At 44.9% G+C, this 72,089-nt stretch overlaps 2 protein-coding genes across 5 annotated transcripts in view; both read left to right on the top strand.

The window, feature by feature from the left end:
- Positions 1-17,877: 17,877 nt before the first annotated feature.
- Positions 17,878-56,366, top strand: SLC7A3 (solute carrier family 7 member 3). 3 transcript variants are annotated; one of them, XR_013271644.1, is made up of 12 exons: positions 17,879-18,381; positions 27,741-27,899; positions 34,267-34,438; positions 35,100-35,209; positions 36,656-36,878; positions 37,396-37,535; positions 39,262-39,364; positions 40,513-40,724; positions 41,161-41,327; positions 50,751-50,859; positions 52,024-54,363; positions 54,502-56,366. XR_013271644.1 is itself a non-coding variant. In XM_077474357.1 (11 exons), exons 1-11 carry the CDS (start codon positions 18,012-18,014, stop codon positions 52,161-52,163), a joined length of 1,905 nt encoding a protein of 634 aa, XP_077330483.1. In that variant the 5' UTR covers positions 17,879-18,011; the 3' UTR covers positions 52,164-56,366. The 3 variants fall into 3 exon arrangements, 2 of the variants coding, with proteins under 2 accessions (XP_077330485.1, XP_077330483.1); XM_077474357.1 differs by having other exon boundaries at positions 52,024-56,366; XM_077474359.1 differs by lacking the exons at positions 50,751-50,859; positions 52,024-54,363; positions 54,502-56,366 and adding an exon at positions 48,397-49,824 and having other exon boundaries at positions 17,878-18,381.
- Positions 56,367-70,599: 14,233 nt separating this feature from the next.
- LOC143967542 (serine protease 23-like) overlaps positions 70,600-72,089 on the top strand; it is a 16,808-nt gene continuing 15,318 nt past the window's right edge. For both annotated transcript variants that reach the window (XM_077474355.1, XM_077474353.1), the window contains exon 1: positions 70,600-70,719. The gene's annotated coding sequence lies outside the window, so the exon portion shown is untranslated. The remainder of the gene's footprint in view (positions 70,720-72,089) is intronic.

The following is a 72,089-nucleotide window of genomic DNA, read 5'->3' as shown; positions in this document are numbered from 1 at the left end:
ATCTCAATCAAGATTAACCACTTCAGCTGCGGAAGATTTATCCCCCCCCATGACCAGGCCATTTTTTTTGTGATATGGCACTGCGTTACTTTAACCACTTCCATATCGGCCTATTCTGGCACTCCTCGCCAACATGTAAAAATCATAATTCATTGCTGGAAAATTTATCTGAGCCCCCAAACATTGTATGTGGTGTTTTATTTTATTTTTATTTTATGTATTTTTTAGCAGACACCCTAGGGAATAAAATGGTGGTCGTTGGAACTTTTTATCTCGCATGGTATTTGTGTGGTGGGGGTTCATGAATTAAAAAAAAAAAAAAAACAGTAAAGTTATCCCAATTTTTTTGTATAATGTGAAAGATGATGTTGCGCCTAGTAAATGTCGCACTTAAAAATTGAGCACACTTATGGAATGGGGCCAAACTTCGGTACTTAAAAATCTCCATAGCCGTTGTTTTAAAATTGTGTACAGCTTACCAGTTTAGAGTTACAGAGGAGGTCACTAGAATTAGGTGCTAGAATTATTGCTCTCGCTCTAACGCGCTCGGCGATACCTCACATGTGTGGTTTGAACAGTGTTTACATATGTGGGCGGGACTTGCGCGTGCGTTCGCATCTGAGCACAAGCACACGGGAACAGGGGCGTCTTTACATTTTAATTTTTTTTCTTCTTTTTTTTTTCTTTTTACTTTTTTTTTTTGATCGCTTTTATTCCTATTACAAGGAATGTAAACATCCCTTGTAAAAGGAATGGTGCGTGACAGGTCCTCTTTACGGAGAGATGTGGGGTCAATAAGACCCTGCATCTCTCCTCCAGGTTGGAAACAATGAGATCGAAAAAAAAACACGATCTCGTGCTTACCAGTCGCGATGGCGACTTTGTCAACAACCATGGCCCGGCCGCGACGTCATAACGTCGCTCCTGGGCCTCCGACAGAAATCTCTATGGTGGTCATCTGGCGGCGGCGGCGGCCAATTCTTTCTCCAGATCACGGGAGAGCCGGGAGAAGCACCGGATGGGGGGCGGGGGGGGGGGGTGTTCCCTTCCGTCGCCTGTAAGAACGATCAATCGGTGGAACTGCCGCTAAGATCATTCTTAGGCTCGGTTCACACAGGGGCGACTTGTCCAGGCGACTTAGCCGCCTGACAAGTCGCGCTCCGTTCTGTACTATGGAACCGTTCTAATAGGAGCGACTCAAGTCGCTCCGACTTAGACAAAAGGTTCCTGTACTACTTTTGGGGCGACTTCAGGCAACTTGCATTGACTTCTATACAGAAGTCGTTTTGCAAGTCGCTGCTGAAGTCGTGTGCAGGTCGCGTCTGTGAGTCGCGCTGCAAGTCGTGCTGCCCCTGTGTGAACCGAGCCTTATGGTGCACAGAATCACCAGCTGAAAATGAGGATATGTGAATGATGCCTGCAGCGGTACCCGTCATTCAGATATCGCCACTGAAAATCAAGGACGTCATATGGAAGTGGTTCATTGACAATTGCGCAAATAAAATTGCTGTGTGTTTTTTTTGGGGGGGGGGGGGTTTGGGGGAGGGGGGTTTTGTTTTGTTTTTTTGGTGGTATTTGATCACCTCTGCGGTTATTTTTTACGCTATAAACCAAAAAAAAGCAACAATATTAAGGAAAAAAAACATTTTTTACGTTCTGCTACAATACATATCCAATTAAAAAAAAAAAATTCTTCATCAATTTACACAAATTTGTATTCTGCTACATATTTTTTGGTAAAAAACAAGATATAAAATAATAAAAAGGATTGGATTTAAAAAAATCCCAATAAGCGTATATTAATTGGTTTGCGCAAAAGTTTTATGTACAGAGACTACAAACTATGGGATAGATTTTTAGGAATTTTATTTATTTTGTTGGTAATGGCAGGGATCAGCGACTTATAACGTGACTGCGATATTGCGGCAGACAGTCGGAAACACTATCTGACAGTTTTTGGTGACCAGTGACACTAATACAGTGCTCGGTGCTAAAAATATGCACTGTCACTGTACTAATGAGGCTGGCTGGGAAGGGAGTTAACATCAGGGGGCGAGCAAAGCCTTAACTGTGTTCCTAGGGGGTGCTTGATAAATGTGTGGGGGAGGGGCGTGTAATGTGGGAAGACAGAGATACGTGTTCCTGCTTAGCAGAGACACAGGATCCATGCCTTGTCTTGTCACAGAACGGCGATCTGCCTGGCAGACATCATAACCCCCCCCCCCCCCACACACACACACAGACCCGCTGATTGGCTCCCGCCATGTCCAATCACAAGGACATATATGCACCCCCCAGATTCAGAAGTGCAGTGATTCGGCTCAGAGCAGCCGTCTTGCTGCAGTAAATGTTCGCGGTCCGCATCTGGTTTTATTATTTTTAATCCTCGTGCTACTAGAAAAGTATATCATATTTAATTTTAATTTAATATTATTTATAATAATAATAATAATATTTAATTGTTTTCAACTTTTTTTTTTTTTTTTTTTTACATCTCTTCAGTTAATTCCTGTTTTTTTTGCCTAGGCAAATTATGTCATACATCACAGGAGGAGAGGAGGAGGGGCTTTTTTTTAGCTAAGCACATGCCCCTGTATGCACACTTGGGCTAAGGGCAGATGGATTCCAGGAAGTAAATGCTACATAAATCTGTTGCCCTTACTCAAGATGGCCGAAAACCCTGGAGAGGGTTTGCCTTTTTCAAGGTGATTTACCAACAAAATAATGTGTGGAGATGCGGCTGGATGGAGACGCAGCTGGACGCAGAACCCCGGTTGGACGCAGAAACATGGCTGTACGAAGCTGCAGCTGGTCAGTGGAGTTTGCTTTAAATAGTAAAAATAAATTAAATGATTTTGGTTTGTGGTGCTCGGATGCCGTGAAAATCCAACCAAACCTTCTATCCCCCCCCCCCCCCCATCTTGTGTTAGCATTATTTATTTCCTTGTTTCCGTGGCAAGAAAGGGCTTTTAGTAGCCCCCCGTGACATCATCAGCAGACCTGTTGCAGAGGCAGCTGCAGGGGGCTCAGTCCTATTGATATACTGTAGACCCACCTCCAGAACTACATCTCCCGAGAGCCCTTCCTCATACATAGTGTGGGGGCAGGTGGTTGGGAGTCAAAGCAGTATTCCATAGCTCCCAACTGCCCCCGATTTCGAGGGACTGTCCCTCTTTCCTCCTCCATTTGTCTCTCATTTTGGTCTGATCTCTATAGTTTTATATAAAATGCACTTTTTATCTTTCAAAAAGTGTTTCCCAGTGCTGAATCTTTTATCTAAAATCTAAATTGCTGCAATTGTAAATTTTAAAATCCAAAATAAAGGAATAGTAGTGGTATAAAAAAGCACTTGTGGATTTAATTAACCTTTTTTTTTTTTGGTTAATTCTCCTTTTTAAGGGGGTGTAGGGTAGGGTAGGGGGCGTGTCCTTCCTATGCCTACATATGTTTGTTAGTAGGTGTCCCTCATTCCCATCTTAAAATGTTGGGAGGTGTGTTTGTTTTACTGGGAAAGAAGTCGGTGTATGGATGTGAAAAGGGACAGAGAGGGGCGGGAGATGGGGGGGGAGGTTCTGTAGTACAGCAAGGCAGGTGTGACCACCCCGGTTTGGTTTTTAGTGAAGCGGGGGGTTGACAGAGTTATCCCTCACAACTGGAAGGTCAGAGCTCAATGGATAGAGGAAATTAAAAAAATTATATATAAATTTAAAAAATTGTGTGTGTATATATAATTTTATTTGTGTGTGTGTGTGTGTGTGTGTGTGTGTGTGTGTGTGTGTGTGTGTGTGTGTGTGTGTGTGTGTGTGTGTGTGTGTGTGTGTGTGTATGAAATAACCTGCAGCTAGAATGAGAATAACTAACTTCCCGGTGTCGTCTCATAAAGGGGTCATCACAAACACTGACAGTCGTTCATCTTTCTCAAACTTTCAGCCTTTCCCAAAATTTCTCCTTTTATGTTTATGACTTGTAGAAAAAAAAAAAAAAAAAAAAATATATATATATATATATATATATATATATATATATATATATAATATATATATATAATATATTACAGTAAATCCTCGGTTTGAGAGTAATTTGGTTTGAAAGCATTTTGCAAGACAAGCTACATTTTTAAATACATTTTGTCTTGATATACAAGTAGCATCACAACTGAATATAAAAGAGAAGAGATGGCACCTCTAAGTGTAACAATATGGTTACATTTAATGAAGGTACAACATTTAGCAACATATTGCTACACTTAGAGGCACCCTCCTCTCTTCTCTTTTTTACATTCTGGAGCTCCTGCTGCATTTTGCTTCTAATCCCCTTGTGGAGGCTTTCATTTGTGGATGGAGATTTTATGGTTACACAACCAATCGCATCGCTAGAATCTTTTTATATGGACTATAAACTGAACGACTTATGAATAAATGGTTTGTGGAACAAATCATATGAGTACCCATGATTTCTTATGGGGAAATTCGCTTTCATATACGAGTGCTTTGGATTACAAGCATGTTTCCGGAATGAGTTATGCTCGCAATCCGAGGTTTTACTGTTCTTAAGAAAAAATTCCACCTACATTATATGGAGGGCTACGCTCGGTGCACTGCATGTCCATCACCTCTCAATGTTTGCTGAGCAATGCTGGGAAAAGATGACCCCATCATAGAGCGGGCAGGGGATGGTGACGGCCCCCTTTGTCTTCCTGTCACACGCATGGATCGCTCCGACGCACTCCGATTCCCAACCTCCAAATGTAAAAATAAAAAAAGAATTCTTAATTTGCTTATACTTTAACACCTGAAATATGGAGATTATTCTTTGTATCCGTCCCGTGATTGCAAAATCCTTTATTTATATAATGTGTGTAAAAACCTAAAGTTTAAAATGGAAAAAAAAAATAATATATTCTAAATATAATTAAAGATGATTATTACAATAAAAATCTAAATTAAAAAAAATATATATATGATATAGATATATAGTGTGTGTGTATATCTATCTATCTATCTATCTATCTATCTATCTATCTATCTATCTATCTATATATATATATATTACACACACATTTATATATATTTTTTTATTTCAATTTATATTATAATAATTAAAAATATTTAATTTCAATTTATATTATATAAATATATATATATTATAAATTGAAATTATTTATATATGTATGTACATATACATTTTTTTAATTATATCAAATATCTTTTTTTTTTATTATTATTGTGCTGGCAAACAGTAACGTTTAATCTAAAAATGCACATATATATTTACAATATCCTTATTATAAATAAAAAATATATATTAACTCCATCAGTGATCCCGCCATAGAGGTTCTTGTGCAGGCACTTCCTGTTACAGGGTGACAACGCTCTGCCCCTGTTGTTGTCACCCGGTCACATGGACTTTTGATGGCGTCATTCCATCACACATGACACAGTCACCATCAGGAAACCTGCCCTGAGAAATCAGTGTATAGAGACAGGAAGTGGCTGCAAAGAGGCTGCAGGAGATCAGCAGCACCAAGATGGAACAAAGCATTTAAAAAAAAAAGTGAAAATGTGATTTTATAAAAAAAAAAAAAAAAAAAAAAAACATAATTGTTTATAAGTATTGCACAGAGCAGACTAAATGTTGCTTAATAAGAAAAACCCTTTATTATTATTATTATTATTATTATTTTGCCCCATGCAATCTCTTTTATACATCATCAGTTTGCACTTTTTTCCAAGATTCCAAACATTCCCAACCAGTATAACTTTCCTGATTTAATGAATGACGTGGCTGATTGGAGGTCTGATCTGATCCGGTGTGATTCCCGTCTTCTTTTTCATCCCGTTGCCGTGGATACGTGGAGCAGAGTGAGGACCGGGTTTTGATCTATTTTTTAATTGGTCAGTGAGCTTCCTTCACATCCTCCGTTATGTGATCAGATGAAACGGCGTCAGCCGCGTCTTGTGCGATTTTTTATTTATTTTTGTTTTTTGAGAAAAATATAAAAATATAAATGTACATTGTAACTTTGTAGAAGGGGGAGGAGTCATTTCCTCAATCTCCCCTCCCCCAGTGATCACACCGTATATTGCAACTTTGTAGAAGGAGGAATCGTTTCCTCAGTCTCCTCCTCCAGTGATCAGACTGTACATTGTAACTTTGTAGAAGGAGGAGTCGTTTCCTCAGTCTCCTCCCCTAGTGATCAGACTGTACATTGTAACTTTGTAGAAGGAGGAGGAGTAATTTCCTTAGTCCCCCCTCCCCCAGTGATCAGACTGTACATTGTAACATTGTTGTGTACAAGAGGCTGCAGCAGGGGCTGATCTGTGTCAGACGTTTGTGAACACGTCCAAGAATTGCACAGGCACCAGGACTTACATGATTGGCATTTGAAAATGGGCATCTCTGTCTAGGAAGTATATGGAGGGTCTGGATGATGCCTGAACAAAGATGGCTTGGTTCTTCTGGAGAGGAAAGCAGAAGAATGCATTGTACTGTGATCCTTGGAATAATTCCCGTTTTGGTGACAGGTCCACTTTGCTAATTTCTAATGTATTGATGTTCGGGATGAGCACCCCTCCTGGTGACAGAGATAAGTGATATTGATCACATCTGCTGAAATCTCTGAAGTATCATTTATTTCCTGTATTCCTCCCGTGGGGATCGATTGATCAGCGGTTGGCTCTGGCCAGGGATTATGGCGGTTGGGGTTTTCCCAGGGCCAGATTAACAGCATCATGGGCCTGGTGCTGAGGATTTTGGTGGGCCTTTTTTACGGAAACAAAATGAAAATGCAAAAATGTTTTGCTAAAACAAATTAAATATACTTTCACCAGTAATATCGGCCGTGCAGCCTTTGAGCAGCAGGAACACCCCCAATACCACCTGCTATGCGGTCTCTCAACAGCAGCAACATAGGAGACCACATTTCCAAACTGCCATTCAGGGAGATCCCCCCCTTCCCAAAAAAAAAAAAAGAGGGGGGATGTAGTCTCGGGTTGATGGGGAAATAGGTGGCGGGGGGTGATTTTTCAGGCAAATGGCACTTAGCACTTAAAATCATCCTGACGCTATGCTTGATATGGCATCGGGATGATCAAATTCCATTATTTCTATTACTACATTGTAATATATAGTGAAATAGTTCAACTCACCATGATGTATTATCAGTGGGAACCTGAGCTTGTCACTTCCCACCAGATGCAGTGTGTCGCTTGCCACCATTGCCTGCTGCCAGATGCCACCTGCAGCCTGCCACCAGATACAGTGTGCCACTTGCCACCAGATACAATGTGCCACTTGCCATCAGCATGCCACCAGATACAGTGTGCCACTTGCCACCAGCAGCCTGTCACCAGATACAGTGTGCCACTGGCAGCCTGCCACCAGATACAGTGTGCCACTTGCCACCAGATACAGTGTGCCACCAGATACAGTGCCACTAGCAGCCTGCCACCAGATACAGTGTGCCACTTGCCACCAGATACAGTGTGCCACTTGCCACCAGCAACCTGACACCAGATACGGTGTGCCACTTGTCACAAGCAGCATGCCAGATAGTGTGCCACTTGCTACCAGCAGCATGCCACCAGATTAAAGCGGGATTCCACCCTAAAGTGGAACCTCCGCTGATCGGAACCCCCCCCCCCATCCGGTGTCACAATTGACACCTTTCAGGGGGGAGGGGGGTATTTTCACCCACTTCCGGGCATAGACTCCCACGGGAGTCTACGCCATTTCCTGCCCTGCCGCGCTGTCTGCTGGGACACACACGGGTCCCAGTGACAGCGCGGAGATTTCCTATTGCGCGGCGCAGCTCGCGCAGTAGGGAACCGGGAAGTGAAGCCGATTCGCTTTACTTCCTGATTCCCTCACCTAGAATGGTGGCGGCAGCAGCCGAGGCACGAGCGGTCGATCGGCCTCGGCATCGCTGGAACCCGGGACAGGTGAGTGTCCATTTATTAAAAGTCAGCAGCTGTAGTATTTATAGCTGCTGGCTTTTAATATTTTTTTGGGGGCGGAATCCCTCTTTAAGTGTGCCACTTGCCACCAGCAGTCTGCCACCAGATACAGTGTACCACTTGTCACAAGCAGCCTGCCACCAGATAGTGTGCCACTTGCCACCAGCAGCATGCCACTAGCAACCTGCCACCAGATACGGTGTGCCACTTGTCACAAGCAGCATGCCAGATAGTGTGCCACTTGCTACCAGCAGCATGCCACCAGATACAGTGTGCCACTTGCCAACAGCAGCCTGCCACCAGTTACAGTGTGCCACTTGTCACAAGCAGCATGCCAGATAGTGTGCCACTTGCTACCAGCAGCATGCCACCAGATACAGTGTGCCACTTGCCAACAGCAGCCTGCCACCAGTTACAGTGTGCCACTTGCCAACAGCAGCCTGCCACCAGTTACAGTGTGCCACTTGCCACAAGCAGCCTGCCACCAGTTACAGTGTGCCACTTGCCACAAGCAGCCTGCCACCAGTTACAGTGTGCCACTTGCCACAAGCAGCCTGCCAGATATAGTGTGCCACTTGCCACAAGCAGCATGCCAGATACAGTGTGACACTTGCCACCAGCAGCATGCCAGATACAGTGTGACACTTGCCACAAGCAGCCTTCCACCAGATACAGTGTGCCACTTGCCACAAGCAGCCTTCCACCAGATACAGTGTGCCACTTGCCACAAGCCGCCTTCCACCAGATACAGTGTGCCACTTGCCACAAGCCGCCTTCCACCAGATACAGTGTGCCACTTGCCACAAGCAGCCTGCCACCAGATACAGTGTGCTACTTGCCACAAGCAGCCTGCCACCAGATACAGTGTGCTACTTGCCATCAGCAGCCTGCCACCAGCAGCAGTGTACCACCAGATACAGTGTGCCACTTGCCACAAGCAGCATGCCAGATACAGTGTACCACTTGACACAAGCAACATGCCACCAGATACAGTGTGCCATTTGCCACCAGCAGAATGTCACCAGATACAGTGTGCCACTTACCACCAGCAGCCTGTCACCAGATACAGTGTGCCACTTGCCACCAGCAGTGTGCCACCAGATACAGTGTGCCACTTGCCACCAGCAGTGTGCCATCAGCAGCCTTCCACCAGATAGTGTGCTACTTGCCACCAGCAGCAGTGTGCAACCAGCAGCCTTCCACAAGATAGTGTGCTACTTGCCATCAGCAGCCTGCCACCAGATACAGTGTGCCACTTGCCACCAGCATGCCACCAGATACAGTGTGCCACTTGCCAACAGCAGCCTGCCACCAGTTACAGTGTGCCACTTGCCAACAGCAGCCTGCCACCAGTTAGTGTGCCACTTGCCACAAGCAGCCTGCCACCAGTTACAGTGTGCCACTTGCCACAAGCAGCCTGCCACCAGTTACAGTGTGCCACTTGCCACAAGCAGCCTGCCAGATATAGTGTGCCACTTGCCACAAGCAGCATGCCAGATACAGTGTGACACTTGCCACCAGCAGCATGCCAGATACAGTGTGACACTTGCCACAAGCAGCCTTCCACCAGATACAGTGTGCCACTTGCCACAAGCAGCCTTCCACCAGATACAGTGTGCCACTTGCCACAAGCCGCCTTCCACCAGATACAGTGTGCCACTTGCCACAAGCCGCCTTCCACCAGATACAGTGTGCCACTTGCCACAAGCAGCCTGCCACCAGATACAGTGTGCTACTTGCCATCAGCAGCCTGCCACCAGCAGCAGTGTACCACCAGATACAGTGTGCCACTTGCCACAAGCAGCATGCCAGATACAGTGTACCACTTGACACAAGCAACATGCCACCAGATACAGTGTGCCATTTGCCACCAGCAGAATGTCACCAGATACAGTGTGCCACTTACCACCAGCAGCCTGTCACCAGATACAGTGTGCCACTTGCCACCAGCAGTGTGCCACCAGATACAGTGTGCCACTTGCCACCAGCAGTGTGCCATCAGCAGCCTTCCACCAGATAGTGTGCTACTTGCCACCAGCAGCAGTGTGCAACCAGCAGCCTTCCACAAGATAGTGTGCTACTTGCCATCAGCAGCCTGCCACCAGATACAGTGTGCCACTTGCCACCAGCATGCCACCAGATACAGTGTGCCACTTGCCAACAGCAGCCTGCCACCAGTTACAGTGTGCCACTTACCACCAGCAGCCTGCCACTGCCTCCAAGACTCTCCCCAATTGGATAGAAGAGACAGGGCCTGCATAGTCAATCAAATCCCTGGAGCTCCCACCCCTCCTGAGCTGGGATGGTATGGCTGTATGCCAGGAGTTTTGTTTAGACCAAGTTGTACAGGGTTGTGTGTGCAAGCTTTTGGGCTCACACTGGTGTGCTGCAGTTGGCTGCACTGCTCATGTATCTGCAGTTTTAGCTGCAGTCCTATTGATTTATATCAGGTTGCAGGTTTTTGCTGCATTTTCTGACAGTGTGCCAAAGATGCAGCATGCAGGAATTTTGGTGCGCTTTCAGAAAATGCAGAAAAAACAAACAACCTAATAGAAATCTATAGGACTGGGGGTAAAACGCAGGAAAACTGTGGATACACCAGCAATGGGCCAAAACACAGCAAATCAGTGTGAACCACCTAAAAGCACAAGGGACCACCAAGCACTACCACAGGCTGATGACACAATTCTAAACACTTTGGCTGCAGTTATAACAGCTACTGCTGGTGAAAAAAGTTAAAAACGAGGGAAAGGGATATAAGAAACCAGTCACTGAGCTCACATGTGGACGGTCCCTGGAGGCTGATCACTCACAGATATCCTGTTCACCTTCTATCTGCCGGTGTTTCCCACCCACACGGCTCCTTCACTGCACAGACTTCACAGAGGGGGAGGGGAAAGGCAGAGCCGATTCAGCCTCTCCCATTTGTGTAGGGGGGGAACTGTGCACTGTGACATTGTAATAACCACAGTGAGCAAACACAGATGCAGCCAGACACCCCTACATTTACACACACTTCTCCTGTCCCATAGAAGTTTATGGACAGGAAAAAAAAAAATCGGGCTTATGCTGCTGGCTGGGTGGGCCTATTTTAAGGCAGGGGCTTGGTGCTGCAGCTCCATCAGCCCCTATGTTAATCCGGCCCTGGGTTTTCCATATTAGTCAAGAGAGACGCAGACCATCGATCATTGCTGATGGTGATCATTATCACCAGTCGGATGTCTCTCCTCTGTTCGCGGTGAGGTTTGGTGACCCTGGCACCGACATTCTGCCATTTCTGATATCTATTGCTTATATCGTGCCTCCCCTCCCCCCAAGCAACATTCCTCTAAGATCTTGGTCTGTGTCCCCACAATGTAGATTCACCCTCTTAGTCCTGGTGTCACCAACCCAGGAGGTGATGGGAAATGTTCTGTCACCAGAATAGGAGATTAAGCGAAATCTGTCTAATACCCCATTCACACGTGAGTGTCCCCCACCGGAGCTCTCAGCTCCTCCTCTTCTGGGGTCCCCCGCTGGCACTCTCTGCTCCTCCTTCTGGGGTCTCCCGCTGGAGCTTTCTGGTCCTCCTCTTCTGGGGTCCCCCGCTGGCGCTCTCAGCTCCTCCTCTTCTGGGGTTCCCCTGCTGGCGCTCTCAGCTCCTCCTCTTCTGGAGTCCCCCGCTGGCGCTCTCTGTTCTTTCTCTTCTGGGGTCCCCCGTTGGCACTCTCTGCACCTCCTCTTCTGGGGTTCACCCGCTGGCGCTCTCTGCTCCTCCCCTACTGGGGTCTCCCGCTGGAGCTCTCTGCTCCTCCTCTTCTGGGGTCCGCCGCTGACACTTTCTGCTCCTCCCCTTCTGGAGTCCCCCGCTGGCACTCTGCCCCTCCTCTTCTGGGGTCCCCCGCTGGCGCTCTGCCCCTCTTCTGGGGTCCCCTGCTGGTGCTCTGCCCCTCCTCTTCTGGGGTCTCCCGCTGGCACTCTGCCCCTCCTCTTCTGGGGTCTCCCGCTGCAGCTCTCTGCTCCTCCTCTTCTGGCGTCTCCCGCTGGTGCTCTCTGCTCCTCCTCTTCTGGGGTCCCCCAGCTGGCGCTCTCTGCTCCTCCTCTTCTGGGGTTTCGCACTGGCGCTCTGCTCCTCCTCTTCTGGGGTCCCCCCGCTGGCGCCCTCTGCTCCCCCTCTTCTGGCGTCTCCCGCTGGTGCTCTCTGCTCCTCCTCTTCTGGGGTCCCCCAGCTGGCGCTCTCTGCTCCTCCTCTTCTGGGGTTTCGCACTGGCGCTCTGCTCCTCCTCTTCTGGGGTCCCCCCGCTGGCGCCCTCTGCTCCCCCTCTTCTGGCGTCTCCCGCTGGTGCTCTCTGCTCCTCCCCTTCTGGGGTCTCCCTGCTGGCCCTCTGCCCCTCCTCTTCTGGGGTCTCCTGCTAGTGCTCCCTGCCTCCTCTTCTGGGGTCCTCCGCTGGCGCTCTCTGCTCCTCCTCTTCTGGGGCCCCCTGCTGGAGCTTTCTGCTCCTACTTCTGGTGTCCCCCGCTGGAGCTCTCTGCTCCTCCTCTTCTGGGGTCCCCCCGCTGGCACTCTCTGCTCCTCTACTGGGATCTCACGCTGGCGCTCTCTGCTCCTCCTCTTCTGGGGTCCTCCGCTGGCGCTCTCTGCTCCTTCTCTTCTGGGGCCCCCTGCTGGAGCTTTCTGCTCCTCTTCTGGGGTCCCCCGCTGGAGCTCTCTGCTCCTCCTCTTCTGGGGCCCCCTGCTGGAGCTTTCTGCTCCTCTTCTGGTGTCCCCCGCTGGAGCTCTCTGCTCCTCCTCTTCTATGGGGCCCCCTGCTGGCGCTTTCTGCTCCTCCTCTTCTGGGGTCCTCCCGCTGGCGCTCTCTGCTCTTCCTCTTCTGGCTTCTCCCGCTGGTGCTCTCTGCTCCTCCTCTTCTGGGGTCCCCAGCTGGCGCTGTGTGCTCCTCCTCTTCTGGAGTCCCCCGCTGGCGCTCTCTGTTCTTTCTCTTCTGGGGTCCCCCGCTGGCACTCTCTGCACCTCCTCTTCTGGGGTTCACCCGCTGGCGCTCTCTGCTCCTCCCCTACTGGGGTCTCCCGCTGGAGCTCTCTGCTCCTCCTCTTCTGGGGTCCGCCGCTGACACTTTCTGCTCCTCCCCTTCTGGAGTCCCCCGCTGGCGCTCTGCCCCTCCTCTTCTGGGGTCCCCCGCTGGCGCTCTGCCCCTCTTCTGGGGTCCCCTGCTGGTGCTCTGCCCCTCCTCTTCTGGGGTCTCCCGCTGGCACTCTGCCCCTCCTCTTCTGGGGTCTCCCGCTGCAGCTCTCTGCTCCTCCTCTTCTGGCGTCTCCCTCTGGTGCTCTCTGCTCCTCCTCTTCTGGGGTCCCCCAGCTGGCGCTCTCTGCTCCTCCTCTTCTGGGGTTTCGCACTGGCGCTCTGCTCCTCCTCTTCTGGGGTCCCCCCGCTGGCGCCCTCTGCTCCCCCTCTTCTGGCGTCTCCCGCTGGTGCTCTCTGCTCCTCCCCTTCTGGGGTCTCCCTGCTGGCCCTCTGCCCCTCCTCTTCTGGGGTCTCCTGCTAGTGCACCCTGCCTCCTCTTCTGGGGTCCTCCGCTGGCGCTCTCTGCTCCTCCTCTTCTGGGGCCCCCTGCTGGAGCTTTCTGCTCCTCTTCTGGTGTCCCCCGCTGGAGCTCTCTGCTCCTCCTCTTCTGGGGTCCCCCCGCTGGCACTCTCTGCTCCTCTACTGGGATCTCCCGCTGGCGCTCTCTGCTCCTCCTCTTCTGGGGTCCTCCGCTGGCGCTCTCTGCTCCTCCTCTTCTGGGGCCCCCTGCTGGAGCTTTCTGCTCCTCTTCTGGGGTCCCCCGCTGGAGCTCTCTGCTCCTCCTCTTCTGGGGCCCCCTGCTGGAGCTTTCTGCTCCTCTTCTGGTGTCCCCCGCTGGAGCTCTCTGCTCCTCCTCTTCTATGGGGCCCCCTGCTGGCGCTTTCTGCTCCTCCTCTTCTGGGGTCCTCCCGCTGGCGCTCTCTGCTCTTCCTCTTCTGGCTTCTCCCGCTGGTGCTCTCTGCTCCTCCTCTTCTGGGGTCCCCAGCTGGCGCTGTGTGCTCCTCCTCTTCTGGGGTCCCCCAGCTGGAACTCTCTGCTCCTCCTCTACTGGGGTCTCCCACTGGCGCTCTTTGCTCCTCCTCTTCTGGAGTTTCCCGCTGGCGCTCTGCTTCTCCTCTTCTCGGGTCTCCCGCTAGCGCTTTCTGGTCCTCCTCTTCTGGGGCCCCCCGCTGGTGCTCTCTTCTCCTCCTCTTCTGGGGTCCCCTGCTGGAGCTTTCTGCTCCTCTTCTGGGGTCCCCCGCTGGAGCTCTCTGCTCCTTCTCTTCTGGGGTCCCCCCGCTTGCACTCTCTGCTCCTCTACTGGGATCTCCCGCTGGCGATCTCTGCTCCTCCTCTTCTGGGGCCCTCTGCTGGTGCTTTCTGCTCCTCTTCTGGGGTCTCCCGCTGGCACACTCTGCTCCTGCTCTACTGGGGTCTCCCGCTGGTGCTCTCTTCTCCTCTTCTATGGGGCCCCCTGCTGGCGCTTTCTGCTCCTCCTCTTCTGGGGTCCTCCCGCTGGCGCTCTCTGCTCTTCCTCTTCTGGCTTCTCCCGCTGGTGCTCTCTGCTCCTCCTCTTCTGGGGTCCCCAGCTGGCGCTGTGTGCTTCTCCTCTTCTGGGGTCCCCCAGCTGGAACTCTCTGCTCCTCCTCTACTGGGGTCTCCCGTTGGCGCTCTTTGCTCCTCCTCTTCTGGAGTTTCCCGCTGGCGCTCTGCTTCTCCTCTTCTCGGGTCTCCCGCTAGCGCTTTCTGGTCCTCCTCTTCTGGGGCCCCCCGCTGGTGCTCTCTTCTCCTCCTCTTCTGGGATCCCCCGCTGGCGCTCTCTGCTCCTCCTCTTCTGGGGTCCCCCCACTGGCGCTCTCTGCTCCTCCTCTTCTGGGGTCCCCCCGCTGGCGCTCTCTGCCCCTCCTCTTCTGGGGTCCCCCCGCTGGCGCTCTCTGCCCCTCCTCTTCTAGGGTCTCCTGCTGGCGCTCTCTGACTCCTCTTCTGGGATCCTCCGCTGGCGCTCCCTGCTCCTCCTCTTTTGGGGCCCCCTGCTGGAGCTTTCTGCTCCTCTTCTGGGGTCCCCCGCTGGAGCTCTCTACTCCTCCTCTTCTGGGGTCCCCCCACTGGCACTCTCTGCTCCTCTACTGGGGTCTCCCGCTGGTGCTTTCTGCTCCTCCTCTTCTGGGGCCCTCTGCTGGCGCTTTCTGCTCCTCTTCTGGGGTCCCCCGCTGGCGCTCTCTGCTCCTCCTCTTCTGGGGTCCCCCCGCTGGCGCTCTCTGCTCCTCCTCTACTGGGGTCTCCCGCTGGCACACTCTGTTCCTGCTCTACTGGGGTCTCCAGCTGGCGCTCTCTGCTCCTCCTCTACGGGGCCCCCTGCTTGCGCTTTCTGCTCCTCCTCTTCTGGGGTCCTCCCGCTGGCGCTCTCTGCTCTTCCTCTTCTGGGGTCCTCCCGCTAGCGCTCTCTGCTCTTCCTCTTCTGAGGTCTTCCCGCTGGTGCTCTCTGCTCCTCCTCTTCTGGGGTCTCCTGCTGGAGCTTTCTGCTCCTCTTCTGGGGTCTCCCGCTGGAGCTCTCTGCTCCTCCTCTTCTGGGGTCCCCCCGCTGGCGCTCTCTGCTCCTCTACTGGGGTCTCCCGCTGGTGCTCTCTGCTCCTCCTCTTCTGGGGCCCTCTGCTGGTGCTTTCTGCTCCTCTTCTGGGGTCCCCCGCTGGCGCTCTCTGCTCCTCCTCTTCTGGGGTCCCCCCCGCTGGCGCTCTCTACTCCTCCTCTTCTGGGGTCCCCCCCGCTGGCGCTCTGCCCCTCCTCTTCTGGGGTCCTCTGCTGACGCTCTGCCCCTCCTCTTCTGGGGTCCTCTGCTGGCGCTCTATGCCCCTTCTCTTCTGGGCTCCCTCGCTGGCGCTCTCTGCTCCTCCTCTTCTCGGTGTGTCGCCATAGGGAGCCACCTTCAAGTGCTGGCTCGATCCCAAGCTGCACTGAAAACCCAACAGGTTCCGGAATAGAGAAATGTTCAATTCCTTCTTCAGGGACTGATATAGAGCGAGCTGTATTATTATCTGGTGACATAACAGCAAAAAAATCAAGTCAGAAAAGGTACAATAATCCAATGTATAGAAATATGCAAATGTGTGAACAGAAGTATGCAGAGACCTGCCTTCCCTGGAGGATTGGGTGATACTTCCCTGCAGGGTTGGGTGGTCCTTCCCCGGAGAGTTGGGTGGTCCTTCCCCGGAGAGTTGGGTGGTCCTTCCCTGGAGGGTGGGGGTGATCCTTCCCTGGAGGGTGGGGGGTGATCCTTCCCTGAAGGGTGGGGTGATAATTCCCTGGAGGGTTGGGTGATTCTGGCTGGAGGGTTGGGTGGTCCTTCCCTGGAGGGTGGGGGGTGATCCTTCCCTGAAGGGTGGGATGATAATTCCCTGGAGGGTTGGGTGGTCATCGTTCTCTGAAGGGTGGGGTGATAATTCCCTGGAGAGTTGGGTGATTCTGGCTGGAGGGTTGGGTGGTCCTTCCCTGGAGGGTTGGGTGATTCTTCCCTGGAGGGTTGGGTGATCCTTCCCTGGAGGGTTGGGTTGTCCTTCCCTGGAGGGTTGGGTGGTCATCCTTCTCTGAAGGGTGGGGTGATAATTCCCTGGAGAGTTGGGTGATTCTGGCTGGAGGGTTGGGTGATTCTTCCCTGGAGGGTTGGGTGATCCTTCCCTGGAGGGTGGGGGGCGATCCTTCCCTGAAGGGTGGGATGATAATTCCCTGGAGGGTTGGGTGGTCATCGTTCTCTGAAGGGTGGGGTGATAATTCCCTGGAGAGTTGGGTGATTCTGGCTGGAGGGTTGGGTGGTCCTTCCCTGGAGGGTGGGGGGTGATCCTTCCCTGAAGGGTGGGATAATAATTCCCTGGAGGGTTGGGTGGTCATCGTTCTCTGAAGGGTGGGGTGATAATTCCCTGGAGAGTTGGGTGATTCTGGCTGGAGGGTTGGGTGATTCTTCCCTGGAGGGTTGGGTGATCCTTCCCTGGAGGGTTGGGTTGTCCTTCACTGGAGGGTTGGGTGGTCCTTCCCTGGTCGGTGGGGGGTGATCCTTCGCTAAAGGGTGGGGTGATTCTTCCTGGAGGTTTGGGTGATCCTTCCTGGAGGGTTGGGTGGTCCTGGCTGGGCAACAGGTAGGGGTATACTTGGGTTATTTATGGGTAGGAAAATCAAATAGTACATGCCTCAGGCAGGGGTGCGAGTTGACATAAGGTGACCGGAGGGCCCATCCTGGAATTGACAAGCCCCTATCCGATTATTGGGGTCACAGGCGTGTCTGGAAGTTCATCTAACAGGACAAGTGGTATCACCGCGTGTCCAGAGACACAGACAATGCGGCTCGACTCCGCCCCTCCCTACTCAGGATTTGAGTGACAGCAGCAGGAGACAATGGCTCCCGCTATTGCCTCCTTGCCCTGTGGGGAGGGAGAGAGCAACTGCGCTCGGGTACAGCGCTGGATCATGATCGGTTACTTAAATAAAAGGGTGGGCTGCACACAGAATATTTTTTTTTACCCTGATATAGAAAATTAAGTTTAAAAAAACTTCTACCTTCACTGTTGGAGTTGTGTATGAAGAGTTACCGGATATGGAACTTGACCGAGACATTGTATAAGGGAAAGGGTCACCGGATGTTGAACTTGCCCGATACAATGTACTGGGCATTGCACTTTTCTGATACAATGTACAGGACATGTAACTTTTCTGATACAATGTACAGGACATGGAACTTGCCCGATACAATGTACTGGACATGGAACTTGCCCGATACAATGTATCCAGGAAAGGAACCAGGATGATGCCCATCTATGGGGATGCTAGGGAGGTGCTTGCTATGTTTAGTGATGAATGGGAGAGTTTTCAGGCCCTGCCCCCTGGAGGGACTATATACATGAAGCTCTCGCTGTCACTGTCTAACCGCCTTTTTTTTTTTAGCCGTCTTCCCTCCAGTATTCATAGTAATAACCACCAACGCACATTCTTCTCCGCGCTCTTCTCTAGGAATTATTTGCTTTGTGTAAAGCTCACTAATCGCCCAGAAGATGAGCGCCGGGGGATTGTTCAGGTTTGGGAAGAAGCTGATCCGAAGGAGAGTTTTGGATCTCAACAACCAAGAGTCGTGCTTCGCCCGATGCCTGACCACACTGGACCTGATCGCCCTGGGGGTGGGCAGCACGCTGGGCGCCGGGGTCTACGTTCTGGCCGGGGAGGTTGCCAACGAGAAAGCCGGTCCCGCCATCGTCCTGTGCTTCCTGGCGGCAGCCCTCTCCTCTGTGCTCGCCGGCTTGTGCTACGCAGAGTTTGGAGCGCGAGTCCCCAAGACCGGCTCTGCCTACCTGTACAGCTATGTGACCGTGGGCGAGATCTGGGCATTCACCACCGGCTGGAACTTAATTCTCTCCTATGTCTTGGGTAAGCCAAAATATCTCCCATCTTCCTTTTATTCTGTTCTATTTTCCCTCCAGTCTGTGTGATGAATGAGAGATTTCCAGGACGTCTCGTGGCTCCTATGTACCTTGTGGTGACTACAGATTTTACTGTATGGTGACCACCGGTGTACCGGTACACAGGAGGTTACAGACAACCTTCCAGACAGAACATACATGCTTGTGATCAGGGATATCATTGCTTAGAATTAGTTGCCCATGAAGTACCATTGGAGGTGTGTGTGTGTTGCATCAGCAGATCAATCCAAGAAAAAACCTTTCACACTCTTTATAGAATGTATATTAACGTGTACGAAGACATGTCTTCCTCTACAGAGTACATGTGAACGTGGAAGGGGACATGTCTTCCTCTACAGAGTACACATGAACGTGGAAGAGGACATGTCTTCCTCTACAGAGTACATGTGAACGTAGAAGGGGACATGTCTTTCTCTGCAGAGTACATGTGAACATGGAAGGGGACATGTCTTCCTCTACAGAGTACATGGAAGGGGACATGTCTTCCTCTACAAAGTACATGGAAGGGGACTAGTGATGGACGAACTTCCGACGGGACGTTTCGCGAACGCGAAACGCGAACGGACACAAACGTTCGCGAAAACGACCGTTCGCCGCGGGCTCCATTGACTTCAATGGGAGGCGAATTTCGCAAACCTTTAGGTCGAATTTGCGGCCACGGGGTAATTATTAGGGGGTAGCACGTAGTCCCACCACCTGGACAATAGCATAATACATGTATGAGGTGAATTTGGGATCGATAACTACAAGCATTTTTTTTTTATTTGGGAAATTGTTCTGACAATTCAGGACTATGGAGCTAATGAAGGCAATGGAGGAGAGGGAAGGTCAGGGACCAGGGTAGGCAAACAAGAGGGTGCAGGAGATACAGAGCACTGACAGCAGCACCGTAATACAGAGCACTGACATCAGCACCGTGACATACAGCGCTGACAGCAGCTCCGTGACATACAGCGCTGACAGCAGCTCCGTGACATACAGCGCTGACAGCAGCTCCGTGACATACAGCGCTGACAGCAGCTCCGTGACATACAGCGCTGACAGCAGCTCCGTGACATACAGCGCTGACAGCAGCACCGTGACATACAGCGCTGACAGCAGCTCCGTGACATACAGCGCTGACAGCAGCTCCGTGACATACAGCGCTGACAGCAGCTCCGTGACATACAGCGCTGACAGCAGCTCCGTGACATACAGCGCTGACAGCAGCTCCGTGACATACAGCGCTGACAGCAGCACCGTGACATACAGCGCTGACAGCAGCTCCGTGACATACAGCGCTGACAGCAGCTCCGTGACATACAGCGCTGACAGCAGCTCCGTGACATACAGCGCTGACAGCAGCTCCGTGACATACAGCGCTGACAGCAGCTCCGTGACATACAGCGCTGACAGCAGCTCCGTGACATACAGCGCTGACAGCAGCTCCGTGACATACAGCGCTGACAGCAGCACCGTAAGCAGCCCCAGGAGGAAGTCAGCACAGCACAGGGATGGTGTGATCCCCTCATAATAAGAACCCCCAGGAGGAAGTCAGCACAGCACAGGGATGGTGGGAGCCCCTCATAATAAGAACACCCAGGAGGAAGTCAGCACAGCACAGGGATGGTGGGAACCCCTCATAATAAGCAGCCCCAGTAGAAATATGACACCGCTCAACCTCTTCAAAGAGGAGGGTAGGGGCATATAGTACGGTGTGCTTTTTTGGGTCAGGGAAGTGAGCCAAATGAATTAAGAAGGTCTGTGTGCTTGATTCCAAAAATTGTTTATAGACATATACATGGTCTACTGATCACATGTGTTGAATTCCTCCGAGATCCATGCCTCATTCATTTTTAGAAATGTGAGGTAGTTAACACTGTCGTGAGCTAGGCGAGTACGCTTATCGGTCACAATCCCCCCTGCTGCGCTGAACGTCCTTTCGGACAGGACACTGGATGAGGGGCAAGCCAACAGTTCGATTGCAAATTGGGCAAGCTCTGGCCAGAGGTCAAGCCTGCCCACCCAGTAGTCTAGGGGTTCATCACTCCTCAGAGCGTCCACATCGGCCGTTAACCCAATGTAGTCGGACACCTGACGGTCTAGGCGTTCCCTGATGCTGGATCCGGATGACACCTGTCGATGGGTCGGCTGAAAGAATGACCTCATATCCGAAGTCACCAACACATCTTCAAACCGGCCTCTTCTTGCAGGCGCTGTTGGATTGGTACCCGCAAATCCTTCTCTGGGAGTGGGAATTGCTCCTCTGCCAGCGCACGCAAAAGCAGAATGCAGCATTTCTCGAAGCAAGGCCTGGAAGTGCTGCATTCTGACAGCCCTCTGCGACGGCGGTAACATTTCCGCCATTTTGTGTTTGTACCGGGGATCTAAGTACGTTGCCACCCAGTACTGGTCCTTGACCCTCATGCTTTTTATACGGGGGTCCCTATTAAAACACTGGAGCATGAAGGCCCCCATTTGCACTCAAGCGGAAGGTATGTGGTGGTGGTGGTGTTGTTGGTGGTAGTGTCTTTGGGGGTGCACATAGCAGAGAGTGAAGAAGAGGGTGCAGATCGAGAGGATGAGGAGGGTGCAGAAGAATAAGGCTGAGTGAGCCACTCAACCAAGTCTGGTGCGTCCTTTAAAGTAATTGAACGCACCTTCTGCAACTTCCCACTTTGGCTCAAGGCTGTTGCTCCTGCCCTACCCCTACCACCCCTGCGGAAGGGCCTGCCTCTTCCTCTGCCTGTCATTTTTTAAATCACCCTGTGACAAAACTCTTAGTCCCTATACCGCTGAAGGACTGCTGCAGTATAGGGCAGCGGTCAGCAGTAGTGCACGTCAACCCTATGTATTGTGGACCGATAGCGGTCCTTACAGAACAGCAGACTGTACTGCACTCAGGCCTATGTACCGTAGCACCCTATACCAAGTTACCAGTCCTTATAAAAACTTTTGTGGACCAAGCAGGTTGTGTGTTAGTGTTTAGCAGACTGTGCGTCAGTCCCTATACCGCTGAAGGACTGCTGCAGTATAGGGCAGCGGTCAGCAGTAGTGCACGGCAACCCTATGTATTGTGGACCGATAGCGGTCCTTACAGAACAGCAGACTGTAACGCACTCAGGCCTATGTACCGTAGCACCCTATACCAAGTTACCAGTCCTTATAAGAACTTTTGTGGACCAAGCAGGTTGTGTGTTAGTGATTAGCAGACTGTACGTCAGTCCCTATACCAATGAAGGACTGCTGCAGTATAGGGCAGCGGTCAGCAGTAGTGCACGGCAACCCTATGTATTGTGGACCGATAGCGGTCCTTACAGAACAGCAGACTGTACTGCACTCAGGCCTATGTACCGTAGCACCCTATACCAAGTTACCAGTCCTTATAAAAACTTTTGTGGACCAAGCAGGTTGTGTGTTAGTGTTTAGCAGACTGTGCGTCAGTCCCTATACCGCTGAAGGACTGCTGCAGTATAGGGCAGCGGTCAGCAGTAGTGCACGGCAACCCTATGTATTGTGGACCGATAGCGGTCCTTACAGAACAGCAGACTGTAACGCACTCAGGCCTATGTACCGTAGCACCCTATACCAAGTTACCAGTCCTTATAAGAACTTTTGTGGACCAAGCAGGTTGTGTGTTAGTGATTAGCAGACTGTACGTCAGTCCCTATACCAATGAAGGACTGCTGCAGTATAGGGCAGCGGTCAGCAGTAGTGCACGGCAACCCTATGTATTGTGGACCGATAGCGGTCCTTACAGAACAGCAGACTGTACTGCACTCAGGCCTATGTACCGTAGCACCCTATACCAAGTTACCAGTCCTTATAAAAACTTTTGTGGACCAAGCAGGTTGTGTGTTAGTGTTTAGCAGACTGTGCGTCAGTCCCTATACCGCTGAAGGACTGCTGCAGTATAGGGCAGCGGTCAGCAGTAGTGCACGGCAACCCTATGTATTGTGGACCGATAGCGGTCCTTACAGAACAGCAGACTGTAACGCACTCAGGCCTATGTACCGTAGCACCCTATACCAAGTTACCAGTCCTTATAAGAACTTTTGTGGACCAAGCAGGTTGTGTGTTAGTGATTAGCAGACTGTACGTCAGTCCCTATACCAATGAAGGACTGCTGCAGTATAGGGCAGCGGTCAGCAGTAGTGCACGGCAACCCTATGTATTGTGGACCGATAGCGGTCCTTACAGAACAGCAGACTGTACTGCACTCAGGCCTATGTACCGTAGCACCCTATACCAAGTTACCAGTCCTTATAAGAACTTTTGTGGACCAAGCAGGTTGTGTATTAGTGTTTAGCAGACTGTGCGTCAGTCCCTATACCGCTGAAGGACTGCTGCAGTATAGGGCAGCGGTCAGCAGTAGTGCACGGCAACCCTATGTATTGTGGACCGATAGCAGTCCTTACAGAACAGCAGACTGTACTGCACTCAGGCCTATGTACCGTAGCACCCTATACCAAGTTACCAGTCCTTATAAAAACTTTTGTGGACCAAGCAGGTTGTGTGTTAGTGTTTAGCAGACTGTGCGTCAGTCCCTATACCGCTGAAGGACTGCTGCAGTATAGGGCAGCGGTCAGCAGTAGTGCACGTCAACCCTATGTATTGTGGACCGATAGCGGTCCTTACAGAACAGCAGACTGTAACGCACTCAGGCCTATGTACCGTAGCACCCTATACCAAGTTACCAGTCCTTATAAGAACTTTTGTGGACCAAGCAGGTTGTGTATTAGTGTTTAGCAGACTGTGCGTCAGTCCCTATACCGCTGAAGGACTGCTGCAGTATAGGGCAGCGGTCAGCAGTAGTGCACGGCAACCCTATGTATTGTGGACCGATAGCGGTCCTTACAGAACAGCAGACTGTACCGCACCCAAGCCTATGTACCGTAGCACCCTAGACAGACCAAGTTACCAGTCCTGATAAAGAGCTTTGTGGAACAAGTGAGTTGTGAATGATTAGCAGACTGCAGCAGAAGGGCAGCAGTCAAGTATAATATTCTTTCTATATTTGGAAGAAAGAATATTATACGTGTACAAGCCTATTACCGTACCACTGATACCAGTCCTGAAAAGAACCTTTGTGGAACTAATAGTAACAGCAAGTCTTTAAAATTATCCTCACTGCCTGACACACTGCTTCCTGCCTGTCCCTATACAAATTGGCAAAAAAGAGTAGGCTGGAACGATTAGCTGGAATAGCTCTTTTGTGGACCTGATAGTAACAGCTAATGATGATGATGATGATGATGATGAAGAAAGACTAATCTGGCTGAGCTGTCCCTAAAATAGCAGCATACAGCGCTCTGTCCCTTTATCTAAACTGACAAAAGAAACTCAGGCTGCTGACCTAACACCTATACCAGTCCTGAAAAGAACTTTTGTGTACCAAATAGCTAGCGTTTTCTCTGTCCCTACTCCACACAGGATCCTTTCCCTACAGTGACAGAAGAAAGAATGTAAAATGGCCACCGGATCGGGTGTATTTATAGGTTAGGGGGAATGTCCAAGTGTCCATGAGCTGTCATGTCTCAATTGGTTGTCCTGTAACACATGATAAACGTGTCACGAAAGGTTAAAGTTCTTGTATACATTAAACACGTAAGTCCGCCGGGGCGAACGACGGAAAAAGGCGTTCGAACCCGCGGACGGCGAAAGTCGGAAATTCGCCGCGAAACGACCGCCGGGCGAAACGTTCGTCCATCACTAAAGGGGACATGTCTTCCTCTACAAAGTACATGGAAGGGGACATGTCTTCCTCTACAAAGTACATGGAAGGGGACATGTCTTCCTCTACAAAGTACATGGAAGGGGACATGTCTTCCTCTACAGAGTACATGGAAAGGGACATGTCTTCCTCTACAGAGTACACGTGAACATAGAAGGGGACATGTCTTCCTCTGCAGAGTACATGTGGACATGGAAGGGGACATGTCTTTCTCTGCAGAGTACATGTGGACATGGAAGGGGACATGTCTTCCTCTGCAGAGTACATGTGAACATGGAAGGGGACACACACTATATTACCAAAAGTATTGGGACACCTGCCTTTACATGAACTTTAATGACATCCCAATCTTAGTCCATAGGGTTCAATATTGAGTTGGCCCTTTGCAGCTATAACAGCTTCAACTCTTCTGGGAAGGCCGTCCACAAGGTTTAGGAGTGTGTCTATGGGAATGTTTGGCCATTCTTCCAGAAGAGCATTTGTGAGGTCAGGAACTGATGTTGGATGAGAAGGCCTGGCTTACAGTCTCCAACTACTACTCTCTAATTCATCCCAAACGTGTTCTATTGAGTTAGGATCAGCACTCTGTGCAGGCCAGTCAAGTTCATCCACCCCGAACTCGCTCATCCATGTCTTTATTGAACTTGCTTTGTGCACTGGTGGGCAGTCATGTTGGAACAGGAAGGGGCCGTCACCAAACTGTTCCTACAAAGTTGGGAGCATGAAATTATCCGAAATGTCTTGATATGCTGACTAGGGCTGAAACAACTAATCGATTAATCGACAACTAATCGATTATGAGATTAATCGATTACTATTTTCATAATCGAATAATCGGCCACTAACATAATGGGGTTAACAAAAAACTAAAATTAGCCCTTTATAGTACAAAAAGAGCAAATCGCTACTGTAAATATTACTTTCACTGTCCCATAGTAAAAAATTAACCCTGGCCTACACAGAATCCTGACCTCAACCTGATAGAACACCTTTAGGATTAATTAGAGCGGAGACTGCGAGCCAGGCCTTCTCGTCCAACATCAGTGCCTGACCTCACAAAAGTGCTTCTGGAAGAATGGTCAAACATTCCCATAGACACCCTCCTAAACCTTGTGGACGGCCTTCCCAGAAGAGGTGAAGCTGTTATAGCTGCAAAGGGCCAACTCAATATTGAACCCTACGGACTAAGACTGGGGGGGGGGGGGGTAATTTTTGTGACAACTGTTTGGCACTCTCTTTAACACAGAGAGTATTGTCACCTTATAACAGGAAGTGACTGAGCATAGACTTTCATGGCGGGATCCCCGGGCGATTATTTAAATAAAAGTTTTAGCTTTATATAAAGACTTTGGAAGTGACACGAGATCGTAGCGATTGTTTGTATCTCTTGCGACCAATACGATTGGACCTCCACGCGTTCTCACCCCCTAGTTACACTCTATAAACATTTTATATTTGTCTTACTGCCGACGCCAGAATCTGCTTCCGGCCTTCAAATGACGACACCCTTCCTGGAACAACGAGGTTTCCGTGTGTGCTGGAAAACGTGTTTCGCTGAGCACACGCCATTTCCAGGTGAAACCTTCACAGATCCGCCACGCTTGCCTCGTGTTTGCTTTACACTTCTTTCTCAAAGACAAAAAAAAAAAATGATTCGTCTCATAAACATGAACATTTTATTTGTAATCGCGTCAGACTCCCCGTGTTATAAAAGTATACAAACAAACAAAAATGGTACATAATAAAATGTAATAAACTAACAATAAATTAAAAAATAATAAATATTATAAAATAAAATCTCCAAATATAATACAATAAAATATAACATCTAATAAATTAAATCGAATAAATAGAGTAAATATAATAAATGTTTATATACAATAAACATAAAATATAATAAATTGAGAAATAATCAAACAACAGGTCGATACTTCTCCCTCAGCGCTCATAGGAAAAAAATATTATTTAAAATAACATAAGCAGCTACTATAATAAAACGCTGAACCAAAAATATGTTAGAGAGCATATGTTGCTCTAACATACTTCTGGTTCAATATAAAATATAACATCTAATAAATGTAATATAATTATATACAATAAACATAAAATAATCGAAACATTTTTTTCAAAAGTTAAGACGGACTGTTATTGTGTTTCGGTGCTTTCTGTAAACCACTTGCTGAAAAAAGGGAAAATATATTGCGCTAACCCCAAAAGTAAAAATTAGTGCATAAACCAGCAGCTACATACGAACATAACCAAATTCATATAAAACTCCAAAAATATAATGTAGCGCTAAAAACAGGCTGTGAAAAGCACATGTGACAAATAGTGAGAAAGAAAAGAAAATATATGAATAAAAGTCCAAATATTCAGTAAGTACAAAAAGTCTTTAGAGTCCTCGCAGGACAAGAATTGTGATAAATCGCGTAAAATAAACGCTAAAAGGTTATCCTAAAGACATCTTGAAGCAGTGGATTCTTGGTGAAAATAAACCACTTGCTGACCCGGCCTTTTCTGGCCTTTTTTTTTTTTTTGTTTACAATCCGTACTTTTTAATAGAAAATGACTTAGAACCCCCAAACTTTATAGATTTAAAAAAAAATTTTGTAGCAGAGACCCTAGAGAATAAAATGGCAATCATTGCAATTTTTTATGTTGCGTGGTATTGGCGCAGTGGTTTTTCAAATGCAAAAAATTATAAAAAACTTTAATGGATTTTAATGCCAAAAAACATATCACATAACCCATTTTTTTGGTAAAATATAAAAGATGATGATTTGCCGAGTAAATAGATACCAAACATGTCACTCTTTAAAATTGCGCATGCTCATGGAATGGCACCAAATGAAGATACTTAAAAATCTCCATAGGCGACGCTTTAAACATTTTTACAGGTTACCAGTTACAGAGGAGGACTAGCGCTAGAATTATCGACTCCCCTAAAAACGTTTGCGGCGACATCTCACATGTGTGGTGGGCATGCCGTTTACATGTGCGTGCGCGACTTTACGTATGCGTTCGTTCCTGCGTGCGAGCATGGAGAGGTGGGGGCCCTTTACATTTAAAATATATATATATATACACACACACACACTCTAAATTATACGATACAATCCTTGTATTAGAAAAAAAAGTGATCTTTTGCTTAATTAAAAAATAAATAAATAATTGTCTCGCTCCCTGGATCGGAGACGAAGTCTTGGCATCACTCTGGTCCTCCAAAGTCATAGAGGCGGGGAGAGCCGATCTGGTCTTTGGTAACCTCTATGGCCAGCCGTGCCGACCATCAGATCCTTTCTCGGGCGTGCCTGTAAAAACAGTAAGCCCAAGAAACACCGGTAGGTATCGGATTACTGGGCACCCCTACCGTGCGCTGTGGTTCCTCTCACCAGTCTCTGTGTTGTGGGTCACTGGAAGGAACCATTATGCACATCAGGGGGTATACAGGTGTCTGACGCTTTGGGAAGTGTCGGATGTGGAAGACTCCTGAGCGGAGGGATTTCAGTTATTTGATGGTCACTCTAATAAATAAATGAAGGTTGGAAGTGTTTTCTACCATTGATTGAAAATTGAATATTTTCTGATTTCAGGTACAGCCAGCGTAGCGAGAGCATGGAGCTCCACCTTCGATGATATAATCGGCAAGGGAATCAGCACCTTCTTCCAGGAGCGAGTCGCCTTCCAAGTCCCGCATGTCCTGGCCAAATACCCGGACTTCTTCGCTCTGATACTGGTCATCCTCCTAACCAGTGAGTTGTCCTCATCCTATTTTTTGAACATGCTGTGCCCATTATGAGTGGTTCCCACCATCCCTGTGCTGAGTTCCCGGGTCTGTACACATGCTGTGCCCATTATGAGGGGTTCCCACCATCCCTGTGCTGAGCTCCTGGGTCTGTACACCTGCTGAGCCCATTATGAGGGGTTCCCACCATCCCTGTGCTGAGTTCCTGGGCTCCCCATATAACTGTTGGGTAGACTGGCCTTTAGTACCCCTATCTAGGATCCTCACATTGGCCATATAAACAATGTTTTGGTGTTTCCCATGGTTAGGGTTCTTGGCACGGCTTCCTCCTGTTTTGTCGTTGGTTTCATTGCTGACATTTCATATCATGAGCGGATAATTGACAAGAGGGACCCGGCTTGTTCTTCAGGGAGAAATAATGAGAAATAATGGCCTCATTAAGCTAACAAACGTTGGTTTCTGGTGAGCGGAGCATGTGAGGAATACCAAAACTGCGCTGTCAGGAATATGACGGCCGAATGTTCTGGGATATGAATACCCTTTTGATGGTATCTGAAGGGGGGAGATACCAACCCCCTTTCCCCTCCTTCCTTCCTAAAGATCTGATGTAATGGAGAGAGGGCCCCAGTGCCCACATCTAGTACAGGTAGGCCCCTAAGCCCCAGTGGGCTCCTCTGCAGCTCCACAGTCTGAACATATTATTCCCACCCATAGAGTGCCAGCTCTGTACCTCAAAGCTCCATTGGGGCCCAGTGCAGGTACCCGGTCTGGATGTGGCAATGATGGCTGGACCTGGTGTGAAACGCACATTTCTGGTGAGGAGCTTCATATTATCTCTAGTGTTTTTGCAAGGAGCTTGGTTGTCCCCTAGTGGCTACAAAAATCCAACTTAGGGGGGCGCACCCGCCTAGTCCAGTACCCCATAATATTTATTAGAAGATAATCATTAGAAAATATACTCATAAAATAAAGGATTAAAATCGCTCATCGAGCTACTCAACCGTAGCCATGTAGGCTTTGGTGCAACCAACTCCAAAATACAGGAGGACCTCTCTAGGGTCCTTATAGGTTGCCACGTTTCTTCCTCAGAGCCAAGTTATACAAGTTCCTTCAGGTTTTATTTCCTTTCCAGTTTTGTGTTGGTTCAGTTGTATTCACCTTTTGTGTTCTTTATCTTTTGCGGATTGGTCCCTCCCGCTTCTGACCACTGTTAGGTCTTGGCCCATCCCAGGGGTGGTGCTCGGGGTCTTCATGTCATGTATGGTAGAGCAATATTTTAGCTGAAGGAACTTGTATGATTTGGCTCTGAGGAAGAAGGCATTGCCTTCAAAAGACGTCAGTTGGTATGGACCCCAGAGAGGTCTCCCTATACTTTGCAGTTCATTGGACTTAGGGTTACAAGGCTACAGCTGAGTAGCTCGATGAGCGATTTTAATCCTTATGTTTGTAGCTATATTTTATGATTATTTCTTAATAAATATCAAGGCATATTGCACGAGGCTGGTGCGCCCCTCTTTGTTCGTTTTTTTGTAGTGCTTCAGGACATCCCCAGTCTGAGAGGGCAAGCGGGGCTTGAGGCTTTATGCCTCTGTCCTGAACTTATTTTCAACACCTTTCACTGTGATATCATACCTGGCCACCAGGATGTCTGACCAGTCCCTCTAGCCAGGCTGGTAAAATGGTAACAGCCAGTGGTGGTAGACCCTGTAAGGTTGGCAGTGCATAACTGGGTACAATCTGTGGGCCATAGCAACAACATGACATGCCTTTGTGTCCTCCTTCCTCTGCGCCCTCCTGCCTCTTGGGTTTTTAGGATCAGTGATCTCCTCCTCCCCCATCCAAAGTGGAGTCTCGTTACTATTTTTAGCCGGTATATAATTAGCTGATAGTTACTTTTTTCTTTCCCCCTCAAAGTCTGAATGTTCAGTGTTTTTACCGAATGAACCTTCCAAGTAATTATCGGAGGCTTCCATTGCTCGGCTGCCTCTTGCGCAGCGCGGCCTCCATTATCGGAGCACCTTGGGAAGGCCGCCAGCTGTTATCACTTCGCTGTGAGCGGAGAGTGATTAGGAGAAAGGAGCAGGTGGGATTAAATAAGAATCGCATATCCCGCAATTAAAACAAGATCAATGGGCTCCATTCTCACCGCAGAGCTGACACTCTATATGAGATGACTCTTCTGTGGAAGAGCCAATCAGGTGTGAAAGGATTCAATGTCTTCTAGAGAATATAGAGTCATCAGTCTGCCGTCACTCACCCGGCCACTCGACCCAAAACCGCGACACCCAAATGTCGTTCTAAAATGAAGACGAGGAAAAAAAAATATGGTGATCAAATAAAAATATAAAATCGGCAGATAAATCAAGGTGGGGGGGAGGGTAATAAAGGGATGAAGAGCGACACATTTTAGCTAAATTGTATGCGGTTTAACTGACATCTTATGCTGATCACATGACGCCACTTTGTACTGCGTGTAAAAGAGAGTGTAAATACAATGTAACAATTATATGAAAGGAGAATTGTAAATACAATGTAACATTTATATGAATGGAGGAGTGTAAATACAATGTAACAACTATATAAATTAAGTTTAAATAAATTCTAACAATTATATGAAAGAAAGTGTAAATACAAAGTAAAAATGTATATGAAAGGAGGAGTGTAAATACAATGTAACAATAATATAAATGAAGGATTCCAAGTAAAAAGTAATAATATGAAAGGAGGAGTGTAAATACAATGTAACAATTATATGAAGAGGAGTGTAAATACAATGTAATGATGATATTGTATTAATTCCATCTGCAAATACTGTTTTCAGTTTTTTTCAGTCTTTCTAAATCTGCTGCTTCCATTAACCCCCCCCCCCCCCCCCCCCACGACCAGGCCATTTTTTGCAATGCGGCCCTGCGTTCCTTTAACTGACAATTGCGCGGTCATGCGACACTGTACACAAATAACATTTTATGTAATTTTCTTCCAACAAATAGAGATTTTTTTTTTTTTGGTGGTATTTGATCACCTCTGCGGTTTTTCTTTTTTGCGCTATAAACAAAAAAAAAGCCTCAATTTAGAAAAACATTTTTTTTACTTTCTGCTATAAAACATCTAATTATAAAATTGAAAAAAATCTAATTTATTCATCAATTTAGACCAATATGTATTTTTCTACATGTCTTTGGTAAAAAAAAAAATCCCAATAAGTTTATAGTGATTGGTTTGCACAAGTGTTATGTATAGCGTCTACAAACTGTGGGATAGATTTATTTATTTTTATTTGTTATTATTATTATACAGGATTTATATAGTGCCAACAGTTTACGCAGCACTTTACAATGTAAAAGCAGACAAAATAGTTACAATACAATACAAGAGGATTAAGAGGGCCCTGATCAGAAGAGCTTACAATCTAATATATATTTTTTCTTTATGAGTAATGACGGCGACCTGTAGCAGGACTGCGATATTGCGGTGATAAAGTGACACTAAACTGACACTTTGTGGGAACCGGTGGCACCGATACAGCGATCACTGCTAAAAATATGCACTGTCACTGTACTAATGACACTGGCTGGGAAGGGGGTTAACATCAGGGGCGATTGGAGGGTTAACTGTGTGCCTAGCCAGTGTTTCAGTGCTGTTCATAGATAGTTTAAATCAATTTCTCTGATTCGATCTCAAGGAAGGAAAACGCAATTGCTCGTTATTTTTATTTTATTTTTTGCTGCACTTTGCATATGATCGGCCCTGATTTATTCAGCCCATTTGTTTTCATTAGAGTAGAGCTGAGCAAATTTCAGGAGTCTGTCACCAATTACACCGAACAGACCGCGCTGACTCCGCTGCGGCATAATTCCTTGTCAGTGGAAGCGCAATGATCCCACCCCCCACTCCTTCACAAATATTCATTACAACGGAGGGAATAAACACGGGTCCTGGAAAGGATCTCTCGGGGAGGGGGGTTGGGGGGTTTCAATGACAATGAAAGTCCTTTCCAAAAAAAAAAAATAGAAAGGCCCAGTCATGTCCACAGGGCCCTGCATCAATAACACATCATAGGGCCACAGCGCTCCCGGGGGCCACACGTGTCATGTAACTTACAAGAACGCTGTTTTGTCATAATAAAAGGATTCACAGCATGGGGAAGGTATTTATTTAAATAGTTTTATTTTTTTATTTTTTCAACAAATCAAGTTTATTGGTAAAGAGCAAAAGGAATACATATAAAAATCATATTTTTTGTTTTTTTTATACATAATTTATATCATGCACCTTTTTTTTCTTTCTTTTTTTTTTTTTTTAATACAATGCTAAAAAAAAAAGAAAAAGGCAATGATTCGAGCAAAAATGAAAAAAAAAATGGTAAAAAAAAATGGAAATATATGGTAATAAAATATCATACTAAAATAATAATACATAATGATAATAAAGATAATGGGGTTAATTACGGCTTATATAGGAACTACTTAAAGGAATTGTCAAAAACGACCTCCTGTTTATTTTTGACCTTTTTTTTATTTTTTATTTTTTTAGGTGAATGAATAGGGGTACAATGTACCCCATACTCATTGATACTCATATAGGGGTTTAATAAGGGTTTACATAGGAAAATAATGTTATTAAAAAAATAAATGAACTTGTAAGGCTGCAGGTCAAAGGACAACACTCTGATCTGCATGTAACCAGTATAAATAAAATGTAATTTTATCACTGAATGAGTGCAAATACGATGTAACAATAATGAATGGATGAGTGTAAATAATTTACAATGTACAATAATATGAATAAACAAGTGAAAATACAATGTGGCAATAAAAACAAACAAACAAATACAATGCAATGTAGCAGACAATATGGATGAATTAGAATAAATACAATGTAACTATAATATCAGTGAATGAGTGTAAATTTACAATGTACAATAATATGAATAAACAAGTAAAAATACGATGCGGCAATAAAAACAAACAAATACACTATAACAATAATATATTTTACAATTGTAAATACAATGTAACAAACAATATGAATGAATTAGCATAAATATAATGTAACTATATCAGTGAATGAGTGTAAATATGATGCAGCAATATGAATGATCGCAAATAGGAGAATGTTGTTACAATGTATTTATCAGAGATATTTGTAAACACTGTTTTCAATGATATAATAACAATGAGTGTAAATACGATGTAATGATGATGTTGTTACATTGTATTTATCAGTGATATCTGAAAATACTGTTTCCAGGCATTATTTTTGTTAGAGCATCCTCTGCAGCCATTTGAAGGGCACATCATGTGAAAATATAAGCTGCGTCTTAGCGGCCTAATGAAAAACAAGGGAGAGCATATAGCTCAACAATAAGGAAAAAACTCTGGGAGAAGATTTCCTCAAATTAGTGGGAAAAATGGGGACTATTGCGGTATCGGATAATATTCAATAACAAGAAATTTTAAAATTAATAGGGTTTTATTTTAAATAGTTACACAAAACGGAAAAAGAAACAATTGCAAACAATAATAAAACAAACACAATAATAATCAATCCATGAAATGGACAATGTTGTACAAACGGTGATTGAAAACCCCAAGCAGGAGTTTTTTTTTTACAAGGATGTAGAGTAGACGTGTGGCTCGACCGGTTTTGTGGCAAAAAAAGCCGCTTCCTCAGGAGACGTCACCTACGATGTCTGACATATACAAAAAAATAGTATTTGAATAATTACAGAAAAAGAATTAACAATTTTAAATGAAGGTTCATAGCTATTAGACAGTAAATGCAATAAGACCAGAGGTAATATCCATAAGAAAGTCATGACTCACCCAAATACTTTTTACCCCTCAACAATGAGACGACAAACTGCGAGACACCCTAAAGTAGGGTGTCCCCCCTGGGAGCAGGCACGGGGGGTAGTACGTAGGAGGGCTCACTTTGCACTATAGATAAGAAAAAATTGTAATAAAAATAAGATATCCCATTATTATTATTATTACCAAAGGAGTTGTAACCCATGGACATTAGCGGCCTAATGGTGGTGGTGGTGTAGAAGGACCAAGGCGTACGGGATATGTCCAATACACTTTTAATGATTTTTTTTTTTTTAAACCAAGAAAAAACTCAAATGTGAGATAAATGCTGTATTATATACATCAGAGCTGGTGCTGGAGTCTTCGTGTGGGAGAGGTCTTCCACAGACTTCTTATTTTAGTTGCTGTAGATCAAATTTCTAGTATACTCTTCTCTCTGTGTTGTCTTCTTCTCTGTATATAGACCCAGCGCTCTCCCTGCCCCCATTCATGTATTCCGTATATAAGTGTCTCTTCTATTTGTGTGATTGCCGGCATCAGACTTTTAATGTTTTCTCTTCACAGTTCTCCTTGCCGTCGGTGTCAGCGAGTCGGCCCTGGTAAATAAAATCTTCACTGCCATCAATCTGCTGGTCTTGGCCTTTGTCATCCTGTCGGGTTTTTTAAAAGGCGACATCAAGAACTGGAAACTCACTCAAGTCGATTATGACAACTTAACCAAAATATATAACGGCAGGTAAAAAAACAAAAAACAATGCATCAGCGGCTACTTCTTCAATCTTTTACTTATCTTCTACACTAAAAGTATGAGGCCACCTGACCATCACGCCAACCTATGTGGGCACACCTCTAAATGATGGAGCTCAGGGGGTCTCCAGTGAAGAGTCCTGGTAACCCTTCATCATACAAAGACATTGTAGGCAATTGTGCTCTTCCAACCTTGTGGTAACAGTTTGGTGAAGACCCTTTTCTGGTCCAGCATGCCTGTGCCCCACCTCGTGTACCAAACCAACTCCATAAAGACATGGTGTTTGGTGTGGAGGAACTCCAGTTTCTTGCACAGAGCTCTGACCTCAACCCTACTTTGGACGACCTTTTGGTATAAGGTCTTCTCATCCATCATCAGTACCTGCCCTTAACTATTCAGAACACCTTTTGGAATGAGGTCATCTCATCCCCCCTAATGGCCATAGGGGGGACCAGCCCCATAGTAATGGCCATAGGAGGGACCAACCCCATAGTAATGGCCATAGGGGGAGCAACTCTATATCGATAATCATGATTTTGGAATGTGATGGTCAGGTGTCCACAAACATTTGGCCATAGAGTTGGATCTATGGAACTACAATTAGAAAAAATCTTTTTTGTACCCTTTTTTGTCTCCTTTTTTCTTTCAGCTCTCCTTTTGGTATGGGTGGATTTGCTCCTTTTGGATTTGGCGGTGTGGTATCGGGGGCAGCCATCTGTTTTTATGCCTTTGTAGGATTCGACTGTATTGCAACTACAGGTAATATTAATATTTGGGATTATCTGCACCCTTCCATCCCCCTCTTCACTCATTGATTTCCTTGTAGGATAACCATTCCTAATTTCAAAACGACCTGGAATATCGGCGCGCTCTTCTTCTCTGTATGTTATGCATGGTGATGTAATTGTGCTTTGTGTTGATAAATGTGACTTCACCGATTGGCTGTTGGAGGTGTGACTATAAAATGTATATTCTAGAACAGGAAGTTACATTGTGTTCTAACAACGACCATTGCACAACATCCCACCAGATATTTCACTTCACATGTACATTGAATTCCTGATGTTGGTCAATCTTTTGAAGAATTTAAATGGAAAGTAAGTTAAAGTAAAGTAAAAGTAAGTAGTAAGTAGTTGGTTAATTAACCACTTCCAGTCTGGGCCTTTTCTGGCATTTTTTGTTTACATGTAACAATCCAGTATTTTTGGCTAGAAAATGTATTAGAACCCCCAAACATTATATATCATTTTTTTTTTTAAAGCAGAAAAACATTGGTGGGTTTGCAAATTTTTATGTCACATGGTATATGCGCAGCAGTATTTCAAATGCAATTTTTTGGGGGGGAAAATAATTTTATTTTATTTTTTTAATTTTTAGTTAAAAAAAAAAAAAATATATATATATATATATATATATATATATATATATATATAATGCATAACCCAATTTTTTTGTAAAATATAAAAGATGATGTTACGCCGAGTAAATAGACCACAAACATGCCACACTTTAAAAAATGTGCACGCCTGTGCAACGGCGACAAACAACGTAAGTCTTACTATCAATGGGCGATGTTTAGATATCTCTACAGGTCACCACTTTTGAGAGGAGGCCTGGTGCTAGAATGACTTGCCCAAGATCCGACATTCACAGTAATACCTCACATGTGTGGGACGATCGCTGTTTGCGTGCATGTGGCACCAAAGCGTGTTCGCTTTTGCACAGGAGGACATGGGCGCTTTCATTTTATTTATTTTAATAATTAATTAATTATATTTTCATTTTTGTTTATTATTTTTTTTTTTTACACTGTTGTTTTATTTTTATAAATTTTGTTATCACTTTTATTGCTCTTACAAGGAATGTAAAAATCCCTGTGACAGTAATAGGCAGTGGCAGGTACTCTTTTTATTGACAAATCTGGGACCAATAAGATTACCAATTTCTCCTCTGCACTTAAAAGCATTCAAAACCCCCCAAGATCCGTGTTTCTGAAAGCTTTCGATTTTCAAAAAAAATGGCGCCTATGGATTCCAAGTAAACCGGAAGTGTGTGTGTGTATATGTATATATATATATATATATATATATATATATATATATATATGGGCTGTGACCTCTGTTTTGGATTTGGCTTCTTTTGTAAATGGGTCTGAAAATATTCATATTTTTATATAATATATATATATATATTTTTTTTATGCAGGTGAAGAAGCAAAAAACCCCCAGCGTTCCATCCCTATCGGGATCATCGTTTCCCTCTTGGTGTGCTTCGTCGCGTACTTCGGTGTGTCCGCGGCTCTGACCTTGATGATGCCATACTTTCTGCTGAACAAAAGCAGCCCCCTTCCCGAAGCCTTCAGGCATGTGGGCTGGGAACCCGCCCGTTACGTGGTCTCTGTTGGATCCCTATGTGCCCTTTCAACAAGGTAACAAAATGTAGCAACAATTTTTATATCATGTTAAACTGCCACTTTTTATATTTAGGCCCCCCCCCCACCCTCACTAGTAATTTTTGTGTCTAACCAGGAATGCAAATGTGATTCACAATTTTACAATTAACTCTAATGACTGAATGTGAATGGACTGTTACTCATTCATTAGAATCTTAAGTTGTTGGAATTGAATGAGTAGACAGTTTCTCCAGTTTTGCCATGCCAACATGGTGATCACATGGTTTTATTTATAAACAAAGGGTTTAGAGAAAGCATTCTGGTTTGTGCTTTTTTTTAGCTCAGATCCAGGAAATATGGAAGGAGCTTCCCCATCCCCTAAAAGCATTAGAACTCCCACGTTTTGCCTTTCCCATTGACTGCCAACTGCCAAAATTTCAGCAAGTGGACAATTCTGAAAACTGCAATTTGGTTTCTTGAGAATTATGGGGGGGGGGGGGGGGGTAGTGGACAAAAATGAGGCTGCTGATCTTGTTTTTCCATTGCTCTCCAGTTTGCTGGGCTCCATGTTTCCTATGCCGCGGGTCATATATGCCATGGCTGAAGACGGGCTGCTTTTCAGGTTCCTTGCTAAAGTCAACAAGAGGACCAAGACGCCACTGATAGCAACCATCGTGTCTGGAGTTATATCAGGTGGGAATACGTGGATTTACAAAAGCGTGGCCAAAATATGATGCTCACTCAGTATCAGGATAGTCTTTAAGCACCCAAGGATGAAAAAGGTTAAAGTGCATCGTTTCTCTCCCTTCTCCCACCATAAGCTGTAAGCTTCCCCAGCAGCCTAGGTTGCAGGTCCTGCTCTATTTGCTTCATGTTCCCCTGCTGCAGAGTTCGAAGAAATTAACTCTTCTTGCCCATCCTTCAGTCCCAGACCATAACCAGATGCCTTGTCTTGAGCTCAGTTCCAGACCGACCACACCTAGATGACCTGAGCTCAGCTCCAGACCGACCACAACCGGATAACCTGAGCTCAGGTCCCAGACCACAACCGGATGACCTGAGCTCCGGTCCCAGACCACAACCGGATGACCTGAGCTCCGGTCCCAGGCCACAACCGGATGACCTGAGCTCCGGTCCCAGGCCACAACCGGATGACCTGAGCTCCGGTCCCAGGCCACAACCGGATGACCTGAGCTCCGGTCCCAGGCCACAACCAGATGACCTGAGCTCCGGTCCCAGGCCACAACCGGATGACCTGAGCTCCGGTCCCAGGCCACAACCGGATGACCTGAGCTCCGGTCCCAGGCCACAACCGGATGACCTGAGCTCCGGTCCCAGGCCACAACCGGATGACCTGAGCTCCGGTCCCAGGCCACAACCGGATGACCTGAGCTCAAGTCCCAAACCGACCACAACCGGATGACCTGAGCTCCGGTCCCAGACCACAAACGAAGGTATATATATGTAGCAATGTCTGGAGTTCATCTAAAAACTGGAACTTTTTCCACAACAGACCCATATTTCCATGGGGTGTCTGGTCCAAACATTCTCACCTTTTTATATTACACAGTTTTTTTAGTTTATCATTTTGCAAAGTCTGTGAACATGGGGTGATGATGATGTTTGGAATATTTTGCAGCAGATGGGGAATCTGAAATAATTTCTGCTTCATTAAATTTTCTGCTAAGCGGAGATCAGTCCTAGCAGAGTAAAATCCTTAATATTTTTAAAAAGACGTCTCTGAATATGTTTGAAATGCCGGAGGACATCCATAAAACGACAGTCAGAATTGCACCACGGCTGAACGATGAAGCCAAAGAGCTACATTGATATCCTGCTGTGCAACACACAAAACTGCCAATTTTGGCGTACCGGGTCCGAAATCTGTCCGGGCTCATTGTCCCTGTCGTCCTCTACAGAGATTACTCCAATATGAGGTCTACAACACCTCCAAATTAATATGATAATTGTTGATTATTATTATTAATCATTTTATTATTGCTTTGATTATGATTGTTGTCTATTATTATTGTTACCAATATTATTAAATGTATTATTGTTATTGCAATTATTATAACAATTATTATTTTTATTATCAATATTATTCATCTTATTGTTGTTCTTGCTGTTATTATGATTATTTATTATTAACAACAGCAACTATAAATAATAATAACAATGGTAATAATATTATCATTAGTTGTTGTTAATATAAAATATAATAATAAAAACAACAATAATTAATATTAATAATAAATGACTAATAATGGCTATTATTAGTAGCAGTAGTTGTTATTGGTTGTTAGTATTATTTGTTGTTGTTATGCCATTATTGTTATCCTTGGTGGTTGTTGTTGTTCTTATAATTGAATTTTTTGCTCTGTTATTCTGACTGTTTTCGCATTTCCTCCCCCCACAGCTCTCATGGCGTTCCTGTTTGAGTTGGACGCTCTGATGGAGTTGATGTCCATCGGCACTTTGTTGGCGTATTCTCTGGTTGCGGCTTGTGTCGTCATCCTCAGGTAAGAAATCATCTATAATGGCTCTGAAGCTGAAGTTTAATCTGCTTATATTTTGCCTTTGCTTCAGTCCTGATGCAAGCAGTGGGAGGAGTTATGCAAATATGAAATTGCCTTGATGGGTGGGTGCCAGTCTGGAGGCGTGGGCATTGTTTTGCATGTAGTCCTCTCGTATGTAAAGCTGAGCCTCCATGGTTGGCTCTTGGGAGGAGTTATGCAAATATCACAAGGTCTTGCTGGGTGCCAGTCTGGAGGAGTGGGCGTTCCTAGGTAAGCTGTATTTGCATATTGAATGTCCTTGGGAGGAGTTATGCAAATATTGAAATTGCCTTGATGGGTGGGAATAAATATGGAGGAGTGGGCGGTACTAGGCAGCCTGTATTTTTATGTTGAATGCCCTTGGGAGGAGTTATGCAAATTATATAATTGCCTTGATAGGTAGGAGTAAATTAGGCGAGTGGGAGGTCCTAGGCATGGTGTATGTCAGGGACATGCAATTAGCGGACCTCCAGCTGTTTCAGAACTACAAGTCCCATCATGCCTCTGGGAGTCATGCTTGTGGCTGTCGGAGTCTTGCTATGCCTCATGGGAATTCTGCAACAGCTGGAGGTCCGCTAATTGCACATCCCCGGTGTATGTACATATTGAATGCCCTTGGGGGGGAGTTATGCAAATATAAAATTGCCTTGATGGGTGGCTGCTCGTCTGGAGGAGTGGGCGTTCCCAGGCAGCCTGTATTTGCATGGAGACCACCCACATGTGATGCTGATAAATGACTGGGTGGGGCCAGTCAGGCAGGAGAGGAAAAGACCTGTAGAGTGTGGGGGCGAGGCCTAGAGATACCGCGAGCACTGACCTGTAGAGTGGGGGCGAGGCCTAGAGCTGCCGTGGGCACTGACCTGTACAGTGGGGGCGAGGCCTAGAGCTGCTGTGGGCACTGACCTGTACAGTGGGGGCGAGTCTTAGAGCTGCCGTGGGCACTGACCTTTACAGTGGGGGCGAGGCCTAGAGCTGCCATGGGCACTGACCTGTACAGTGGGGGCGAGGCCTAGAGATGCCATGAGCACTGACCCTTAGAGGGGACCAGCTTTGAGTGGATAGCCGCGGGTATCGCTGGCCTTTGTTTAACTGTTGTCTTTCGGACCCCTCAGGTACCAACCCGAGCTGATGATCCTCCTACGCAAGGACACCGAGATGGTCAAGTTGAACGATGCCGACAATGGGGCGGCAGAAGTCGACCTCCAGATCACCCCATACTCCACTCAACCCGACACCTTCCTGGTGAAACATCTTCTGTTCCCAACCAGCAAAGAGCCCACCAAGACCTCCGGACACATCGTCTACGGATGTGTGACTGTCCTATGTGAGTGTCTTCTGTCCCAAAGATGCCAAACTCTGGGCAAAAAAAAAAAAATCTAGTCCTGAGATTTTCACTCAACAGTTCAGTAACATTTACAAGTCTTGTCCCCCGTCCCCCCTCCCCCAGCCTCTGATTGGACAGTGAAAGGAGAAGCAGGCGACTGATCAGCCCCCATCTCTCTGCTCTTTCCTATCAATGTCCCCCCTTGTTAGCAGCACAACTGACTGGTGTCTTTTCCCTTCCCGAAATCTGTGCTGGTGTCTGTAAGAGGTTGATACCCAGGTAGATTCCAGTACTGACGCTGCCTGCATTAAAAAAATACATAAAAAAATTACATTTAGTATACATTGTTATCCATTTTCTATATCTGCCCGGAGTTCAGCTTCCATCATTGCCTTTTGCATTGCACTTCCCCTAATTTTTACATTTTCTTGTACAGCGTTCCTGTTCGTTGCCCTGTGCGCTCTGCTGGCATTTAAAGTTGAAGATCTTCTCAACGGGTGTTCTGCCTGTATCGCGTCTTTAGTTATAATGTCTGTGGTCGCTGCCGCCATTACCGGGGTCATCTGGAGGCAGCCGGAATGCAAAACCAAACTGACCTTCAAGGTAGGTTCCGCCTCCTCTGCCCTCCACCCCCCCAACTTGCCTGCCATGGATCTTCATATTTTAATTTAATGTAGGTGAACAAACCCTGGACGGTGCCGATATTCAATGAAAGAACTGATACTAGTAACCTCCAGGGGCCGGGACAAGGTGTGGGCTGGGGGGGGGGCAGGGCCGGGACAAGGGGTGGGCAGGAGGGGTCATGGCCTGGACAAGGGGTGGGCAGGAGGGGTCAGGGCCGAGACAAGGGGTGGGCAGGAGTGGTCAGGGCCAGGACAAGGGGTGGGCAGGAGGGGTCAGGGCCGGGACAAGGGGTGGGCAGGGACGGGACAAGGGGTGGGTAGGAGGGAAAGCTAGGCCTCGCAATGATTTACTGCAGGGATGGGGCACCCTGACCCTAAAGAAAAGGGGGGGTCGCAGTCTGGCATCTTTGCCCTGGGCACAAGATAACCTTGTACCAGATGGGGGCGTCCTGACCCTAATGTAAGGGAGGGAGGATGGCGCAATTTGGCATCTTTGCCCTGGGTGACAGATGACCTTGTCTGGGTGCTGGGTGAGTGCGCTCTCTTGAACAGAACCACGGCACTGCACGCCACTCATATGTATGGCAGGTTGGGTTGGCTCCTCCACCTGCAGATGCGGAGATGAGGGAAAGTTCACAGCAATGATTTCCAACAAGTGTTTCTGTAGTGAGAAGCCACAAACTCCAGGGAATAAGGAGCTTCATCCTCTGATACTGGGGGAGCTTAGCAAAGTTAGATATTTTTTTGGATTGGGGAGGGCAGGGATCTGATCACTGTGATAATCTTGGCGCTGCACAGAGAGAGGCTTATTTCTCTCTAAAATGAGGTAAAGAGGGAGGGGCGTGGCCTGGACTGGCATGGTGTGAGGAGTGCTGATCGGGAGCTCCGCTTGCCTAAACTCCGTTCTACTATATCCTGGGGCTAATATTACTTTATACGCCAAACGATCTGATCGGTCGATACTCTGCATCAACAGGGAACATGTCACTGCCGAAAAGACAGCAGACACTGCACGGGTGCTGGAAGCAATTTCGGACTGCAAGAGCACCCTGACCTGCAAAATCGAGGTTAAGGTTGATGTGTCCTTGATCCGCCAGGACATGCAGAAACTCGGGGACCGCGTTACTGAGACGGAGGCCCGCATCAATCAGATGGAGGATGATATCCCGCCATTACAAACCACAACTGAGCGGCTGCAACATCAACTCAGCGCAGTACGATTTGGAAAACTGTCTCAGAAGCTGTAACCTACACTTTGTGGGACTGGCGGAGGGATCCGACCACCCCCCCCCCCCTCGTTCCTAGAGAACCTGCTTACCACCACATTCGGGAGGGCTGAATTCTCCACCTCATTGGTGGTGGAGAGGGCCCACAGGCTAGCCGGCCGGCCCCCTCCCCAGGGTGCACCTCCGCGGACATTCATTGCAAAATTGTTCAATTTCCGGGACCAGGATGCGGTCCTCCGCCTCACCAGGCTGAAAGGGAATATCCCCTTCAAGAATGGCGAAATCAGAGTCTTCCCTGACTTCTCCGCTGAGGTCCAGAAGAAAAGGGCACAGTTTACAGAAGCAAAATGGCAGTTGAGGATCCGCCATTACTCCTACGCCATGCTCTTTCCTGGCAGGTTTTGGGTCGCTGGAGAAGACAGAGCACACTTCTTTGACACACCAGAAGCGGTCTTTGCCTGGCTGGAGGAGAGAACGAAGCCGGCTCGGGAACCTGCCTAAAGTCACAGCCTGACGCCACAGCAGCATGTCTGGTTAAAGATGCAATGGACTCCTTATAGGAAGCGCACCTTCTTCACGAGCCCTAAAATTGCTCCCTGTTAAGGTACTGTGTTCTGCACCCCCTGATCACCGTTATCTCCCCTTGACACTATTGGCAATAAGTATGTAGACAACACCCCTGCATTTCCCTTTTCCCCTTCCCCTCCGAACATATTAACTACCCCCCTAGTCCACCTGCCATCCTATTACTGGACCTCCTTATGTTACAGGGGGATGGACTATACATGTTGCCCTCCATATACGCTTACAATGGCAAGCTACCACCCGTTGTGACGCCTGAGGCCGCGTACACGCGGGCGGACTGTTCGCCCAACCTTGTCCGCTGAACAGTGTTTGGGCGGACAGTCCGCTCGTGTGTGGGGCTTCAGCGGACAGTTGGACGAACAAGGTCTTACGGAAATTCCGAAAAACTGTCCGCTGAAACAAGGTTTCAGCGGACTGTTCGCTCGTGTGTAGGCTTGTTCGGCCAACTAAGTCTCGCGCATGCTCAGAAAGGATTTCCACGCCGAAAGCTATAATGCAGTGTATAGGACGTCGTATTTTTCGTCCCGTCGTACGTGCCGTTCACGTCATCGCGCACGGTTTCAGCAAACTGTTCGTCCGTCGTGTGTGGCCATGTCCGTCCATGCTAAGTTTGAGCGGACTGTTTGCCGAAACTGTTGGACGGACAAAGTTGGGCGAACAGTCCGCGCGTTTGTACGCGGCCTGAGACACAAACTCAAACATCCATATCCTTTTGTTTCCCCCACATGGTTTATTCTGGAGCTCTGAAACCAGGAGCCTCCCTCCTTGCGCCGCTGTTCGCTCTGCAGCGGATAATCACCCCCTAGGTGCGGGGGCCTTAACCGGCCCTACTTTTCTCAATCTACAAAGAAATGTTCACCTTTAGGCGCAAGTATTGTTTCCCTGGACTGTCCGGCTTTTGCAGTTAATCCCCGCAATATTTTTGTGGCACTGCGTGCCCGGACAGGACAGTGTGTTGATGCCTCAGTTAATTTGTATGTTCTGTTGGTTTGAAAACTTACACATATTTTATATTGAGAAGAACTTCAAAAGCTGGTATATACTCAGTTGCATAATTTTTGGGCAGTGCGCTGGGGCCCTGCGGGTGTATTCACCGCGGACACCCAGGAGGAGTGTAATATACTACTGCGTCCCGGGGGCCCTTGGCTCCCGGGAGCGTTGCTCCGTACCCCCTCCTTTTTGAGGTGAGTCACGGGGGCCGCGTGGTGGATCGGGGTGTCGGGGACAGTGACTAAGACCTAACCCTGGGATGCCTATACTGAAATGTATTACCTGGAATGTTCGTGGCATTAGGGCTAGGCTAAAGAGAAATGCAGTTCTGTCATATCTTAAGGCACAGAGAGCTGATCTTATGGTACTGGTGGAGACCCACCTTACAGGTCAATTAATTTTGTCAATTAATAAACCGTGGGTGGGCTGGGTATATCAGGCCCCCCATGCTTCTAACTCCAGGGGAGTTGCAATATTGGTTGACAAAACCACTCAGTTCACCTTACTGACACTTAGATCTGACCCACTGGGGAGGTTCCTATTCCTGCATGCCAAAGTAAATGGTCTGGAACTACTCCTATTGGCGGTGTATATACCTCTGCCCTTCCAGTTCACTGTTCTCACAGAAGGTCTTGCTTTCATAGCGGGACGCATCAGGGATGTCCTCTATCACCCCTCCTATACGCCATAGCAATGGAGCCCCTCCATGTCCGCTTTGCGAATGCACCCCGGAATCAAGGGGCTGCAACGTGGAAATTGAATTGAAAAGATCAGTCTATATGCTGATGATATTCTTTTCTACCTTGCGGATTCTGGCCCTTCCCTACTGGCAGCATTGGACACAATTCGAACATTCTGCAAATATTCTGGGCTAAAGATTAATTGGGACAAATCCCAGATCCTCCCTATTGACCTTGGCCCCCCCCCCCCCCACAGTACACCAGGTCGCCTCTCCTCTTATTCGTGTAAGCTCTATGAAATATTTGGGAATAATAATTACCTGCTCTCCTGAAGATTTTGCCAAACTCAACATAGAACCCTTGATTGTGACTCTAAAAATCAAAACACAAACATGGGCTAAACTACCCCTGGGGGTAATGGGTCACATAAACCTGATAAAAATTACCATACTTCCCCAATTTTTATACGTGTTGTGGCATGCCCTGCTATACCTACCCCTTAGAATTTTCAAAAACATAGAAGCTATCCTTAACTCCTTTGTGTGGGGAGCGAGTCGACACAAACTATCATGGCAAGTACTGAAAAATCCCACTGACTTAGGTGGCACGGCTCTACCCGACTTTAACCTATAGTATCTAGCAGCGCAACTATCCCACCTTTATTATTTAAATAAGCAGGATAATGATTGTTACTTGGCCCTGGTGTGCTCCTCCCAGGCCGGCGCATACACCCACCCCTCCCAAGTACTATTTAGAGACCCAGCGGATCCGTGGGTGCTGGGAGGTCATGGGGGACTGCTGTACAACCATTGTAAAATATGGGAAGTAGTGAGGCGCAGACTAAAAATACCACCCACACATTCACATACCCCACTGTGGAATAACCCAGGCCTGAAAGAATTAATCTCAATACCTGATTATAACTTGTGGCATACCTTTCAGACGTCTATCAAAATGACACTTTGAAATCTTTCCAACAACTCCAAGTTGAATTTAACCTCCCTAACCCCATGCTTTTCCAATACCTCCAGCTCCGCCACACCCTCCAAACTCAATTTCGTGATAACCCTCCAAGTCTAGAGCATATGGACACCCTGAATATTTCAATTGGACAGGACTCCTCAAAATTAATCTCCATGTTCTACAATGACCTTATCTGACCCACAGCAACTGCACTAGCCTACACCCTAAAGGATAGGTGGAATAGGGGCCGTGGGGGTGATGGAGGACGAGGAATGGGAGGACATGCTGGGCACCTGCAAAACAGTCTCTACTAAACTCTCTGATCGCCTAAAGCAAATATATATCATCCACAGAGTGTACATGACCCCTGGTCGTCTTGCTAAATTACAGACCGGCCCAGAATCCACTTTTCCCCAGATGTGACAGTCCCTCCAGTACTTTCTTCCATCTTATGTGATCTTGCCCTGTAATACAAGATTACTGGTCTCACATAGTTAAATTCATACACGACGAGATGGGATCCCCCCTAACATTATGCCCCAAACAATGCTTATTGGGTGTGTTCCCCGACCCAGAATCTGACAAGTTCCATATTACTTTTCTGCAGGAATCATTCCTCCGACAATGCAGGAATGGATAGCCACTATTAACAATGTTTAGCAGCGCTTATCACTTTCCTTTAAGTGAAAATAATCATTTCTTTCTGAGTTTCCAAAAGTGGTGCTTATTAGTGATTAGACAGTTCTTATTGTGGTTGATAGACAGCTTCCACCAAAATATATGGTTCAGGGGTCCCCTTTTGGGGATACACTCACCAAACGCCAGAAAAAATGAGCCTTCAGAAAACATCAATCACATGTGAACATCTCCTTAGCCACTAAATGTCTCTGTTATTGGATTGGCACTCCTGCAATGCCACAAGGGCCGTACTGCGGGGTACAGAGACGGGAGGTGTCAGGGGTGCACCTGGGGCTCCTCACCACAACAACAATCACCACCTCCACCGAGTGCACTCCACTTCCGGGAACTGGAGTGCACTCTGTGGAGGTGGCTAAGGAGGAGTTCACATGTGATTGATGTTTCTGAAGGCTCATTTTTTCTGGCGTTTTGGTGAGTGTATCCCCAAAAGGGGACTCCTGAACCACAAGTGGTGAATATTTTGGTGGAAGCTGTCTCTCTATCAACCACAATAAGAACTGTCTAATCATTAATAAGCACTTTTGGAAACTCTGAAAGAAATGATTATTTTCACTTAAAGGAAAGTGATAAGCGCTGCTAAATATAAAAAGTGGACTCTATTATTAAGGACTATTTTTTTGTATTGCTTTCTTACAGATATTTTTATACTTAAAAGCAGCAGCTCTCTTTAGATGTTTTTAATTATTTGAAGTGAACAGATTGATCCGTAGATTTTAATTCATAGGCGCTGAGGAGTGTGCGAATAGGGCGTATTTTATTTATTTTATTTTTTTGGCATACTTATTGGAAGTTTTTTACTATTAACAATGTACTACCATATAAGATGGAATCCTATGCTCATAGGGGCTGCCTGGCCAAATGGAAAATTTTGGGATTCATGGTTGGACAAAGCAGCCACATGTAATGCCATGACCGAGAATTCCCACGACCACTAACCTATAACCTAATGCGTAACTACCCTCTATAATGTACCCTTCAATAGAGTTACCTCCGTATATCAACTCCATAGCTGGCTACGGGTAGTGCAATGTACACAAAATTCATGCTCTCATGTAAATGTTCTTTCATCGTATCCTCTCCCTTTTCCCCACTCTTCTCTTCTGAATATTGCCTGAATATACTGCCTAATGTTCATATTTTGTCACTGTGAAGTCTTCTCAAATAAATAAACATCTTATTTGTAAAAAATAAAAAAAAAGAGGTAAAGAGCCTCCACTGGCCAGGTCAGAATTGATCGAGCATTCATTTTACCTGGTTACTTGGGGTCCTCTTGTTTCACCTGTTTGATGTCCTTCCTTACAGATTCCTGTATTCTTTTCATAGTTGCATACAGGGGCATAGCTACAGAGGTCGCACTTGCGACCCGGCCCCATGCTTTAGGGGGGCCTGGGACCCCCCCCCCCCCCCCGTACAGCTAAATAGGACGGGCAGCATATAGCGGAATTGATCCTCGCCTCCTGCAGCCGCTGAACGCCCGCGCCTCCTCCTTTCCCTCCCACAGGCATTCAGCGACTGCAGGAGGACAAGGAGCAGATCAGTCTCTCTCCTGCCCTGTCTGCGTGAGGGAGGGACTGTCGGTGCAGGCTCTGAGCTGTATGAGAGAGATGCTCTCAGCTCAGAGTCCGGCTGATGGGCACTGATAGACGGCATTGATGAGCACTGATTCCTGCATACTTTCCATAGTTACTGATCCCCTGGCCAATCAAATACAACAATCAACAGTGTTATTTCTTATGAATAGCCAGTTATAGTTTGGGCTTTACAAATACATCCAGATAAAAAAAGATCTGGAACCACCTCCTGAGGAAGCCCCTCTAAGCACAAAGTGTGCCTTGTCTTTTGCAAAGACCTCAAAGTTAATAATCTCGCACCATGTTTACTTTATCAACATTTTATGTATTCACAGACATGGGGAGCACATGTATGGGGATCATATCCACTCTCAATCATCTCTTCTCGTGGGAGAATAAATTCAGTGCATTTCATCTATCCTCATAGCGGAGTTCCTCCATACTCCCCATTGGTGTAGTTCCCTTGTATAGTCTATATAGAAGAGAACAGATTTTCTTTTTGCTAGAAATGATTGTTAAGAAAATTGTATAAAAAAATGTGGAGTTTTTGTTTTTGGCTGTGAAAATATGAAATGGACTTTCTCAGGAGATAGTTCTGGGCAACGTTGTATCTTTTTTTTTTTTTATAAAACTGAATGTGTTTATAAATGCAAAAAAAGTGAACTGGTTATTATTAAAAAAAAATAATAATAACACTACAGACTTTTGTGTCTGATTGGCTAGGGGATCAGGAAGAAGTTTTTTTTGTTTGGTTTTTTTCCCCCACTAGGAACAAATTGGATCATTTAATTTATTTATTTTTTTGGATTTAATTCAATGGACGTGTATCATTTATTTTAAAATCTATGGCACTACAAAAAGTATGCAAGTATCTCTATGGAAAAAAAAAAAAGTTTTGTTCCACATTTTCAAAGAGAAAAATAAAAACCTTTTTAATAAAGATTCCTGTATATTTTTCATAGTTAGATTACTGATACAGTTACTGACATACCTGATGCAAGGCATTTTGTTCATGATAAATGGGGAAAAAAAACAAAAACCTTTCAATTGATATTCCTTTAAATAAATAAATAAAATAATCTCTATTGAAAGTTGTTTGTGTTTTTTTATCTATATTTAAAGTTTCATCATGTAACATAGAAATATAATAAAATAGAAAAAAAGAAAGTACATTAACAAACAGTTCCACGCTGGTGGCAGCCATGTTTTACAATGTAAAGATGGTAAAAAATGGAAGGTGAGGCTTGTAGAGCATCTAAACCGTACTTTATCTGTTGAACCGAAGCACAAATATATTGTCTCAGATAACCCGACATGCCTTGAAGCTAGGAGGTGACTTGAACCCTACAACGTGGGTTAGAAACTGGGGGTGAAGAAGGAGAGGAGGGGGGACAAAATACAACAAAAGAACAAAGATACATGACAATACAACACTCCATGATACAACCAGTCCGAGTGCATGTACGTTGGTATTATGGTCGAGCAAAATTAACTAGGGGTCAGGATCCACCGCAGTCCCAGTCCCATTGGTGATGAGTCTGCAGTAGGCCGGGTCCCCTTGGGAGCCTGCTGTGGTCTTGCCAGTATAGTGTATCCAAGTGGCCCATATACTATAGAACGTATCATAACAATCTTTGCACAATAGATTGTGTCATTTACATTTTACATTTACAGAGTTGTCCAGAAACCTCTCCTGAGGAAGTCTATGCCACACTTTCACATCCCCCCCCCCCCCAAAAAAAAATAACTTTCTCCATAGGGATTCCAGTCTACTTTTCATAGTTAGATTAAAAATAATTCCTGTCCATTAAATTAAACCTAAAGATAGAAATTTAAATAAAACCTTTGTATACAGAATCCTAAGCTCAGCGTTGACCCACAGGAAGACAAAATAACCTTTATAAAATATATGTACCAATTTGTTCCTAGTAGCAAAAAAAAAAAACTCCTTCCTGACTATCCGATATGTCTCAGATCATCAGTCTACATTGTATTTCTTAATAGTTTTATTAGTCGGTAATATTGTGTGCATTTAGAATCACATCCAGACTTTTTTTTTTAACATCCAGAGAGTTCGCTCTTGAGGAAGTCTGTTTCACATATTCACAGCCAAAAAAAGACTTCCTCAGGAGATAACTCTGTGGATGTAAAAAAAGAAAGTTTGGATGTGATTGTAAATGCCCATAATATAATTGACTGTTAATATTAAGAAATACAATGTAGACTGATTATCTGAAATGTATTGGATTGGCAAGAAGGAGTTTTCTCCCCGACTAGCAACAAACTGATATATTTTATAAAGGTTATTTTACCTTCCTCTGGGTTCAGGATTCTGTACATGGAGGTTTAAATTGTATTTCTAGCTTTGGGTTTAATTAAATGGACATGTGTCATTTTTAATCCAACTATGAAGAGTAGACTATTATCTTTTGGGGAATTTTTTTTTTGGGGTAAAAAAGTGTGGCAAAGGCTTCATCAGGAGGTGGTTCTGGGCAACTCTGTAGATGTAAAAAATGAATCTCTATGGAAAATGTTGTTTTTATTCGTTTTTTTATTTTTGTTTGTTTTATCATGAACAAAATGTCTTGTATCAGGTGTGTAGCTCTCTATCTTATCTTTGTGGTGACCTCCGTACGGGTTGATAATGGCTTCAGAATTATAAATAGTTCAATGTCGTTTTCTCCACCAGGTGCCGGCCCTCCCCGTCCTCCCATTATTCAGCGTCTTCATAAACCTGTACTTCATGATGCAGCTGAAGTCTGAGACCTGGATCCGATTTGCAGTGTGGATGGTGCTAGGTGAGCATCATGGACTTGGATGACAACAATATCTTCATATGTAAAGTTATCGCTAAATTTTAAAAAATAACAAATTAAATTAATTAATTAATTAAATTATAGGTATTGGAATTTTCTTTCAAATTTGTCTGTCTGTGAACGTAACAAATACAAATTTATCTGAAGTTACAAATTATCCGAAATAACGAATGCCGCATCTAAACAAATTTATACTAAATAAATAATAAAAAGGTTTTATTATTATTTATTATAATTAGATCGTTACGTTCCATTCGTTTAGAAACGGCATTCTTTATTTCAGATAATTCGTAACTTCAGATAAATTTGTACTTGTTACGTTGACTAACAGCCAAATTTGAAAGGAAATTTCAATAGCTATAATTTTTTATTTATTGTTGGTTATTATTTCAGATTTTCGGGTTTTCGAATCTTCAGCTTTTCTGCACTGAGAAAAAATTTGTTCGTTTTCGTTTTATTGTTTTTTTTTTTTGTTTTTTTTAATTCGGATTTCCTTCGAATATTCTGAAAAATCTGAAAAAAAGAAAGAGAAAATCAGTAAAATCCCAAATAATAACTATTAAATTATAGGTATTGGAATTTCCTTTCAAATTTGGCTGTTTGTGAACGTAACAAATACAAATTTATCTGAAGTTACAAATTATCCAAAATAACTAATGCCACATCTAAACAAATGGAACAAATTAATAATTAAAGGTTTTATTATAATTAGATCATTACGTTCCATTCGTTTAGATATGGCATTTGTTATTTCAGGTAATTCGTAACTTCGGATAAATTCGTACTCGTTATGTTCACTAACAGCCAAATTTGCAAGGAAACTCCAATACCTGTAATTGAATATTTATTATTAGTTAATTATTTCAGATTTTCGGGTTTTTGAATCTTCAGATTTTCATTCTTTTGAATATCCAGATTTTCAATCTTAGTTTTGGATTTTGCTAACTTCCGGAATTAATGAATTTGAATTTGTCAAAGTTTGTGTAAAAAAAACGAGTTGGGAACTAAACAAATTGCACATGTTTTTGTATTCCCCCCCCCCTTTTATTGGTTGAGCTAGATGGACTTGTGTCTTTTTTCAACCAGACTAACTAGGAAACATTTTATGATTATCTTTTCTTTTTTTTTTTTTTTTTTTTTTTTAAGGGTTCCTCATCTATTTTTCTTACGGCATATGGAACAGCACCGAGGAGCGCAACGCTAAAAATAAGGACAGTCTTCTGAAAACAAAGGAAGCTCTTCCCGAGACGAAAGGCCTGGAACTCTCAGCGGTGGCGGGGTGTTGACCTCTTTGAGTTTGTAGACTGATGGCGTGTACAGTATATTTATTAGGGGGCAATCTGCCTTCATCCATTTCAAAAAACATTATGGCCTAAATTGTTACATCCTCATTTCTGTGGTATTCAGCGATGACGTCGGTCATCTGTTGTTCTTCCAATGCATGAGTCTTATTGTAGGGTGATATTATGAGACCCTACAGATGGCTAGCTTTGCAGTCAGTTACAGCTTGCGGTCCTCAGATCTGCTTGGTCACTCTCTTGGCAGTTTATAGTCTGATGTGGATCTGGGCTGCACGCCTTGCAGTATTCGACCAAAGGGGGAGTGATGGCAAAGGATGGCGCCGGGTGAGGCCCCAGTGAAAGAATGAAAGGTCACCAACACGCCATTAAGGATTCTCATGGATTTATTGGTGGAATGTTGGATAAGATCACCATCTTCCTCCTCACAATGTCGCCTTGAAGAAGGAACACTCAAAGACCCTGAAATGTTGGCCTTATCTGGGGAATGTGACATTCCACCAATAAATCCATGGGACTCCTCACTGGACCTTTCATTCTTCTCGGGCAGCTAGTGAAGTATTACATTGTCTCAACACTCCATGATGGTCGTACGTTGGCATTGTCATCTCACTCTGGTAGTGTAGTCTTCCGTGTTCCTCTCCCGTGTGTGTGTTTTTTTTGTTTTTTTTTAATATCCATTTCTTTTGTCTCGTTTATGATGAGATACGAAATATAAACACAATCAGTGGCAGTGTTGCAACGCTGATGATACATTCCCGCTGCAACGTGCCAGAAGAGTTATTTATAACGTTTTGAAATGAACTGAGGGCACAAGATTTCCCCGATAACCGGCTGATATTGTAACTCGCCGACTTCACACAAGGAAGACATATTCTAGGCATTCCAGACTGAACGGATGAAGAATTTTAAAGTTTACAGATTTAGGAAATATTTATTGTATTAACTTGTACTTCATATTCAGTGACTTCTCAAAGTGCTACTTGAACCTTAATGTTACCGAATAGTGGAGATGGATGGAAGTCTGAGAGATGCACATTTCATCCACCTTCCTCATTTTTGTTTTCTCTTGTGTGAGTTTTCTAGAACATTGTTCATCCTTTATTGGAGGATTGAACGTTCTGACTGCATATATGATTTTCTGAAATCTGACAGCTGCTATCTCAAATGGAGCAGTCTATGAAGCTTGTAGGTTCCACATGTGCTATAAGGCCAAACGGTTGTGGACATCTGACCGTCACACCTATATGAGCTTGTTGGACATCCTAGTCCAAAACCATGCCCACCCCCTTCACTGTGGCTATTAATATAGAGTTGACTCCCCACCCTTTTCCATGGCCATTAATATAGAATTGTGGCTATAAACTCTTCTGGGAAGTCTTTCCACAAGATTTTGGAGGGTGTGTGTGGAAATTTGTGAGGTCAGGGTCTGATGTTAGACGTGTTAGGCCTCATATTGGGCACCAAAAAAAAAAAACACCTGGCTCACCATCGGCATTCCAATTCATCCCAAAGGTGATCAGTAGGGTCAAAGTCAGGGCTCTGATGTGGAGGAACTCGAGTGTCCTGCACAAACTGGTTGAACCATGTCTTTATGCAGTTGCCCTCCCCCTTTGTGTTCATACCATCCTGCATTCTTCTAAGAAGACTTTCCACAAGATTTTGAAGGGTGTCTTTGAGAAATTGAGCCCATTTGTGAGGTCATTTACTGATATTGGATGAGAAGGCCTGGCTCACTTTTGGCATTCCAATTAATCTCAAAGGTATTCAGTAGGGTTGAGGTCAGGGCTCTGTGGAGGACACTCGAGTTCCTCTAACCAGATCAGCTTGTTGAACAACCCATTTCAAAACCCCAGCCATTATTATAGAGTTGTCCCTCTTTGTGACTAAGAACATCCTCCACTCTTCTGGAAAGACTTTCCACAATCGTGTCTGTGGGAATTTGTGGCCATTTGTGAGGCCAGGTACTGATGTTTGATGAGAAGACCTGGCTCACCATCAGTGTTCCAATTCATCCCAAAGGTGTTCAGTAGGTTTGAGGTCAGGGCTCTGTGTAGGACACAGGAGTTCTTCCATGACAAAATGGTCACAACATGTCTGTATGGAGCTGGCCAACCCATGTCTTTATGGAGCTGGCCAACACCAATCAACCCATGTCTTTTTGGAGTTGGCTTTGTACACAGGGGAGGCACACTGGAACAAAGGATCTTCACCAAACTGTTACCACAGTCTCTTTGTATGATGGAGGCATCCCAGGACCCTTCACAGAAGACACCTGAACTCCATCATTTGGAATGGGGGGGTCCATATACTATATATAGAGGAGGGTTTATTGGTGTGATGGTGAGATGTATACAAACATTGGTCATATAGGGTACCTGCCATGCAGTAGCTTTACACCAATTACTCTATTAAAGGGCAAAGAGTGTAAGGCAAAATACATTTTCTCGATCTGTTCAGTAGCGCTTCATAGGACTTTCCTCTGCTCCAATTGGTATATTAATTCAAGCACTTATTTCCATAATGTTTGAATATCTAAATACATTAATACTTGATTAGTGTTATTTATTGTGTTCTACCGCTGTGTGTGTGTGTGGTGGGAGCATGTACAGAATGAAAGGATATATATATATATTTTTTTTTTTGTAGCGAGGACAAACCTCAACCGCAGATGGTAATTCATATTTTAAAGCGTCCTTCTAGCCAGAACCTTTTTTACAAAATTTTGGATAGAATGGGGAAAGTTTAGAAGAACCCCTGTCTACGTTTTTAGAATGGATATCGGGTTTATATCCCATCAGGAAACAGTTTCCCAATTTTATCCAAAATAAAATCAAATCTTTTGGCTGGAGATGCAATGTACCCAATTCGGTTTTATATCTTTGTACTACTGATTTTAGGTTACATCTTTTTTAATTTTTTTCCCCCTCCTATGTTGTGTTTGTCATTTAGAATAGTGGTCTCCAAACTGCGGCCCTTTGCTTGCTTTTATCTGTCTATTTCATCCACACAGTGGAACAATGGAGCAGAATCATTAGGGCTCAATTCCTCCCAATGACATCAACGATGGTGTCATTGGGAGGAATTGTGCCCTATCGGTGTCATTGGGAGGAATTGTGCCCCAACGATAGGGCACAATTCCTCCCAATGACACCAACGATAGGGCATAATCCCTCCCAATGACATCAACAATGGGGCACAATTCTTCCCAATAACACCAACGATGGGGCACAATTCTTCCAAATGACACCAACGACGGGGCACAATTCTTCCCAATGACACCAACGACGGGGGGCGCAATTCTTCCCAATGGCACCAACGACGGGGCGCAATTCTTCCCAATGGCACCAACGACGGGGCGCAATTCTTCCCAATGGCACCAACGACGGGGCGCAATTCTTCCCAATGGCACCAGCGACGGGGCGCAATTCTTCGCAATGACACCAGCGACGGGGCACAATTCTTCGCAATGACACCAGCGACGGGGCACAATTCCTTCCCAATGACATCAAAGATGGGCATTGTGCTACTGACAGCAGGACCTTTTCTACTCCAGTACTCTACTACTATTGAAAACCAGGGGCTGCCAAAATGTCACAAAATTTGTAATGCAGCACCCTATGGTGCATAGTTGCTTCTGTGCATTGAGATGCTATTCAAAAAGAATGACAACACATAAGGGGGGGGGGGGGGGATCTGGTGCAGCTGTGCATAGAAACCATGACCATCTGCACCAGATTCTGTGTGCTCCAGTTTTAGCAAATCCTGTTTGCTGTGCATTGTGGTAACGCACATACGGCGTTGATATAAACTGACCCCTATTGTGGCAGGTCAATAACAGGACATATTTTATACCCGTTAACCGTATTTATTGAGTTGCATACATTCAGTGCCATTTACATTTGCTATTTTATTGCACTGTAACCCGTATTATGAATTGCAGGGATCAGAAAGGCAACATTGTATTTTCCAGAGAGATCATCAGAAATGCACTTTGTTGCTTTATTTTTGTTTTTGTAATGTAACTTATATATATTATATTGTATATTTTTTAAATAGAAAGTGAAAAAGTGATTTGTTTTTGTTGTTTTTTTATGGAAATGTAGGATTCTAATGTTATGTACTCTATAATATCAGACGTAATTCTAACTGTATTTTTTTACAAATAAATATATTTGTGTTTTGTTTCTATTCTTAGGTTTTCTGGCTTTTCATTGGTTTAAAACTCGCATGCCCTAGATCAGTGTTTCTCAACCCTGTCCTCGAGTAAGCCCCAACAGGCCATGTTTGCAGGTTTTACCTCATACTGCACAGGTGCTTTAAAGCGGAGCTCCACCCTAAAGTGGAACTTCCGCTCATTGGAACCACAGTTGCCACCTTTCAGGGGGGAGGGGGATGCAGATACCTGTACAGTACAGGTATTTGCACCCACTTCCGGCATAGATATCCGAAGAATCTGCGGATATTTACGCCACTTCCTGCGGGTCCCCCGCTGTCTGCTGGGAAACACACGGATCCCAGAGACAGCGGGGACCATCCTTATTGCGCAGCGCAACTCGTGCATGCTCAGTAGGGAACCGGGAAGATACCCATACCCAAGATGGCGGCAGCAGCACCCTAGAGATGATCGAGAGATCGGCTTGGGTGCCGACATCGCGGGCGCACTGGGGTAAGTGTCCTTATTTTAAAAGTCAGCAGCTGCAGTATTTGTAGCTGCTGACTTTAAAAAAAAAAAAAAAAAAAAAAAACGCGGAACTCCGGCTTTAACCACTTAAAAAGCTGGGCCTATTTTTCAAAACTTGTTTACAAGTTAATCTTTTTTTTTTTTTTGCTAGAAAGTTAATTAGAACCCCCAAACATTTATATATACATAAAAAATATTTACTTTTTATGTACACTGTCCATGTATATATATTTATATATTCACACACATGTAATTTTTTTGTACACCGACAGTGTACAAAAAAAATTTAAATATATATATAAAAAATTTTTTTTATACACTGGCCCCAATATATATATATATATATATATATATATATATATATATATATATATATATATATATATATATATATGGGGATAGTGTAAACATAATAATTTATATATAAATATATATATATATATATATATAATATAATATATGTGGTGAAACTACAAATCCCATCGTGCCTCTGCCGATTCTCAGGGTCCTGCAATGTCTCAAAACAGCTGGAGGGCCGAGGTTGCCTACTCCCCTGTGTGCCCTAGAGAATAAAATGGCGGTCGTTGCAATACTTTTTTTCACACCACGTTTGTGCAGCGGTCTCACAAGCTGTAAGGACACCCCGGGTATGAAAGGGGGTTAAAAACACTCCAATCAGCCGAACAAGAAACCCATACCAATAATTCTCCCCCCCCCCCAGCCCCCCCCCCCCCACAAGTAAGAGACGAGGCCCTGTACGGAGGGCCAAATAGGAATCGGACTATTGAAATGAATGCAGGCTTTTTTTTATACACTTGAGAATACGGCAGGCGCCACATGAACAATGACCCGGATTCACCCCCAACATCACACAAGAGTTACATAATGAGCCCCCAATACACATTATTCGGAGTTTCAATACCTCCCCTAGAGGACAACAGGTGAGTTCATTAGCACACTTAACAGGTGAAGGGAAAACTGCCTCAGACAAGATTAACACAATTTACTTATCCAGACAAAAGCAACATCGTTGAGCAATAGCCGGTCGGTCTCTTACATTGAACTTCCTGGAATGGCCATATTAGGAGTTATACTTCCTGGCCACAGACCTCAGTGTATGGGGGATAAAACCTTTATATTGCTAATGAATATAATGGATGGGAATAGAAAGAAAAAGGGATTTTGACGGTGTGTACCAATAAATATTAACTAAAGATAAACAATAAATCATTTAAGTTAAAAAGCAGTTATACAGTAAGAATAATTGCAGTGGTTCACAGGTATGGTGGTCTGAAAGAGCTGATACATTTAAGAACATATTGTTGCGCATTAGCCTGACATGTTTCGCTGAAATGCTTCTTCAGGGTATGTGCGAACCATCAATTTTATAACAGGATAGACTACATATACATAAAAAAATAAGAGGGAGAAAATACATATTGTGAGAGACATAAATAACATTCATAAATTGACACAGTGGGTAAATGTAGCAAAAATGAGACATCACACAAAGCACGCTTACCCTACGAGCAAGCAAGACCACCCAACGGCACCTAACCACTGAACCCTCAAATCGACACAAGTCCCCAGGGGAAGAGCGTCCGAGTGCGATCACAGAGGCTAGAGAACACCGGGCTAAAGTAAAATTTGATGTATACAAAACATAAATAAATAAGAGCTACCATATTATAAGAAAAACCTGACTCAAAATAGACTGCTGGAATGTTATTAGCAGTGAAAGTAATTATGGCTAAAAAAAGGGAAAAGAATAATATGAAAAAAGTAAAACTGAAGGAAAGCTATCAAAAAAGAGGGGGGCAGAATACTAAGAAATATATAACTAAAAATAGTTATGGGACAAGGATATATAAAATATTAATATTAAATACCCCCAAAAAATAGATTTTTCTTTGGGGTAAATAAAAGGGGGGGGGGGGGGAAACTATGCCTAAGGAGGGAAAGCTGGGCAATAGAAAACAGATAGATCTATACAGGGCAGTATCCTCAGTATAAGTATTTAACAAAGAAATTAAGAGAGGAAAAAGTATCAAGTAAATGAATATTACTGTCCCATTTGAAGTAATCCAATCATATTCTCGGGGTTCATTCTTTTCTTATTCACCCTGCCAGGGCCGGATTAACATAGGGGCTATTGGAGCTGCAGCTCCAGGCCTCTTTCTCAAGATAGGCCCATTTTCCCCAAAAATAAATTAAAAAAAGTTTGACTTCGAGGATTGTAGCTCGGCAATCAGGAGTAACGGAGACCCCACATTGGGGGGTAGGTAGCTAAAGACCCACTCCAGCACTGGTTAAAATATGGGGCAGCTATCATCTATGGTTCCGGAGATACAGGGCTCCTTGCGCAGAAAATTACTCAGAACCCTCAAGCAATATATATTGTTTTAGCAGACACCCTATGGAATACAATTTTGGTCTTTGCAACTTTTTATGTTACACGATATTTGCGCAGCAATTTTTCAAACTTTTTTTGGAAAGAAACTGTTTCATTCGTAAAAAAAAAAACATTAAAGTTAGCATATATTGTATCCTAAAGAAGGAAAAAAAAAGGGGAGCAGGGGATTTTTATACGGTACAATTCATAGAGAAACAGAGATTTCTTTTAAAAGAATTCATAACTTTTTTATTTAGAAATGTATTAAAAATATGTTTTGTAAAGACAATAACAGCGAATACACTCATTGTACAAAAAATGCATAGCTATAGAGTATAGGGGATCCTGAAAGTGTTAGTTGCTGAGACTGATCGTACTTCCTCCCGACATGTTTCGCATTTGTGCTCCTTCAGGGGAGTATGCAACTAACAATAACATAAAGAAAAAGTTTAAGAGTACAGAATGTACATATGTGCCGTACAGTTAAATACATATATAATACAGGACATTTATGATATAAGAAAATAGTCTCAATGTGCTTAGTCCAAGGAGGTGCAATGCTTACCCAGGTATGTAAATTCCAAGCATCGCAACACACAAGCCAATAGATAGTGGAATAGATGGCAAAAATTGTGGGACAGGATCAAATGGTAAAAACACCCTAGCCCAATGCAGGGCATAGATGGAGGTAAGCAAGCGCTACAAAGATCAAAAACAGAAATTTAGAAATGAATACTAAGTTTGCAAATTTCATACAGATATTGAGAAGTGTTACATTGTAACAGAAGAAGTAAACGATATAATTCCCTCAGTTATATGAGGGGATTGGGGCTGAAGAAAAAAGCCTCCACATTAAGACAAAAAATACTGATTATTTAAGGAATAAAACAATTAATTATAATTAGAATTAGAATTAAGCCTGATTAATGTGTAAGTTGTAAGTAGTAGCTGTTTGGAATATGTAACTAGTACGCTGTAAGAGAAAATAAAATTGTTTTTACAAAAACAATTTTATTTTCTCTTACAGCGTACTAGTTACATATTCCAAACAGCTACTACTTACAACTTACACATTAATCAGGCTTAATTCTAATTATAATTATAATTAATTGTTTTATTCCTTAAATAATCAGTATTTTTTGTCTTAATGTGGAGGCTTTTTTCTTCAGCCCCAATCCCCTCATATAACTGAGGGAATTATATCGTTTACTTCTTCTGTTACAATGTAACACTTCTCAATATCTGTATGAAATTTGCAAACTTAGTATTCATTTCTAAATTTCTGTTTTTGATCTTTGTAGCGCTTGCTTACCTCCATCTATGCCCTGCATTGGGCTAGGGTGTTTTTACCATTTGATCCTGTCCCACAATTTTTGCCATCTATTCCACTATCTATTGGCTTGTGTGTTGCGATGCTTGGAATTTACATACCTGGGTAAGCATTGCACCTCCTTGGACTAAGCACATTGAGACTATTTTCTTATATCATAAATGTCCTGTATTATATATGTATTTAACTGTACGGCACATATGTACATTCTGTACTCTTAAACTTTTTCTTTATGTTATTGTTAGTTGCATACTCCCCTGAAGGAGCACAAATGCGAAACATGTCGGGAGGAAGTACGATCAGTCTCAGCAACTAACACTTTCAGGATCCCCTATACTCTATAGCTATGCATTTTTTGTACAATGAGTGTATTCGCTGTTATTGTCTTTACAAAACATATTTTTAATACATTTCTAAATAAAAAAGTTATGAATTCTTTTAAAAGAAATCTCTGTTTCTCTATGAATTGTACCGTATAAAAATCCCCTGCTCCCCTTTTTTTCCTTCTTTAGGATACAATATTTGCAGAATCATTAGGGGATGAGGTACCTATAATAGTAATGTGTTTCTGGGATAGTGTGGACCAACTTATTTCTATTAAAGTTAGCATGATTTTTTGTTGTGTGCTAAGCGATGCTTTACATTTTTTTACAGGTTACATGTTTAGAGTTACAGAGGAGTTCTAGTGCTAGAATTATTGCTCTCGCTCTAACGATCGTGGCGTATGTAACCTGTGTGTATCTGCCTCTGATACTAACCAGTGCCTACCCAGGGACTGACTAGTATCTCTCCCCAGCCTGTCCCCACACACCCTCTCACCTGCTGAACTGTGAATGGGGCAATCACTCCCACAGTGTTATTGTGTTCTGCCAGTGAATACAATGATTAGTGTTGCTAACTATAGATGGCAGCACTGATTGTTTTGGGGAAAACCTGACAGGCTGGTCGTACTCAAGTCGGTTAATAGGTTGACTTGTGTAAAACCAGCTAGCCCATACATAGATCGACTATGGCTGGTCTCTGCTTAATTGGTGTAATTTCAACCCATGTATGGCCCGTTTAACCACTACATGGCCCCTCATAAACCTTTAAAATTTTCCTTCCCAGATTACTTCATCCTCCTCTCCTATACATAGTGCCCACTGTCATACTCTCCACGCTTCTCTCCTGTGCATACTGCTCACTGTCATACCCTCCACACTTCTCTCCTTTACATAGTGCCCACTGTCATACTCTCCACACTTCTCTCCTATACATAGTGCCCACTGTCATACTCTCCACACTTCTCTCCTATACATAACGCCCACTGTCATATCCTACACACTCCTCTTCTGCACATAGTGCCCACTGTCGTACCCTCCACACTCCTCTCCTATACATAGTGCCCACCGTCATACCCTCCACACTCCTCTCCTGTACATACCACTCGCTGTCATACCCTCCACACTCCTCTCCTATACATAGTGCCCACTGTCATACCTCCAACACTTCTCTCCTATACATAGTGCCCACTGTCATACCCTCCACACTCCTCTCCTGTACATACTACTCACTGTCATACCCTCCATACTCCTCTCCTATACATAGTGCCCACTGTCATACCCTCCTCACTTCTCTCCTATACATAGTGCCCACTGTCATACCCTCCACACTTCTCTCCTATACATAGTGCCCACTGTCATACCCTCCACACTCCTCTCCTGTACGTACTACTCACTGTCATACCCTCCATACTCCTCTCCTATACATAGTGCTCACCGTCATACCCTCCCTCCACACTCCTCTCCTGTAATTACTGCTTACTGTCCTACTCTCCACACTTCTCTCCTGTACATAGTGCCCACTGTCATACCCTCCACACTCCTGTACATATTGCTCACTGTCATACCCTCCACACTCTTCTCTTATACATAGTGCCCACTGTCATACCCTCTACACTCCTCTGCTGTGCATACTGCCCACTGTCATACCCTTCACACTCCTCTCCTGTACATAGTGCCTTCTGCCATACCCTCTGCACTCCTCTCATGTACATAGCGCCCACTGTTAGACATTCCACATTCCTCTCCCTCACCTGCACATACTTCCTGCTTTTATACCATCCATACTCCTCCCCTATGCCTCTTACCCACAAAAACTGTTCTTTAAAATTATACTGAATGTCTTCAATGTTACCAGCTCTAGAATGGGCACTTTTGTTAGTTCAACTAAAGGAAATCTCACAGTCCTCATATTTGTTCTGCCCCATTATTAGTACTCATTTAATTTTGTAATTACTATTGTGATGTATAGAGGAACATAGGGGATGTCAGCTACTCTAAATATAGCACTTGTAAAAAAAGCGTCCCTGAAAATATTTTTGAAATGTTGACAACTATGCACTTAGGCACTCCCCAAGGGCCACAGGGTCAGTAGGGGGCCCCATGAGAGGCTCCTGTGATATTAAAGCGGTAGTAAACTTTTCTAACATTACTACTTTTTAGAGGCCCTGGGGTAGGTTATGCCATAATGTACAAGTATGCACAGCATATTAGCACATTAGGGTACACTTACATTTTCAGACTGAGCCCTCCAGTGCTGTGCTGTGACCGGGCCGGGCACTTCCATCTTCACCCGGTCTTCCTTCTGGGTTCTGTGCCTTCAGTCTCTTGCCTTGGCCAGGCTGCGTTGATGTCATTCCCACACATGCTCATGTGCATCCTCTTTCTCTCATCCCCCCCTTTCTCTCTCATCCTCCCTCCCTTACCCCTCTCAACTCTTTCATCTCCTTTCTCTCTCTCTCTCTCTCTCTCATCCTCCCTCTCTCTCTTTAATTTAATTTGTTATAACAAAATATAGTTTGCATTTTTATTTATTTATTGTTTATAAAAGGCCCCACCAAAATCCTTAGCACCAGGCCCATGATGTTCTTAATCTGGCCCTGCACCCTGCGCCCAAAAGTGACTCTCGTCACACAAGCGCAATATTTTTTAGAAAAAAAATACATTCGTTTGAATTTAAAGAAAAAAATAAGACAACGGTAAAGTTTTTTTAAAAAAAAATTCTATATTGAGAAAGATAATGTTACACCGAGTAAATCAATACCAAACATGTCGCGCTTCAAAATTGCGCCCGCTCGTGGCATGGCGACAAAAACTTTTACCCTTAAAAATCTTCATAGGCGACATTTAAAATTTTCTACAGGTTGCATGTTTTCTGTTACAGAAGAGGTCTAGGGCTAGAATTATTTCTCTCACTTTACCGATCGCGGCGATACCTCACATGTGTGGTTTGAACACTGTTTTCATATGTGGGCGTGACTTGCGTATGCGTTCGCTTTGCACGAGCTCGGCGGGACGAGACGCTTTTACTTTTTTTTTTTTTATTCTTTTTTACAGTGCTTTTTAAAAAAAAAAAAAAAAATACATTTGGATCACTTTTATTCTTACAAAGAATATAAACATCCCTTGTAATAGAAAAAAAAAAAGCATGACAGGACCTCTTAAATCTGAGGTCAAAATACTTCAGATCTCATATTTACACTTAAAAGCAATAACATAGATACATTTTATTTATTAAATAAATAAAATGTATCTATTAAATAAAAAAATTCATTGGGCGAAAGTGATGTTTTACGTTGCTTCTGTCATCCAATGGTATGGAGCCAAGTGGGGAGGGGGGAAGGACTCAACTTCCTGCCTCCGAGGGAAAAGGACAGACGGCTCCGGTAAGCAGCGGAGACCACCGGGGAGCCGTGGGTGGGATAAGGGGTACCTCTCCAATTAAAAGTGATCTTGCAGCGAATCAGCCGCCGAGACCACTTTTATCTGAAAGCAGACCGCCCGCCATTTAAAAAGATTCCAGGGTTATGGCAGCTATCTCCTACCACAACAACGGTATTCAACATCATACATCCGACGTATAACGACGGTGGGCGGTCCGTAACTAGTTAAATCCGAGTCAATGGCTTGGTATTTTTGGACAGCTATTTTATCAAAGTAAAATTCGCAAATCATAGCCTGTTGGGGGGGATACTTGAAGACCGGGTTGAGAAGCACTGCCCTAGATCCATCACTGGCATTAAGTTAAAGCCCAACTCTGGGAAATGGTAACATTTTAGAGCTTGGCCCAGCCCCACTGCGCGGTTTAGTTTCTCAGTTAGGTCTTGGGGGTATTAAAAAGATCTACTTACCTGATCCTTGGCTCCTCCACGCTGCTAGACCAGTAGCCCATAGCATCTCTCTCCATCAGGGCTGAGACAAGGGGTGGGCAGGAGGAGGCGGCCGCCCTGGGCGCAGTTGTATACTGCAGGGAATGGGGGGGTTGTTGCCGTTCTGACCATATGCCTGATAGGAGTAGTGACAGCAGCATCACTACTCCTGTCAGCCAAGCCCTGGGAGCAGTGAGAAGACCCGCAGGGGTCTCCCACCATGCACAGCCTCAGTTCTTGCAATGACTCAATTTTTGCTAAAAGTCCTCCTATTGGCAAGCAGATGACGTATGATCCCCCCCCAAGCTCGCATATAAATGGGGTGGGGACAGTTTGGGATCTTTGCCTTGGGCGCTGGATGACCTTGTCCCGGCACTGATCTCCATGCTCCAGTAGTCGAAGGTCCTGACATCATCGCAACCAAAGCAAGTTCCATAGCTCTGCATTGGATGCTGAGGGACAGTCCACCACCTGAGCATGGGGGGGGGGGGGGGGTTGCCATTGCCAGAGGAGGGATCAGGTCAGTTGCTTCTCCTTTCCGCTAGACTTAAATGATAGCCATTTAAAACCTTAATAAGAAAATTATATATACATATGAACACACACACACACACACTTTTGCTGCAACACTCACCTTTGATCCAGAGCTGTCCCTGCAGTACTTATTTTCTGACACTGGATGTCATAGACTCTCAGGATGAATAAGAGCCAGCCGCATTCAACTCATTTCCTCTGAGCCCAGGCTGTCGCAGGCCCGCCCTAGCCTCTGAGTGGACACTCTGCTCCCTCCTCCTAAAGAAAAAAAAAAAGAAAAAAGCATTTTTTATATTTACAGCTCCGGGTTTTGCCATGCTTGAATTGGCAGACATTATCGGGTTGAGTAGAGTTCTGTGCTGCATGGAGCAAATGGCTAACCCAGCAACCAATCAGAAGTGGCCTTTCAGAAGTCATACTGTTAGAAGATGGATTCTGATTGGTTGATGAGGGTACTACGCTCCGCCTTCTCTGCTCCTAGGTCTTGCCCTGCTTGAGTGTAGGTAACCCTCAGACAATCGTCAGGAACCAGCGGAGTCTCTCACCCTTGTAGACACCTTGAGGCTCTTCAATGGTAGTGAAGGAGCTGAGGAATGTAAAGTTACCCTTGTGTGAAGGGTTAAATATTCTGAAAGTATGTGTGGCCCGTAATTACTCAGCATGGGGGCCAGGGGTCAAATCCATTGTACACCAATTATTGCCTTTAAAAAAGCCCTGAATGGATGACATTGAAGGTGAACTCCAGTCTGGTCACACATTTTGTTTAGCTGACCAGAACAAAGTTGGGTTTTAGGTATAATAAAGCACCTTTGTATCATAAAAAGTTATTATTTATTATACAGGATTTATATAGCGCCGACAGTTTACGCATCGCTTTACAACATTAGGGCAGACAGTACAATTACAATTCAATAAAGGGGGAATCAGAGGGCCCGGCTTGTTAGAGCTTACAATCTAGGAGGGAGGGTCAAGTAATACAAAAGGGTAATAGCTGTGGGGGATGAGCTCATGGAGAAAATAGTGCAGTTGTTAGATGGAGGCAGGATAAGCTTCTCTGAAGAGGAAAGTTTTCAGGGATCGCCTAAAAGTGGATAAATTTGGAGACATTCTGACAGATTGGGGTAGTGAATTCCAGAGGATGGGCGAGGCTCGGGAGAAGTCCATGAGGCGGATATGGGAGGAGGTGATGAGGGAGCTAGAGAGCAGGAGGTCTTGAGAGGAATGAAGTGGGCGATTAGGTTGGTATTTGGAGACTAGGCTAGTGATGTTGCCGGGGGCAGAGTTGTGGTAGCTTTGTAAGTGTTAGTATTTAGAATTTAATTGATTGGGCAAGTGGCAGCCAATGGAGGGATTGGCAGAGAGGGGTAGCAGACACTGAGCGGTTTGTAAGGTGGATGAGTCTGGCAGCAGCATTCATGATGGACTGAAGGGGGGAAAGTCTATTTAAAGGTAAGCCAATGAGGAGGGAGTTGCAGTAGTCAAGGCGAGAGATAACCAGGGAGTGAATCAGGAGCTTTGTGGTTTCCTTGGTTAGAAAGAGACATAGCTTGGTGATGTTGCAAAGCCTGAGGTGGCACGCTTTGGAAAGTGATTGGATGTGGGGCCGAAAGGAGAGTTCAGAGTCCAGGATAACACCTTGAACCTTGGCACGTGGGGATGGGTGGATGGTTGTGCCATTGCTCTTGACAGAGAAGTCAGGGGAAGAGGCGTGTGGGGGAGGAAATATTATAAGCTCGGTTTTGGACAAGTTGAGTTTGAGGAAGTGTTGTGACATCCATAGAGATATGTCTGTTAGTGATGCGTGAGGCGACTGATGGAGTGAGTTGAGGGGTGGAGAGATAGATTTGTGTGTCGCCAGCGTATAAATGATATTGAAAGCCGCGAGAGGCTATCAGCTGACCCAGGGAAGAGGTGTAGATTGAAAAAAAAAGAGGTCTAAGAACAGAACCTTGGGGAACCCCAACGGAGAAGGGAAGAGGAGTGGAGGAAGTAGAATTGTAAGTGACACTGAAGGTGCGTTGGGATAGGTAGGATGAGAGCCACTGAAGAGAACAGTCACAGAGACCAAGGGAGTAAAGTTTTTTTTAGGAGGAGGGGGTGGTCAACTGTGTCAAAGGCAGCTGAAAGATCTAGAAGTAGGAGTACAGAATAGCGTCCGTTGGTTTTTGCAGTTAGTAAGCCATTTGTGAGTTTTAAAAGAGCAGTTTCTGTGGCGTGTTGAGGGCGAAATCCGGATTGAAGGGGATCAAGGTGGTTATTCTTAATGAGGTTGGTTGTAAACCAGGCGTTCAAGGAGTTTAGAGGCATAGGGGAGCAAGGAGATAGGGCGTAGGTTGTTAAGCTTGGTAGGCCCAAGGACGGCTTTTTAAGTATGGGGGTGACCAGTGCATGTTTTAGAGCATTGGGGAAAATGCCAGAGGTGAGGGAGAGATTGAAGATGTGGGTTAAAGAGTGTAAGATAGATTTAGAGGGAGACCGTAGTGTTTGAGAGGGAATAGGGGGCAGGTGGTAAGGTGGGCGTTAGAAAGAAGCTTAGCAACTTCGTCTGTCATAGCAATTTGAATAAGGGGAGTGTCAATTGTATTTGTTGATATGGGGTCTTAACTGGGGGAGATACCTGTAGAGTGGAGAGTTCATCACGGATTGTATCAATCTTGTTTTTGAAGTGATTAGCAATCTCCTGGGCAGTAAGTGAGTGAGTCAGTGGGTGGAGGCCGAAGTGGAGAGTTGAAGGTAAAGTTTCCTGGGACTGGATGAGAAGGTGTTAACAAGAGTTGTAAAATAGGTCTGCTTGGCAGTGTGGAGGAAAGAATAGTATTTTTGGAGGGCAGATTTGTATTGGTTGAAGTCTTTGAGAGACTTAGTATTGTGCCACAGGCGCTTAAGAGCGCGACTACGTTTTTTGAGAAGTTTAGTGTCATCTGTTTGCCACGGTTGTAGGGGTCGGGGCCTGATTCTGCGTGTAGTGAGGGCAGTGAGCTTGTCCGGGGTGGAGGATAGGGATTTATTGTAGATGGAAGTGGCTTGGTTGGGACAGGACAGGGGAGAGATTTTGTCAGAGAGTTGCCACAGTATTTTGGAATGGCAGCCATGGGAGATGGAATGCTGCTCAGGGAGTATTAGTTGGAGGGGGCAGAGCCCATCACTTTACTGTGAACGGATGAGGTGACAGGTTCTCCTAAACAATTATATCCAGGCATTGTCCCCGTATTATCTGCCACCATCATATGGGTAACTTACAAATGGTATACTATTGCCTGGGGGTGAGCAGAACTGAGAGATCAAATTTCTCCAAAATTTCTTGGACAACCAGATTTGGTAAAATTGTGACAATGTGGGAAAGGTGAAATAAAGGTTTTCATGTTTTTTATTTGGTTTTTTTTTTGGGGGGGGGGGGGGGGGTTCAATTGGCTTTAAGTGGCTCCTGAGGGTTACAGAAGCTCCTTTTCACCTGTGTAAGGCCAACAAAATCCCTCATTAGCCTGTCAACAAGAGAAAAGTGAAGAAGAGAAAGGGGGGAAACAATAAATAAAATGGTGGGTCAATGAGTTGCCTGCCATTCAAATATTTAACAAGAAGTTATTGAGAACAGTCAACCACAACATGCAATTACGTTGTCCAAGGCAGCCAAACTCTCCATCATTTTTAGTGGTTGTCCATCAAGGTGGCCATTACATTATGCCATTGTTTTTTTTTTTTTTACATTTTGGTGTTCTAAAGCAGGGGTCTCCAAACTATGGCCCTCCAGTTGTTCCGGAACTACAATTTCCATCATGCCTAGTCATGTCCGAGTTTTACATTGCCTCATGGGACGTGTAGTTCCACAACAGCTGGAGGGCCATGGTTTAGAGATCCCTATTCTAAAGGGATAGGGCTTTCCAAGTTCTATTGATGGTCAACCTGTTTTTTTGGTTTTCTGTTTTTTAGCGACAAAATGGTCTTTAAATGGCGTCTGAGGGTTACAGAAGGGTCTTTCACCTGTCCAAGGCCAAAACATTTCCCTCAGTCTGTTAAAAAGAGAAAATGAAGAAGAGAAAGGAAAGAAATATGGGGGGGTCTGGGGTACAAGAGTCGTCTGCTGCCAAATAGTTAACTGGGAGAGGTCAGCCGCGACATGCAAGTGCGTTGTCCAAGGCAGCCAAACTCTCCATCATTTTAGTGGTTGTCCGTTAAGGTGGCCATTACTTTCTCAATATGCCATTGATCTGTTTTATTTTTATTTTGGTGTTATACAGGGATGGGGCTTTCCAGGTTCTATTGATGGCCTACCTGTTGGTAAAATTGTGGCAATTTGGGAAAGGTGTTTTTTTTAGGTGCTCGATTGGCTTTAAATGTCTCCAGAGGGTTACGGAAGCTCCTTTCACCTGTCCAAAGCCATAAAATGTCCCTCATAAGCCTGGTAAAAAGAGAAAATGAAGAAGAGAAAAAGGAAATATGGGGGGTCCAAGAGTTATATGCCGCCCAAATAGTTACGAAAGAGTTGAGAGCGGTCAGTCCCAACATGCAAGTACATTGTCCAAGGCTGCCAAACTCTGCATCATTTTTAGTGGTTGTTCATTAGGGTGCCCATTACTATCTCATTGATCATTATGCCATTGATGTCGTTTTTTTTATTTCATCGTTATTCAGGGATGGGGTTTTCCAGGTTCTATTGATGGTCAACCTGTTGGCCATACAATTATAGGTGATGAGGGTTGTCTGCTTGAAAGACACCAGCAATAGGCCTACAGAGGAGTGCCTTGTATGTGTTTGTTCATAGATTTGTATTGGAGGAGAGAGCGAGTGAGACGGATACCCTTATAATAACCTGAGGGCAGTTCAACCAGATATGAGCCGTCATGCCCTGTTGGGTACAACCCCTAAAGCACGTAGATAGGCAAGTGGGAATGTATTTGGCCAGACAGCTGTAATACCATCTACTTGATAAAAAGTCTATAAGAGTTCACAATGGAGGCTGCATTCTTTATGTATATAATGGATTTGGAAAGAATTTATTTAAAAATTTAAATTGGCATGTTGATGGGAGCGGGGAACCAATAAAAGGCAAAATACAAGCTTCAGATTTAAATGGGCGGGGGTTCTTTAGGTGAAAGTAGCCCTGGGGTCCACAATACGATCAATCCACCACTTTACCTAATATGTGTACAATTTATTGCTTTGAGCTCTTCGTCTCAAAGTCATCCAGCAGGTGACTGGGCCCTATCCCTCCACTCGCTGTCGCTATGGAGCAAGCATTCCTGTCGTGCAGGAGCTTGTCCAACCTCAAATCCCCCCCCACCCTTCTGATCACTGAGTCTACCTGTACGGGGAGGGAGCTGGGTGACACGAGGCAGAGCAGACTACCTGGAAAGGAAAAGTACGTTACAGCTTTCACTGAGTGGGACCTGCGTGCCACCAATTACCTGGCACAGTCAGGTAAGCTGGGCAATTAGCTGGGAGCCGACTTGGGTGGAGGACCAAATAAAATGCAGATTAATCATTTCCAGGTGGTAACATTTTGGTTTTATTGCAAAACTCGAATGAATAATCTGCTCTGGATTCATTTGGGGAAAAAAAAATTAAATAATCCAACTGCTGGACTTGTCAATCTGCAATTTATAAAAGGGGGTCACACAAGCCAAAAGGCTAAAGAGGGATCTAGAAATTATAGATAAGTATAAGAAATGATGATGCGTTTATAATATATATATATATATATATATATATATATATATATATATATATATTATTTTATATTTATATATTTATTAATTTTTGGTGCATAGACAAGAACCTTAATACTTTTCTGTAACCCTAACCTCCTACAAACTCCTTCATACTAACCCTAAACACTAACCCTAAACACTAACCCCATACTAATCCTAAACACTAGCCCTAACCCCTTCCTTACCCCTTACTAACCCTAACTTTATACTAACCCTAAACATTAATCCTAACCCCATACTAACCCTAAACACTAACCCTAACCGCTTACTTACCCCCAAACACTAGCCCTAACCCCTTACTAACCCCAAACACTAACCCTAACCCCAAACACTAACCCTAACCCCACACTAACCCTAAACACTAACCCTAACCCCTTGCTAACCCTAAAAACTAACCCTAAAACACCAACACCATACTAACCCCAAACACTAACCCTAACCCCTTACTAACCCCAAACACTAACCCTAACTCCTTACTTACACCAAACACTAACCCTAACCCAAACACTAACCCCATACTAACCCTAAAAACTAACCACATACTAACCCTAAACACTAACCCCATACTAACCCTAACCCCTTACTAACCCCAAACACTAACCCTAACCCCATACTAACCCTAAACACTAACCCTAACTTCATACTAACCCTAACCTTCTACCTTACATTTATACTAGCCTTCACCCCATATAAACCCTAAACAGTAACCCTATCATATTAACCCCAACATCACCCTAACCCTAATCTAATACTAAGCCTAACCCTAAACCTTAACTTAACTATACTAATCCTAAATTCCTATTCCGTAACCCTAACCCCTTACTCTAAATTCTAACACTAAGCACTTACCTTAAATCCTAACCCTAACCTCATATCAAGCCTAACCCTAAATTCATACTAAACCTAACCCTAAAAACTCTAACCCTATCCCCAAACGCCAACTTCATACTAAGCATAACCCCTTACCCTAAATTCATACTAACCCCATACTAACCCTAAATTCATACTAACCCTAACCCCTTACTCTAAATTCATACAAGCCCTAACCCTCTACCTTACATTTATACTAGCCTTAACCCC

This window comes from Lithobates pipiens, unplaced genomic scaffold, assembly GCF_037356315.1.
Source record: "Lithobates pipiens isolate NorthernLeopardFrog02 unplaced genomic scaffold, aLitPip1_a1.2 Scaffold_1, whole genome shotgun sequence".
NCBI lineage: Eukaryota > Metazoa > Chordata > Amphibia > Anura > Ranidae > Lithobates > Lithobates pipiens.
Note: the sequence above shows the minus strand (reverse complement) of the source record. Positions and strands in the feature narration are given on the sequence as shown.

Bases quoted from the DNA above. Each gene is read 5' to 3' on its own strand.
- SLC7A3 (XM_077474357.1), top strand. From the start codon at position 18,012: ATGAGCGCCGGGGGATTGTTCAGGTTTGGGAAGAAGCTGATCCGAAGG. The intron at 18,382-27,740 runs GTAAGCCAAAAT...TTCTGATTTCAG, and splicing joins AATTCTCTCCTATGTCTTGG to GTACAGCCAGCGTAGCGAGA. The intron at 41,328-50,750 runs GTAGGTTCCGCC...TTTCTCCACCAG, and splicing joins AAACCAAACTGACCTTCAAG to GTGCCGGCCCTCCCCGTCCT.